The 72089-nt window shown below is 33.6% G+C and overlaps 6 protein-coding genes and 1 long non-coding RNA gene across 13 annotated transcripts in view; 6 read left to right on the top strand and 1 right to left on the bottom strand.

Moving 5' to 3' along the window:
• The window catches only part of LOC140173404 (uncharacterized), a 7272-nt gene extending 6808 nt beyond the window's left edge, over positions 1-464 (top strand). Inside the window, exon 3 of the long non-coding RNA XR_011862083.1 lies at positions 1-464. This exon is cut by the window's left edge and continues 1250 nt beyond it. This is a non-coding gene — a long non-coding RNA (uncharacterized lncRNA).
• Positions 465-1423: 959 nt separating this feature from the next.
• Positions 1424-3212, top strand: LOC112695401 (uncharacterized). The gene has a single exon (XM_025747736.3). It carries the CDS (start codon positions 1613-1615, stop codon positions 2825-2827), a length of 1215 nt encoding a protein of 404 aa, XP_025603521.1. The 5' UTR covers positions 1424-1612; the 3' UTR covers positions 2828-3212.
• Positions 3213-15035: 11823 nt separating this feature from the next.
• Positions 15036-17852, top strand: LOC112695402 (hypothetical protein At1g04090). The gene is made up of 2 exons (XM_025747737.3): positions 15036-15397; positions 15929-17852. Exons 1-2 carry the CDS (start codon positions 15268-15270, stop codon positions 17524-17526), a joined length of 1728 nt encoding a protein of 575 aa, XP_025603522.1. The 5' UTR covers positions 15036-15267; the 3' UTR covers positions 17527-17852.
• A 16308-nt stretch (positions 17853-34160) lies between these two features.
• On the top strand, positions 34161-37277 carry LOC112695403 (uncharacterized). 6 transcript variants are annotated; one of them, XM_025747740.2, is made up of 7 exons: positions 34169-34597; positions 34765-34937; positions 35814-35893; positions 35972-36041; positions 36132-36241; positions 36803-36917; positions 36996-37277. In XM_025747740.2, the coding sequence occupies exons 3-7, from the start codon at positions 35830-35832 to the stop codon at positions 37078-37080; spliced, it is 444 nt and encodes a 147-aa protein (XP_025603525.1). In that variant the 5' UTR covers positions 34169-34597; positions 34765-34937; positions 35814-35829; the 3' UTR covers positions 37081-37277. The 6 variants fall into 6 exon arrangements, with proteins under 6 accessions (XP_025603524.1, XP_072053996.1, XP_072053994.1 ...); XM_072197896.1 differs by having other exon boundaries at positions 36803-36874; XM_025747739.2 differs by lacking the exon at positions 34765-34937 and having other exon boundaries at positions 34161-34597.
• Positions 37278-38723: 1446 nt separating this feature from the next.
• LOC112695404 (inositol phosphorylceramide glucuronosyltransferase 1) lies at positions 38724-43012 on the top strand. The gene is made up of 10 exons (XM_025747742.3): positions 38724-39272; positions 39363-39483; positions 39770-39955; positions 40099-40262; positions 40647-40754; positions 40899-41036; positions 41129-41257; positions 41469-41754; positions 41873-41996; positions 42395-43012. The coding sequence occupies exons 1-10, from the start codon at positions 39036-39038 to the stop codon at positions 42534-42536; spliced, it is 1635 nt and encodes a 544-aa protein (XP_025603527.1). The 5' UTR covers positions 38724-39035; the 3' UTR covers positions 42537-43012.
• A 12655-nt stretch (positions 43013-55667) lies between these two features.
• Positions 55668-57882, top strand: LOC112695405 (F-box protein At5g03970). Of its 2 annotated transcripts, none has more exons than XM_025747744.3 (2): positions 55668-55838; positions 56457-57882. In XM_025747744.3, the coding sequence occupies exon 2, from the start codon at positions 56492-56494 to the stop codon at positions 57701-57703; it is 1212 nt and encodes a 403-aa protein (XP_025603529.1). In that variant the 5' UTR covers positions 55668-55838; positions 56457-56491; the 3' UTR covers positions 57704-57882. The 2 variants fall into 2 exon arrangements, with proteins under 2 accessions (XP_025603529.1, XP_025603528.1); XM_025747743.3 differs by having other exon boundaries at positions 55702-55838; positions 56450-57882.
• Positions 57883-58365: 483 nt separating this feature from the next.
• On the bottom strand, positions 58366-66790 carry LOC112695406 (myosin-11). Its single transcript, XM_029298799.2, has 35 exons — positions 66668-66790; positions 66432-66577; positions 66189-66345; positions 65863-66081; positions 65629-65778; positions 65406-65542; positions 65171-65317; positions 64994-65095; positions 64820-64877; positions 64628-64729; positions 64507-64544; positions 64210-64336; positions 63959-64129; positions 63674-63805; positions 63437-63546; positions 63257-63317; positions 62928-63105; positions 62613-62818; positions 62406-62525; positions 62048-62146; positions 61710-61931; positions 61422-61561; positions 61213-61324; positions 61053-61097; positions 60702-60956; positions 60447-60602; positions 60153-60359; positions 59873-60016; positions 59693-59763; positions 59492-59591; positions 59333-59389; positions 59193-59249; positions 59032-59112; positions 58850-58932; positions 58366-58733 (listed from the first exon to the last, which is right to left on the bottom strand). The coding sequence occupies exons 1-35, from the start codon at positions 66773-66775 to the stop codon at positions 58610-58612; spliced, it is 4422 nt and encodes a 1473-aa protein (XP_029154632.1). The 5' UTR covers positions 66776-66790; the 3' UTR covers positions 58366-58609.
• Between the last annotated feature and the right edge of the window lie 5299 nt (positions 66791-72089).

Here is a 72089-nt window from a genome sequence, read left to right on the forward strand (position 1 = left end):
GATGCAGATATCCGGTAGCCGGGCCCGAGACACACCTAGATGTGGATCTGAATGAGCCTCCTTCCGAACATTTGGATGACACATTCGCAATGGGCGGGACTCCCCCCTCGCATTCACCACAGATCCCCTGGCACATCCTGGTCCATCTACGTTAGCGGAGCGCATGTTTGGGTGTGCATATTGTAATTGGTTTGTCTATATGAATAATTATGTTTAATTGCTAATTGCTATACTTGATGTAACTGTTTTGATTGTGTTTGAACCTTTCTACTTATGTTTGTGACTGAAATTGGTTGGATTGTGGTGAATTTGATGTTAATTGAGTTGTTTAGGTTTGAGGCCGTGATTAATTATGTGGTGGGCTGGAGTTTGTGATTGGTTTGTGTTTTTGAATTAGCAAAGTATGAAAAATCAAACTAGTTCAGCATAGACTTAATGAATCTATACTTGAAACAAGTTGGTTATGCATGTTGTCTAATTTTTTTTTTAATATTTTGTATAAAAAGAAAATGTTTTGGATTTTGAAGAATTAACGGATTTCTCTTTTAAAAAGGATTTTGGATTTTCGAATGTAAACCTTTAGTTTTTGAAAAGATATCTAAGATGAGTAACGATTACTGTACCTTGACTATAGTTTTATTTTACGTATCTTATTACTTTCTATTATATATATACATTTAACAACAATACGTATACATAATATTATTAATTATAATTTTTAATTATATTAATTAATTATTATATATCGTTATTCACTTTTCAAAATGTTCGCTATGTTTATAGTCATCAATAGTTATTTTTTAATTTGTTTCAATTAATTCATATTATATGCATAAATTTTTTTTGTACATGATACGGATTACTACATTAATATTCAACTAGAAAAAGTATAGGTAATCAACAATATTGGTAAACAATGTGAATAATAAAGATATCAAATGTTTATTTTACTAAATGTGCTAATATTAATATTTAGGTGGATAATTTAGAAATATAATGTATTTTTATTTTATTAGTAATTATTAATATTATTCAAAAAATCATTAATTACCTAAGATTACCCATTCATCTATTATTAGGTTCAACTCAATCTCCCAAAACAACTCCATCCTAATTATTAATTGGACGAACCAAATGACAATTGAGGGAATGGAGATTGTCTCAACCTATAAGCGGGTATTATTACATGTTTAATCAAGGCAAGATGCATGAGTGGTAACCATTATTCTCTAAACGGTAAACAACATACAAATAGTTACGTTACTGATTAATTAACTCAACAGAACGTAATAAGCTCCTTTCCTTGCGCCCTCAATCACCCAAAACCTGAAAGGTGGCATATGCCATCCACGTATTCAGTTTTTCCCGCTCTAACTAAATATAATTAATTAACCAGATAAATGACTCGGCAATTTTATAGATATAAAAGACAGATAGAGAGGAAACAAGAGATAGCATTTTCATTTTGGCGCGCACTTTCGGGGGAGAGTGCGTGGTTTGTGACCACCACACTGACGATCGAACACGGCCAGATCCACCGCCTCCCCCGTCACACGCCACCACTAATTATAATAATCCGTGCGTCGCATATATATCAAAACAAAATCATAAAATGTCGGTTGCAGCTCCGTTTCAGCTCCTAGAAATAAACATCATATCGGCGCAGGATCTTGCGCCGATTTCGAAATCCATGCGAGCCTACGCGGTGGCGTGGTTGAACCCTGAGCGCAAGCTAGCCACGCGGGTCGACGAAGTAGGTCACACCAACCCAACGTGGAACGAGAAGTTCGTGTACAGGGTTGATGAAGACTTCCTCAGCAACGAAAATTCCGTTATCATGATCGAGATCTACACCAACGCATGGCTTCGCGATGTTCTCGTCGGCACCGTCGGCGTCCTCGTCAGCAACCTCATCCCGCCCTCCTCTCGCTCCGGGAACCGCAAGCCAAACCTCCGATTCGTCGCGCTTCAGATCCGAAGGCCCTCCGGTCGCCCTCAGGGGATCCTCAACATCGGCGTCACGCTCCTCGATAGCACAAAGAGGAGCATGCCTATGTATTCCGAACTCAGCAACTCCGCCGTCGGTTATTGGGATCTGAAGGACCCTAAGAAGATGACAAAACACCAAAACGACGACGCCGAGAGCCAGGACAACGGTATCAACGATCCGAAGCTCTTGACGCTGCAGAGATGCCAGAGCGAGAAGAACGATTCAACAATCAACGATTATACCTACCAAGGAGCGGGCCAAAACTTCTATGCCCACGACGGACACGACGAGTCGGAGTTTCTCACTCTGCGGAAAGGCACACCAATTGTGAACTTAAACGGTTCGTTGTGTTCGGATGTAGGTCCGTCGCCATCGGTGGTGGCGGCGGCAATAGCAAAAGGATTGTATCCGATGCCGGCACTGCCACCGAGATCGGCAGAGAGTTCGGCGATCGACGGTTGGACAGGGAATAGCAACTCGGAAGTAGGGATGAGGACGAAGATTGAGAGATGGAGGATTGAGCTTACCCCTGCTTACGATCTGGACCATCAACAATCGGCGCCTCCATCGGAAGTTAGTGAAGAGTTTGAGGTGAAGAAATACAAAAGCTCTAAGCGCGTTGTAGGTAAAACGCCGGGGAGGCGGAGTAGCGTAGGCGGGAACCGGCAGCAACAGCAGCAGCAGAAAGGGCTGTTTTCGTGCTTCGGGACGGTGTTTGGGTGTGAGATCTCAATTACTTGCGGCGGAGGCAAACGGAAGAAGAGGCATCAGGGGAAGAGCCACGTAATAAGTGGATCAGAGCTTACTTACGATGAATCATCTCAATGCAGAGATTAATTGATTAATTAATTTGTTAATTAAATTAAACAGGGTCAGGTATTACTTTAATTAATCATTAATTGATTAGCTACTCTGGAGATTAGTATCGTGTGCGATGCAGGAGCAGCCCCCTCGCGAGACATGCATGGTAGTAGTGGGATTATTGTACGTAGGCGCTGTAAATTGGGATCCGCAATTTTGATTAATTAATGGTTGGATGTATGTAGATGCAGCAGAAGAAGGTGTAGCTTTGTTAGAGAGGATATCAGATTCTTTTTTCCCTTTTAATTTTTTTTAATTAACTTTTCTGTTAACAAGTGTATATTTGCATTCCATGGAATGGATTATATATACTGGAGTTTGTATACCCGATTATCTTCAATGAATAATTTCTTTTAATTTATTGGAACTTTCATATTTTATTTAAGTCTTGTTAAATTTAAGAAAAACTCAAGAATTAGTAGAAGTTAATATTTTTAGTTATTAATTTAATTTTTTTAGTTTAATAATTTAATATCATATTTTTTATTTATATTTTAAATATTATTGATTAACTACTGATAAAAAATAATAAATTATGTTCTATATGTATCTATTTATTTTCAGTTGTGCTAATCCTTGAAGCTAAATAAAAATATTTTTTAAAGTAAGGAGATTGATATATAAAGAAGTAAAATAATATTTTAATCATTTCTAAATTTATAATTTTTATTATTTGTGAGTTCACCATTTTAGTTCTAACATAATTAAAATATTATTTTATCATTTTTACCAATTTTTCTTTATATTTGAAAGACTAACATGCTAATCAGGCGAACTATATTTTTTTTAACTTTCTAGTGAAAAATACTTGAGAGCCACTATTTTAAGTACAAGAAAAAATAGAGAGTTTACTAATGTGAGTTTAAATGTAAGACTAAAACAGTCACCAAAAAAAAAACGTAAGACTAAAACAAAACAAAAAAAATTATTGATCATCTAGCACTTTTATTTTCAAACAGACTACATAAATTTTCTTACAAAATTCGAAAAAAAAAAAAAGAAATCCATAATCTTTATTATTGTCACCACACTTTCTATTTCATCTTAGAAAAAATATTAGGAACTAATATTTTTATTAATATTTAGTCAATATTTTATTTTTATCTTATTAGAATTTATGAATTAAATTTTTGAGTTTATAATTTATTACTTAAAATTTAAAATATTGTTCAAATATTAATAAAAATAAATAAATTTTGTTAGTTATATAACATTGCTTAAGTGATTTGTTAAGCTAGCCAATTTATATGATTAACATTACCTATTTAACCCATGGGTCTAATAATTATGTCTATGGTAATGTACACTAATTAAAAATTAGTGATTTGTTGTTACATAGGTAATTTGAGATAGGTAGATTGAGTTTGTAGGATTGATCTAAACGTCAAAGGAAGGTAGTATCCGATTTATATGTATTTGAGAGCTGCCGTCCAAGTTGTGTGTTTGGAAAATGGGGGTAGTACTTGCAAAGATATTCCGATGCCTAAATCAGTAAGGAAGTAAGCAGATTTAGAGTATATTGGAACTTAACTTTTACCTGAGTGTGTCAGTGTATTTATAGTGGTGATTCAATAACTACCGTTGGAGTAGTTTCACTTCTGAAGGTGGATAATCGTCCCTTTATCCTAAGGTTGTTGAGATATTGTTTCTGGAAGTGGACGAGAGATTTAAGGAGACAGTTACTTATTTGAATAAGTGTTGTCTGTCAGTTCATCTCGAACCCGACCTTTATAGGGAGGGATTTACGTCGAATCCGACCTCTTTTTTGGGAGGTCGGTTAGGTGGTGAAGGCCAACTTTTAAATTGGATCTTTTGACTCACTTTGGTCTGAACCATAGTATTGGGTCAAAATATGAATATTTGTATATAAAAAAAAGATTAAAATATAAAACAAGTATTGAAAATGTATGAAATAATATATATAAATATATAAAAATATATAATAGTTAATTTAATTGTTATTTTTATGTATATATAATATTTTTTTAAAAGTATAAATGAATCATATACTGATTTTATAGCTATTAAATACCCTTAAAAAGAATTAGGGTTGAGTTAAACTTAAACATCCCATGAATTGAATGGAATGGATTAGAGTATTACAGTATTATTGAACGATTAAAGTTTGTCTCAATTTTAGGTTTCTTCTCTAATCTACCGCGGTAGTTTAGTCTCATCTTGATAAACATCAAGGTGGTTTATGGAGATTATAAAATAATAATTATATACAACTAATTTAAATTAGTTAATATTAACTAATTTTTTATTATAAAATTATTTCTTAATTTTTTATAAGATTTTTTATTAAAATTTAGTGTTTAGAACTTAAAATTTAAAATCTAAAATTTAAAATATAAAATAAATAAACAATATATATAAAGATTGACTGATATTAAGTAAAAAAGAAATTAACTATTAGTTAAACTCAACAACAATTAATAAAAATCAAGGTTGCGATAATCGAATCGGTTATTGAACTGATCGAGTGACTGATTCAATAGTTCAATGATTTAACCAGTATCGAACTGTAGTTGAACTAATTTAATTAAATATATAATAAAATTATAAAATATTTAATATATAATTACAAATATTTAAATTTAATAATTTCTAGACTAAAAAAATTCAAAAAGAATTATATCAATCAGAATCTATTTTATTTAGCAACTAAAATTGAACTTATCACTGTTTTTGACAATTATATCAATTAAGGTTCTGAAAATTAGATCGGATTGGCTAGTTTAATCGAAAATCGGTCACCTGGCCAGTTCGATTAACCCTAGAATCACCTTGTAAAAAATCGATAAAAAAACTGGTCAAATTGGTGGTGAATCGGCCAATTTTTTAAAGGTACCGATTTTTTACCTGGGGCCATAAACGGCGTCATTTTGAGACGCGAAAAAAAAAAGAAATTCGCATTCGCTGACCACCTGACCCCGGTAACCCAACCCAACCCAACCCCTTATGCAAACTGGAGACCTCATTCCCTTCACTCACCAGCCACCACACATTCAACCCTAATTTCACTTCCAAGTTCCAATTTTCATCCAACAACGAAGGCCACCATCCCTCTCAGTCTACCACAATCGATGCTATCACCGGGTAGAAGGACCTCCAACGGGCGGAAGGAAATCACCGTCACAGATTTAAGCTACTGCAGCGGCGTCGTCGTTTGAACTTTGAAGCTGGTCTGGTCGCCTGGTCGGCGTCGTCTGCTTGTCTGGTCAGCGGAAGCTGCTCTGTAAACGTTGTCAAAAGTTGCTCTGTTCTACCGCTGTGACCTAGACGCCTTCTCTACTCTGCGCCACAGTGAGTTGTACTGGTTTTACAACCATTTTTTATTTTGTTAATGAATTATATGAATTAATATGCAGAGTTCTTTATTTGGTTAATTATATGGATTGATGTAGAGTTCTGCTTTTGTATGTAATAGCTGCGGTATATAATTCAATTTTGGATTATTTGGTCAATTAATTTATTTGGTTAATTATATGTAATAGTTGCTAAAATTTGAATTTTGCTAAAATTTTGGATTTTGAATTTTGCTAGAATTGTTGTAATGGCTGATGTATGTATTATGTAATTCTCTGAATTTTGCTATATGTAATTCACTCATTTCAGTAATTTGTAATGGCTGGCCTGTTGTATGTAAATTCAATTTTGATTCCTGAATTTTGTTGTAACTGACTAATTGTTGTAATGGTTGTTGTATGTATTTCACTAATTTATAATTTGTATATTGTATATAACTTAGATGGAACAAGCACAAATTGATCAACAACCACATGATAATGCTGTCTGAGAATCTCAAATAGATTCTTCTCGAGGAAAATCTGACCCAACTTGAAAATATTTTACTGTGAAGTATGACAAAAATCACAAGTCGCAATATACATGTATCTTTTGTTTGAATACTTATAATGGAGGAGGTATATATAGAATGAAATATCATCTAGCAAAAATTTTTGGACAAATTAAAGTATGTAACAAAGTCATTGAAGAGGTTGAACTTCAATTCAAGAGGCTATTGATGGAAAATAAAAAAAAAAAGATGGAAAAAAATTTGAGGAGGAGTCTTATAGTGTGGAACCACAAGCACAAGAGTCTGAATCGCCTAACCCCGTACATCATGCTGTTCCTACAACAATGGGAGACAAAGAAAAGAGAAGAGCTATTGTTGCTACACAAATTGAAAGTTAGTTTAAAGAAGGGACTATTCCAGGGTCTCAACTGACTTTGAAAAGTGTTTTGGCCAGTAAAAAAATCGCACAAGGCTAAGTTGGGATTTTCTAAATGGATCATTGATGCACATATTCCTTTCAATGCAATTCAATCACCTTACTTTTAACCTGCATTGGATGGTATTGCTGCAATTGGACCTGATTTTAAAGGACCGTCATATGATGAAATGAGAGTTCATTTGTTGGCCGATCTTAAGAAAGAGTGTCAATTGCTTGTTGAAAAGTATAGGGGCTCATGGAAAAGTACCGGTTATACGCTGATGGCAGATGGTTGGACTGATCAAAGGCAACAAACCTTAATTAACTTTCTAGTTTATTTTTCGGCTGGTATGTCATTTGTCGATGCCTTGTTTACTTTGTTTTTTAATGTTATTGAGTGGGTTGGGCCTAGTAATATTGTGCATGTGGTCAGTGATAATGCTGTTAATTATGTATCTACTGGAAAACTCATTCATGAAAAGTATCCAAATATTTTTTGGTCTCCTTGTGCTACTCATTGTATCAATCTTATTTTGAAAGATATTGCAAGTATTCCTCACATAGCTTACTTGTTTCCGGTGCCTCCAAAGTGACTGTGTACTATTGTGAAAAATTGTTGGTTCTCTTATTAAGTTGTTGAGGATTGTTGATGTTGATGAGAAATTCTTTTTGGGATACGTGATTGAAGGCATGCAAAGAGCAAAAAATGCTATCAAAACAATGCTTAGAAATCAAAAAGCTGCTTATACGCCATACACAAGTATCTTGAAAATGCGGTGGGATAAGCATTTGAAGCGGATCTCCATGCATGCGGTGGCACGCTTTCTAAATCCAGGTTTTTTCTATAGTGAGAATTTTGTTGAGAAGGCAAATATCTTAAGATCTTTACTTGATTTGCTTGATGTTGAAACACTTTACGATAACTTAATTGCCGCAATGCAAGAGATATAATTGTATCGAGATTGTAAAGAAAGTTTTGGGAGGGAAAGTGCCAAGAGAACGGCAACAAGACTCGAACCTGGTAAGTTATTTTATTTCCAAGTTCAATTTAGTTTGAAAGTTTAATATCTTGAGTGATAAATATTAAATAATATTTGATTTTATATCTATGTAGGTGAATGGTAGAGGTTACATGGTAGAAGTGCTCCTAAATTGCAAAAAAAATGGAAATTTGTCTTCTTCATCAAACATCTTCTTCATCTGGATGTGAGAGAAACTGGAACCTTTTTGAACAAATCCATTCAAGGCGGAGGAACCGGTTAGAGCATCAAAGACTATGTAACATTGTTTATGTGACCTATAACCTACGCCTTCAATCTAGGTTGTATCGAAAGAAGAGGAATTATGATCCAATTGACATTCAAAGCATTAACACCATAGATATTTGGGTAATGGCAGATGAGGATGATCCTGAATTTACTAACGGAGATGTTGAAGGCATTGAAAGTCTAATATATACAGATAATGCTATGCCTTCGTATCCTAATGATGAGTGACATAGCAAATTTTGTTTCCTTCCATAAAGATATATGTTGTTCATTTTGATTTCTTATTGAGTTTTTTTTTTTTCTATTTTATATTTTTATTAGATGGAGGAGACATAAAAATTAAAGTGGATATGTTTGATGTTGTAATTGAATCTTCAAATACTTCTTTTGGTGGTACTTCTGAAGATGGTGGCTTTGAATTACTTATTTATGATGGAGACATTGGAACACATGACACTTAATGTTAATTATGATTTTCGATGAGTAGGGTATGATTTTAGACATACTTTAATATGGATTTGTTAGTTAAATATTTATTTAGCTTTGTTTTTCTTTAATTAATTTAGTTATTAATTATTTAATTAAATATTTTTTAATTAACTTAATTAAGTAACAAGATATTATGTTTCTAGTTATTAAATATTTAAGTAAATAATTTTTTTAATTTTATTATTACTTAAATTAAGTTATTAAGTTGATGGTTTACTTGTTGTTAGTTATTTAAGTAAATATTTTTATTTAATGTAAGTTATAAGGGAGATGGGAAATGAATGTTGTTATTAATTATTTAACTAAATATTTTAATTTAAATTAAATTATATAGACTTTTATTAATTTAGTTATTAATTATTTAACTAAATATTTTTACTTAATGTAAGTTACGAAGGAAATGAAAAATGAATGTTGTTATTAATTTTTTAATTAAATATTTTTATTTAAATTAAATTATACTAGTGTATGTTTCTGTATCCTGTACGGGATAATATATAAAATTATATAAAAAATTTTATTAAAGAAAATTAAATAAAAATATATTTGGTTTCTAAGGCGACGACCTCTACATTTTTAAAAATATGATGAAATTTTTTTATCTATATCACCATCTTATAGCAAAATACACCAATTTCTAAATGGAGATCGAAATCAATAACTAAATAAAAAAAAGTCAAATACATAAATATCTAACTACTATGATACATAGATAAATGTAAAAGTACAATTACACAAGAATTTTTCTAAGCCATAATTCAAAATTCACCTATCTATTCTATCAATTAAACAACATATTCGAGCGTCACAATCTCTGTAAGCCACTATGTAGTCTTTCGAACACTTAAAAAACCCTCATTTTCTTTAGTGTAAGTCATGCAAATCTCCTAGTTCATAGACTTCACTATGCTCTCAAACCACATTCATGACATAAATATTCAAATCTTTTATAGCTGCAGCAAACCTGGAGACCAAAAAATAATTATAAAACAAAGATAGTGACAATGATAGATTTATATAATTCGAATTAACATTTCAAAAATGATTTTTCTTACCCCATGTAGATTGATCTTATATCCATAACATTTTGAATATTTGGCCATTGAATTTCTATCCGAACACATTTTCAATGTTCATAGTCCATGTTAAAATGGTCAGGGATAGACTTTTCATAAACTCCAACTTGAGAATTTGTCAACCATGGTCCATAAATACTTCATGGTTAACGTATTAGTTTAGAGGTAAACGTGGATCGGATCGGATCAGATATGGCTAAATTTTCGATCCGATCCGCACTAAAATTATTGGTTTGGATCGGATCCAATATCCGCAGTTTTTAAGCTTAGATCCGATCCAATCCGCACATTTGCGGATCGGTTCGGATCGGATATCGGATATATCTGCAAAATTTAAAAATATTTTTAAAAGCTTATTTTTATTAAAAAATATCAATAAAATTTATTTTTTCTATTCTTTTAAATATATTTACTCTTAAAATAATATTAAACATACTTTTCTTAAATAATAAATTAAAATAATACAACATATATGATAATTATTAGTTGAAATAAAACATAAAAAGAATATTTATTTATTTATTTCTTTATTTTTGCGGATATGCGGATCGAAAATGCGGATACCAACACAAAATTCGCAATCCGATCCGATTAGTGTGCGGATCCGATAGCCTTGCGGATCAGATCCATATCCGCAATTTTCGAATCGGATTCGGATAAACACTGCGGATATGAGGATTAGATCCGATCCATGAACACCCTTACATATTATATATAGCTTTGAATGAGAGTTGGAGGGTCTCGTGGCTTGTATCCACGATAAGTCGATAGTTGCCTTCTTGCCACGGCGTCTCATAAGAAGAAAAAAATTATTGTAAAAACTACCAAATAAAAGAGTAATTAATAAAAAAATGAGATCATCTTCTAATATATATGACCTTTTATAATGATAAAATAAAAATAGAAGGAATAAAATTTTATATTTTTATATTAGAAATATAATTTAATATTTATTCTAATAGAATTAAATAATGGATTAGTTATAATTAATATATTTAAATAAATAAAACAAATCAAATAAAAATATTTTTAAAAATTAATCAAATCAATTAGTTAATACAAATAATTAGTATAATTGATGTGATTTGATTTAATTTACTAAATTCAAAAAAATAAATAAAAAATAATTGATTAAATTTAATGAATTAAAAAGACAAATAGAGAAACACTCTTTTAGGAGACAATAATTTTCTTAACTAAATTAATCTGTCTTTATTATATTCAATTAGAATAAATAACAAATTATCTATTTTAATATGCACCTTATAAATTAATAAATTAAAATAATTGATATAATAAATTATAATTAATTAATTGATATAATAAATTATAATTAATTAATTGATATAAATTATAATAAATTGTGTGATATTTAAATATCTAATCAAATCAATTAGTTGATATAATTAATTTACTGTAATGAATTGTATTTAACGAGTTAAAAGAAATAAATTGAAAAATATTTTTAATAATTAATTGTTTGATATAAATTATAATAAATTATGTAATATTTAAATATATAATCAAATCAATTAGTTGCTATAATTAATACACCGTAGTAACTTGTATTTAATGAGTTAAAAGAAATAAATTGGAAAATACTCTCAGAATCATGCCACGTCAACTTCATCATTAAGTGCAGAAATCCGATTTTTATATAATAGAATAGATAGGCTTTTATTAAGGTTTTACTTATAATATAAATTAATTTATTACGTAAACGTTTATATAATAGAATTTTTTTGTTGTGAAAGTTTTATAGCTTTATATGTTTACACATTTTTTATTCGTATTTTTTGTTGTTTACTAGAGATCTCGCCTACTTCTTTTCAGGAGAGTGAGTCGCACACTCCCACCAGTGGACGCCATTGTTCCCTACTTGAGGGAGGTTGGCTTCGATGACGTGGTGCTACTTAGAAATTTTGTGTTTGACAACTCCCTGATATTGGCATTTGTGGAGCACCGGCGTCCTGAGACCTACACTTTTCACTTGTCGTGGGGTGAGTGCACATCACCCTGTAGGACATTGCGTACCACCTCAGGGCTACATGTGCATAGAGAGCAAGTCAGTGGGTGCTTCCGTGATTTCCATACATGGTACAGGACTAAGGCTTGGGCGGTTACTCGGTGTTAGGCCTCCTGCAGTCCAGCAGCAAAGTCAGCAGAGGAAGGAGTCTTTCTACTTCAAGCTGACATGGCTTCGAGAGCGACTCCGACAGATGTCCAATACTGATGGTACGCAAGATGCTACATATTTTTTATGATTGGTGATTACCTGATATTGATAAATCAAATAATTAGGTCCATCTCCAATGGCTCCCACTATGAGATGATTTTCTGAGGTGTCGTTCTCTATCTTGAGAGTCTGCAGTGCTAGCGTGGACGTACCATTCCCTATCCTCTGCAACACATCGCTCCACCACAAATATCGTAGGATGCACTCCTCTACTAGTATCATGGATATACTATAGATTCTCTTAGTGGTGTCCACCTGAGCAACAGATTTACATGTATCTCATGGTTGTGAGGTAATTGTTCACTACAATTTTGCGCTTTTCTTCATTTACGTAATTCAATATGATTAATTGAATCGTGGTTATTCTTGCAAATTTTCACAGGTTGATAGATATGACACAACAGAATAGGGACTAGTACAAGCAAAAAGTACTGCAATAGCGTCGGATGCTGGATCAGTTACAATTGGATGAGGTAAGCGAGTTACCCTTTTATTTGGTCACAGTTGCATAAATTACTCATACTTTTTTAGCACCTGTCACTGATGATTATTTCACAATGTATATTATTTCTTGTGAATGCCCTACAATGACGACTCTGTACTACAGAACATCTGCCTGCCATGGCTGAAGGAAGGGTAGAGTGGGAGACATGGATGTCTATTGTTTTCCTCGTCTGCTTTAACATAGTTGAATTTTACCATGTTGATCGGGTGAAACGCCAGTTTAATAGCGAACAGCCAGTACCAGGGGACCTAGTCAACATTGACAGGTTCCTAACTACCACAGGACGTGGCGAGGATGTATGGTTGCCTACCAAGCTTCGTGAATGGTATGATCGGTGGAGGGCTAAACACGTGTCGATGGTCCTGAGACATAGTTCGTGCCAAATACATGTGTGCTCCTCCAACCCTACACACCTCCCAAACGAAATAACACATACATGGTTAGTATTTACACAAAATATAACAGTGATAAATGATATTAATTACACCACAGTTAAACGAGGCATCACCAATATCCGAGATTCTATTGGAGGGCAACATGGAGACTCCACGGGCATCCAGCTGCATATTGCTGGAAATAAACATGGTACTTTAATCGGTCCGACTCCACTACTTGGTACTCAGTACTTCTGTGAATGCTGCAATTCTTCACACCCTATATCACTGTATATCTACTCTTGAAGTTGGGGCCAATACAAAACTCCACGCCACTATCTAAGTTGTAATTCTCTTCACCCATATTGAAAAATGAGTTTTCTCGTGCATCGCATCCAGATCTAGCGTCTGATAGTGACTAGGTACAGCTGAGAAGGCAGGAATTGGTTGTGGAGTAAAAAGAAGATACCGAACTGATGTCTCAACCGGCGTTTCGGGTATGAACTTTTTCTCGTCGTCATCTTCAGAAGAACTACTCTTGTTGCTTTCCGCAATATACTCCTCGTCGGATTCCTCATCATCCACGTCCATGTCTTCGACTGAATTCGCAATGTGTATCGGTTGCGGTGCGAGAGGTGGGTCGTCCTACACTAAATTCGAGTGGCTAGATCCACGGCCACCAACATCGCAGACCTCTGCAGAAAGCTCAATGACTTATTGCGTCATGATTCTCCCATGGATGTCAAACATGAGCCACACATGCTCGTCGCCATGGAGGCAAAACAGACGAGAAAACTCCATTTCACATTGGTGCTAGCAATCTATACCCCACCCTTCCTATCTCTTTTCTCCCGCTACCACCAACATTACTCAATATCAGACTCTTCAAATCGGACAAAGAACTAACTCGTCAGGTGCGCAAAAGAATGGGATTATCACACTCAAATATCACGTCGGTGTCACTGTTTCTCATATGCCGATTGGGATACACACTTACAACCACATATCCACCACCACTAGACATTTTAGCTTATTTTTCGGAAGAAAGCCGGAAGAAAAGAAGAAGTGAAATGTTTGTGAAAAATACAAAAGGTTGCACATCTTTTTATAGCTGCTGAAAATTTATTGTAATGTATCTCGTTTACAGTGTAAACGTTATAATTTTTTACGTATTTTGTTTACAGTGTAAATGAAATAAGAGTGCACATATCTCGTTTATAGTGTAAACAAGATAAGAGATAAAATATTATTTCAGTAAAAATGCTACAAATTATATATTTTGATAAATAAAAAATTTATTTTATTTATTTTAAAAAATTCCTTCACTATCTTTGGAGAAGAAAATAAATTTAAAAAAATATATCAGTTTTCTTACCCAAATTCCTGCCAATCAATTTTTTTTATCAGTTTTTATAAAGACATAAAAACAATAGAAATATTATATACATTAATTTTTGTATACCATTTTTTATATAACTTTCACTTTCAATATTAAGAATAGTTGATAAAAATTATAGAAAGCTTCTCAGATAAAAACGAACGTTTTTTTTTAAATATTTTTTAGTAATTAAAATTTAATATATTTATTTTTGTTTAAATTAGGCTAAATAAATTAATTTGACCCAAAAAATAGTGAATTAAATATTAAATTAGTCTAAATAATATTATTTTTTGTAGAAAATAATTATAATATTCTTATTATGAAAATGACTAAAATATTTCTATTTCAGTTTCTATAATAAAATTATTGTGGTCATTTTTTTTAAAAAAAATATTAATTTAGACCACTTCAAAATTTAATTCATCATTTTTTATCAAATTAATTTGTCTAATATAATTTTAATAAAAATAATACAATTTAATCGATTATATATATTAAATTTTAATTATTAAAAAATATTTTTTAAAAAAATATTTTAGATATCTTTATCTTAATCTTAGTAACTCCCAAAATTATATCATGAAAAAAAAATATACATCAAAAGATTATATATAATAAATAAATGGTGTAAACGTGTTATCTCTCATAATGAAGGGAGCATGAAGTTGCTGTAGACTAGTGTCGTGTCTTCCTTCTCCTGGGTGATGTGGTCAACGTGGTGAACCACATCACTGAACACTGATTACTCCATTTCTGCACTTTACTTTGTTACATCAATACACCGTAAACCATCTTCGTTTCAGCTCTCACATGCTCAAGAACCAGCATCACTCTCAACATTAACTCTTTGTGGTGTCATAGAGAGAGATGTTTGGGTGTGAATGCTTTTGGTGGAATAATAATAACATTAATAATACCGAACCTTCTCAACTCTACTCTTCATTTGCTGAACCTCAACCATTCTCTCTGCCTGCACCTCTTCCCGATTGGCCACAAGGTATCTATTTATTGACAATAATAATACGCTTTCTATCTGTAACTCTTTTTGGGGATGCTGCTTCTGTTCTTTTCCTCTTCTATTTTTGCTATTATTCAAGGATATACACCAGAAATTCAGGCCCTTTTCTTCTTTGATTTCGTTCTCATACTAAATTAACAAGCCCCGTGTCACGGCGGGGGTTAATCCTTTCAATTAGGAGGCCACCTTGTCAATCCATGGTGAAAAATCTACACTTGACATGGTTTAAGACTTTTTAGTGAATTTTATGAATGTACTTGAAGTTGAAGGCAGCAAAATGCATAGCTCTTGCATGTGTTATTTTGTTCAGATTTGTGCTTCATGCTGCTATCCTATGAGTTTTTGTTCAGGGGTTGAAAAATATTCATTAATGCATCAATTGATACACCTTTATTGCAAAATTTTTTACCATTAGTGCATCAGACTTGAGTTGTTAACTAATAAACTAATATCCTGTATTTACTACATGGTTGATCTAATTTTTTGAATAATATTAATATGTTGTTATAGGTGGTGCTTTTTCCAGTGGAAGAATAAGCCTTGGACAATTAGAAGTTGTAAAAATAACCAATTTTGAGAGAGTTTGGTGCTGCACACAGGGTTTCACATTCTACAGACCTTTGGAGATTCCTGATGGTTTTCACTGCCTTGGACACTACTGCCAATCCAATGTGCAGCCATTGCGAGGATATGTTCTTGTGGCTGGTGAAACTGCTTTGGAACCTGAACCTGAAGCTAATCATTATTCTTCAAATAGCCCTGTGTCAGAATCTCCGGCTCTAAGAAAGCCAATTAACTACTCTTTAATATGGAGTGCTGAGTCACCGGATGGTGGATGTGGTTATTTCTGGTTGCCAAATCCTCCGGCGGGTTATAAAGCAATGGGCATAGTAGTTACTAGCATACCGGATGAACCTGACGTTGAAGAAGTTAGATGCGTGCGAAAGGATTTGACAGAAGTTTGTGAGACTTGTGATCTGTTAATAACAATGGACTCAAAATTTTCAAAAAACTCATTTCATGTTTGGAACACACAACCTTATAGAAGAGGTATGTTAGGTAGAGGTGTAGCTGTTGGGACATTCTTCTGCAGCACCTATGCTGATTCTGGCATAGTGTTTGATATTGCTTGCCTGAGGAGTCTTGATTCCACCTTACACGCCATGCCGAATCTAAGCCAAATTCATGCACTTATTAAGCATTATGGTCCGACCATGTACTTCCATCCTGATGAGGTATACTTGCCATCATCTGTGCAATGGTTTTTCAAGGACGGAGCGCTTCTGTATTCACAAGGTAGTGAGAAGGGTAAGAATATTGAGTATGATGGTTCGAACTTACCAAGTGGAGGAACAAACGACGGCTTATTTTGGATAGATTTGCCTACAGATGATGATGCCAGAGATAATCTCAAGAAGGGAAACATAGAGAGTGCAAAACTGTATGTTCATGTGAAACCAGCATTGGGAGGAACATTTACTGATATTGCAATGTGGGTGTTCTGTCCTTTCAATGGACCTGCCACCCTTAAGGTGGGTTTGTTGAACATTGAGATGAGTAAGATAGGAGAACATGTAGGTGACTGGGAGCACTTTACCCTCCGTGTAAGTAACTTCACCGGAGAGCTATGGTCAATGTTCTTCTCTCAGCATAGTGGCGGCGAATGGGTGGATGCATTCGACTTGGAGTTCATTGAAGGGACTAACAAACCAATTGTTTATTCATCAAAGCATGGGCATGCTAGCTACCCTCATGAAGGTACTTACCTTCAGGGGATATCTATATCCAGACTTGGAATCGGAGCTCGGAATGATGCTGCAAAAAGTGATATTGTTGTGGATTCAAGCACAAAGTATGAGATTGTTGCGGCGGAGTATCTTGGAGCCGTAGAGGAACCATGTTGGTTGCAGTATATGAGAGAGTGGGGTCCTAGCATTGTGTATGACTCACGTTCTGAGATAGACAAGCTGATAGATATGCTGCCTGTGTTTGTTAGATTTTCTGTGGAGAATTTATTTGAATTGTTTCCAACAGAGCTTTATGGTGAGGAGGGACCAATTGGTCCAAAGGGGAAAGCCAATTGGTTAGGAGATGAAATATGCAGCTAGTCCTCCTATCCCAGAAGGAAAAGAATCTCAAGTGATCACTGCCAATTTATGTGTTGTATTGTTAGTCTTGAAAATGGCCATGTCATATTAATAGGACAAACCAAACATTCTATACTTGTGTAGTTGTGTTTATATCCCTCTTAATATGATACATTTTCATCTTCAAAATGTAAGCAGGTATTGTCTAGGATGGTAATATAGGTTAGATTATAATTCCTAGTGGTATGAAAAAGAACATATATGTGGTTCTAAAACCTTATGAACGAATGTAAAACATGAGATGAAAAATGGTAAATATTCGGAATAAATTTTTGTCCTTACACAAATTTTGTTTGGTAAACTAACTTGGGCGGTTGAAGTAAAAATTTGTTTGATAAACTAACTTCACCGGGAGTAAAATTTCAAATTTAAAAGAGTGAGGTGACAATAGTGGTGCGTGATTTTACTAAATTTGAAGAACATATTATTCAATTTTTAGATTATTCTATATATGTAAGTTAATTTATTTAATATTGATTTATTACTTGGTACGACCTGATACACTTATCGGTTAGTTTGTCATACCTGATACACTTATCGGTTAGTTTGTCATATTCAAAATCCGCATCAGCACTCTCAGCGCTTTTTCATGAAGTCTCAAAAATGCGCCTCTATCTCTAACGTTGCCCTTGTTTTTTGGTGGCATAGTCACAGTTCGCCCCCCTTCATTTGGGTTTGATGACTAGACGCGACAATTTCGTCCTCCCAATATTTGTTTCCATAAAATTGGATTACACACCAAATGAACTATTTTTAGCAAATACACTTAAACTGGCCCAATAATAATAATAAAAAAGACGGACTAATTTCAGTGCCTTTAGACTTGGAATAAATGCAACTTTATGAACCACTTTAACCCTATAAAAATAGAAAGAAAAACCTTTGTTGTAGGCCAATGGCCAATTTTCAATGTTTGTCGTATGAAATAGGAAGAATGTAAGCTCGGAAAGCTTCAGCCACACTGTGTAGTACACAACATCGATAGAACTAGGGGTGTACATGGAGTGATCCGGCCCAGATCCGAATATTTTAGGGGTTAATTTGGTGTGATTTTACTGGGTCTAGGGCCAGGTCCGAGTCTCAAAAATAGGCACGGTCATTATTTAGGGCTGGGTCCGGATTAAAGCGAACCCAACTTCACCCGACCCATGTGCACTATCTAAAAAAGGTATATATGTTTTAAATTAATTCTAATATTATGTTATATTAATTATAAGTTTATTGTTTTATTTTTAATCACACTTGTTGAATTAGAAAATATATCAAAGAAGTATCAAATTAGAATTTATGGACAACCAGTATTTATACTCTTCTGAGAGAACCACCATGAGGAAAGGAGTATTAGAACTAGATACTTTGGATATTATTAGAACCACCATGAGAAAAGGAGTCTTGGAACTAGATACTTTGGATATTATTCATTCTCAAAACAAAATAAATGCCATTACTCAACACTTGGGTAGATTACAAATTTCAGCTACTAATACCCAAGATTTTCCTTATGACATGAGTGGTAGATTTTCTCAAGGTGAGAATTATGATTATGGTCAATTTTTCTCTGAACAGGTTAATTACAGGGACAATTCTTCCAAGACTTACAATTTGGGGTGGAGAAATCACCCAAATTTTGGATGGGAAAATCAACCACAGAGGCAACCATATTTCAACAACAACTCTCCTCAGGGTAATTTCAATCAAAATCATTTCAACAATAACAGCAGTTAGTTTCAGTCCTCTCAACAATACCATGTGCCCCCTCCTTCTCAGAAACTTTCTAACTTGGAATCTTTAGTTGCAGAATTCTCCAAGAACACTAATAGTTTTATGTAGGAAACTAGAGCTTCAATTAGAAACTTAGAGGTTCAAATGGGTCAGTTAAGCAAGCAAGTAGTTAAGAGACCTCCTCACACCTTCCCCAGTGATACAATACCCAACCCAATAGAAGAGTGCAAGGCCATACATCTGAGAAGTGGAAAGGTAGCAGGCACAGAGGCATACGTTAGTGAGGAGCCGGTTGAAAAAAAGCTCCGGAGGAGATTCAAAACAAAGTGGAGCACGCCCCTGAGAGGAGCAATACAAAGTGAAGTCTCTAGTGCTTGAGTACAAGCCAAAAATTTCATATCCTCAGAGGCTTCAGAAGGCATCCAAAGACAAGCAATTCTCAATATTCCTAGAAGTCTTCAGAAAGCTTCAGATCAACATTCCTTTTGCAAAAGCTTTGGAGCAATTGTCTCTCTATGCTAAATTCATGAAGGAATTATTGACCAATAAGAGAAATTGAAAAGAGAGTGAAAATGCGGTGCTCACCAAGAAATTCAGTGCAATTATCCAGCAGGTTCTCCTGGAGAAGATGCAAGATCCGAGAAGCTTTTTAATTCCTTGCACCATTGGAGATATTACTATTCAGAGGGCATTATGTGATCTTGTAGTATGCATCAATCTCATGCCACTTTCTTTTATGAGAAAGCTCCAAATTGATGAGGTAAAACCTACAAGAATTTTTCTTCAACTTGCTGACCTTTCAATTAAATATCCTCTTGGAGTTGTTGAGAATTTACTAGTGAAAGTAGGACCCTTCATTTTTCTTGCTGATTTTGTGATACTGGATATGGAAGAAGATGTGAATGCTTTCATTATTTTGAGAAGACCTTTTCTAGATACAGGGAAAGCCCTTATTGATGTGCAAAAGGGTGAGTTGACTCTGAGAGGCAATGGTGAAGAGGTTGATCTTAATGTGCTTGAGGCCTTGCAACATCCTAATGATTCTGAAGGATGTACGAGAGTTGATTTAATTGAGCCATTGATTCAAGAGGTCCTTGATATTGTTTTGGAACCCCATTCAGAGGATGGTTTGCTAGAGATTGATGATTCACCACCACAGAAGGGGGAACCAAACACGCATACTAAGGAGGAAGGCCCACCCAAGATTGAGTTGAAGCCCTTGCCTCCCTCTCTTAAGTATGCTTTTCTAGGCGAGCAAGATTCTTATCCAGTGATTATTAACTCCTCTTTGAGTCATGATGAAGAGGAGGTGTTGATACAGGTGCTTAGTAACCCCTTTTTACTTTTCTTCTTCTATTTCACCCTCCCTTCTCCACCCAAAAATTACCTTTTTTGCACCCATTGCACATCCTTTCTATTTCTCCATCCTCTATTTTCTGATTTTCTTTACTCGGGGATGAGTAAAATTTTTAAGTTTGGTGTGGTCGCGCTGCTTGTTCTTTAACTATTATACATGGCACCAAAGGAAGGAGAGTCCTCTTCAAGGAAGAGGAAGGAAAAGGCCCCTCAGACTGGTCCATTTGATGCCAACCGGTTCAGCTCTAAAGTGTACGAATATCACTTCTTTGAGATCACCAGTAAAAAAAAAGTGATTCCTGAAGTCTAGTTTGATCTCAAGTTAGATGAGTATCCGAAGATTTAGGAGCAGATACAGAGAAGAGGCTGGGGAACATTATGTAAATCGCATACTGATGTGGTCCAACTGAAGGTCCAGAAATTTTATGGAAATGTGTGGGTTACATACAAGCATGTGTGGGGTGTGATCCCAGTCCCAAGAACTACCACACTATGACAAGAGAGAGGATTCTAGACTTCGGCCCAAGGAGTATGAGGGAGGCACTCCAACTACCACCTCTGAGGGATAATGATCATTCCTATATTGAGAGGATGTGTGGTGATCAGAGACATGATCAGATTCTTCCATACATATGCCTCCTGGGAGCCCAATAGAGGCTGAATTTAGAAGGGCAACCAAATCAGCTGGGGTGGCATGATTTGAAGCCGGTAGCCCGAGGTTGGTTGGAGTTTATGCAATGCTCCATTATTCTGACTAGTAACGCTCTGAGGTTATCGTGGACCGAACTGTTATGATCCACTGCATCATGCTAGGGAATGAGATGGAGGTGAAGCTCACAATTCCACAGCAGATATACAGCATTGCCTCCAACGCCTCCACACATGTCAAGCTGGCCTTCCTACATCTCATCCACCGCCTCTGTGATGCTACAAGAGTGCGCCTAGAGAACGACATCCTCATCCTCATAGAGAGGCCAATCTCTAGAAGGACGACTATGGAGTATGCCAGAGAATATGCACAGTCCCTGAGAGACAATCCCGCAGCCGAGGGAGAGCCGATTCTCCCTCTTCAGCAGGAGCAGCCCATGATGTCTCAGGGACACTACTTTCCACCACAGGAGTTTGGCATCAGCTTACCTCATCCATTGAGCAGCTGGTGATTGGCCAGGATGGTCATGGTGCCCTCCTTTAGCAGGTTTTGGCTGAGCAGCAGAGTTAGCACTAGGAGCTCACCCAGATGAGACTAGACATAGGGCGACTGAGAGGATACCAAGGAGCTCAGTCGGTTGGAGAAGACGACCACCGGGATGACTCAGGTGGTTGTATTTTCTTTCGTTCTATTTTTCCTTTCCGTTCTTATTTTGTTATTTCTTATTTTCTGTTACTTTATTTTCTGTCCTTTACATGATATTTAGTGTTTTCGGTCTGTTTAGTTTATTTAGTTATAATTATTTTTATGTTTATTTAAAAAAAATTCTCATGTATAGCTCACTCAGCTTAAATTAAAAAAAAAAATAGAAGAGGAAAGTGGTGTAATGCATAAGCAGTTGAGTTCATATTTACAATTATCTTATTTAATTAGATGTAGTGGTATTTATTTGTAACTCTGAATGCATGAAAAAGAACAGTGCATATTTGATCTTAGAACAAAGAAAGTTAATTCATGAGGAACAAGAATTTAGAGAAGTATTATGAATTCTTTAAAAATTAAACAAGAAGTTGATCCTTAAAACAAAAGAAACAGCAAAAAAAATAAAAATAAAACGTAAGGTCTAAGGCTCTGAACATTAATGGCTAGGAAGGTTAAAAATGATCAAAGCTCAAAGAGTTATTTTTCTAACTGTATGCTTGTGGTGTGAATGTGTCAAGTAACTCTTGAGATAGAACACTTAGAGTCAAAGTCAAGTACAAATAAAGAGAAGCTAAAGGATCTGAGCACCACTAACTGGGAAAATTAATAGAAAAATCAAAGCTCAAAGAATTCCCTAGTTAAGTGCTTGTGGTGTTTCTGTGTCGAGCAAAGTTTGAGACAAAACATTTAGAGTCACGGTTAGGCTCAAGGTACAAAACACCAAAGAAAAAAAAAAGAAAATATTATGTTCAAGGATTAATTGAAATTTAAAAGAGAGAGAATCCATAACATCATCCATATTCTAGTTCTGAATGATATTGGCATTCCTGAGTCTTCAAGGGACAGTGAGATGTCAAAACTACTCATAATCACAGTATCATCAACCTCACTCAGAAGATAGACAGGAGCTTGATTGAAAACTCAACTCTTAGGCAAATTTACATCTCGAGTTTCTATTGTTTTCAGTTGCTTGAGGATAAACAACGATTTAAGTTTGGTGTTGTGATGCGTGAACATCTTTCCTATCTTTTCTTAGTAATTTAGATGTGGATTTGTTGAGTTTTTATGAGATTTGGTATTTTAGACCATCATGAATGCTACTTTGAGTCGTACTGCTATTTTGTTAATTATAAAAGACATTCGGACGAGTTTGACAGAGTTTATGTAGTAGAAAAGTGAGAAAGATAGTTACTATCAAGTTGGCGCTAAACACCGAGCCTCGTGATTTGTGCAAGCATTCTGTGAAGCTGGCACTAAACGCCACGACTCGGCATTTAGCGCTAGGTGACTCGTAATTTGTGCAAGGAATTTGTGAAGGTGGCGTTAAACGCCACTACCCAGCGTTTAGCGCCGGTGATACAAAAAGTTAAAATTGCATTTTGTTTGGTGATGCTAAACACCACTGCTCGGTGTTTAGTGCCAGGTCTGTGTCAAGCAATTCCACAGAAGATAGTTTTTGGTTTTTAATTTAATTTTTAAATTAAGAAAAGATATTTTATAGGATTTTAAAAATTTAATTTTTTATCAATTAGGATTAAATATAAAAGGAGAAAAGATTCAGCTCTTCAAAATCTCTTCTCTTTTTCTTTCTCATTCGGCACTTTTACATTTTTAACTTTAGGTTTTTCTCTGAGTCATGAGCAACTAAACCTCCATTGTTAAGGTTAGAAGTTCTGTTTATTTTAATGGATTAATACTATTGTCTTTCTACTCTTAATCAATGCACTAATTTAAATTCAAGGATTGATTTCGTTCTTTATCCTAGGAATTAGAATATATTGGAAGATAACTCTTTTTCTATTTGAATTCTTATTGAATCTTGGAAAAGTTATATCACTAGAATTACAGCTTGAAATCAATTCCTCACAACTCTCTAATTATTTGGATTTAACGTAATACGTGATATATAATCGCCTTATTTTTTGGTACTTAGGGTTTGTTTGGCTCATAAACTAGAATTAGACTTAACCTTTTATTTAAATTAAGTAACCATGAAATTAGCGGTCGATTGGATTAGAGGAGATTAAATTACTAAGGAATTAGGGTTTAATCACTTAAAGTTTGTATGAATTGAATCTTTGCATGATTAAAATAGTTAATGAGAATTGTTAATCCGAAAATTTAAACATCTCCAAAATGTTAACTATTTTCTTATATTAATCTCACCAACAATTCGCTGTTTGCTTTCTTGCACTCTATGATTTACTATTTTATGCTATTTGAACTTAAAACCACTCATTTTAACTTGTCTGACTAGCTTAATCACTCAACTATTGTTGATCCGTCCATTAATTCTTGTGGGATTAACACTCACTCACCTGAGTTATTACTTGGTACGACCCGATACACTTGTCGGTTAGTTTGTGGTATTCAAAATGGGAGTGCTTTTTCATGAAGTCTCGAAAATGCCCCTCAAATTGGGCCTCCATCTCTAATGCTGCCCTCGTTTTTTGGTGGCACAGTCACAATTCGCCTCCTTCATTTGGGCTTGATGACTGGACAGACAATTTCGTCCTCCCAATATTGTTCTTCATAAAATTATATTACACACCAAATGGACTATTTTTAGCAAATATATTTAAACTAGCCCAATATTAACAAATAAAAGACCAACTAATTTCAGTGTTCTTAGACTTGAAACAAATACAATTTTATGAACCACTTTAACCCTATAAAAATAAAAAAGAAAATTTTTGTTATAGACCAATGGCCAATTTTCGATGTTTGTCGTATGAAATAGGAAGAAGGTAAGCTCAGAAACCTTCAGCAACATCGTGTAGTACACAACATCGATAAAACAACTCCTTCTTTTTTATTTTATTTTTGGTATAGTTGTAAAAATTGGACTGACTTATTCGATCAAATAAAAAATTTGCCCATCCAACTGCCAAATCGGGCTAAATTGTGAGTTAAACCCCAAAGTGGTCCCTGAGATTCACAAAATGCACCGATTTAGTCCCCGACTTCCTAATTGCACTAATTAAGTCCTCCATATTGGAAAAAATGCATCAAGGTGGTCCCCCTCGTATTTTCCAATCATGTTCGTTGCCGGAGGGAGTGACGTGGCCAATGAGTGCCACGCTGGAGGAGTGTAAAACGTCATCGTATTGGGTTTTGGTGCTAAACCCACTAATAGACGACACCGTTTCAAGTAAGCATATACAAAACGTTCAAACCCCCCTCTCCCAATATTCAAAGATCACTTCGTCTTCTTCATCTTCCCTTGAACTGAAAGCACCAAACCCTGGCATTGGAGAGCCCTGGTGTGGATTTTCATAGTGAAACAATTTGGAATTCAGAGGAACGTAGTCAGCGTTGGCTAAAGATCGGTGAAGGAAGGAGCAAATATTCTGCGTGAAATCTCCTGTGACAGAGGTAGGCATGCAGTATATTAGATAGTCTTGTTCTGTTTTACATAGTGGTAAGGTATCCATCGTTATGGATTTTACTTGGAAAATTGGTGTAGACTGATGGAAAACCATGGATACTATGTTAGTAGCTAGGGTTTTTGCATTGGGTAGTGCGGGTAGGGGTTATTGGAATGCTCTATTTTCAAATTGAAAATATGGGTATTTCTATAATGGCATAGTGACTAAAGTAGTTGTTAGTTAGCAATTTTGGAATATGGTATGTTGTTGTTTGCTGATTCGATATGTTAGTAAAAATGTTGTATATTTTTTTTTTCATTACAGATGGAAAAGTTGCTGGATATAATGTTCCATCATGGTGGAACGTTTAAGAAGAATGTTGATGGAAATTTGGTTTACTCACCTAATAATAGAGCTTGCTTAGGAGATTTAGATGAGGATACACTTGACGTCTTCTTCGTTAGGAACTATTTTAAGGAGTTGGGATATGACAAGGTAGTTGAGTGCTGGTGGTTGGTTCTAGAGAGGAGTTTAGAGGTTGGATTGAGAGCTCTGACCACTGATGATGAATTAAGGGAAATGTGCTTCCATGCACAAAGGAATGATGGAGTAGTTGATGTTTATTTCGAACATGGAGTTTCGACACCTGAACTGATGGAGGGGAAAGAAGCTGTCCTGTGTCTGGATTATATTCCAGAATAGGAGCCTGGTGGTGACTTAAATAAGAAGAACACCTCTGAGTATACCTTAAATGAAATGCCACATGACAAATGTGATCCTGACCCAGCTCCTCCTACTCCAATTCTCATTCCAAACAGTCCAATTGCAATCGCAGTTCATGCTAACACCCCCACCACAAGACCTACACATGATGACACGAAGTCCATGGCTGAACATGAGAACCCTAAACTCCATCATATACCCAACCCAAAACCCACCACAAAGCCCAATACAACCCCAACTGTCAAGCAGAATAAAAAACCCAAGCAGAACCAGAAGCCCAAGAGAAGGTAAGGAAAGAGTCAAAGAACTGGGTTCTTATATGGACTGGGGGATGAAGCCTATGAAAAGTTTGAGGTCCATGAACAACCAACAAACATGGTTGTCGATCTAGGAAAAAGACTTTGCACCTGCCAGTTCTGGATGTTAACAGGTAAAGTTACACTAAAATTATATTTATTTTCATTAAATTCATTTACATTATCATCATATTCAATTTAGGCTGTTTTTACTTGAACTATTCAATGGCATGGTCTGGACTTGAACTGCCTTTTGTTTGGTGTGCTTTAGGCATTCCCTGTGTTCACGCCTGTGCTGCTCTTGCACGGGTGAACAGGAGACCAGAGGATTTCTGTCACCCCTTGGTCACAATGGAGTCATACAGGAAGACCTATGAACATTACATCAATCCTCTCCCGGGCCCATCCATGTGGAAAAAATCAGCATATAGTCAGCCCCAGGCTCCAAACATCAAACGGAAACCAGGAAAGCTCACAACCAAAAGAAGAAAGGATGCTGATAAGGGTACTAGTGTAAACAAGAAAGCTAAGCATACTGTTACCCTAAAGAGACAGCTCAAGCCATTCACATGCACTTATTATGGTGTAAAGGGCCACACCAAGAGGGGTTGCAAACAGAAGAGAGCTGATGAGCTTGTTGCTGCTCTTACAGCTGCAGCAGCTACTGTGGCAGCTTTCAAGGCCAAAGCAAGTGCTAGTGGGAGTACACCAGCAACTGAATCAAGCAACACTGTCACTCCGGGACCACCAGCAGCTGACATTCCACCACCAGTGTCTGCATCGCAAGCTGAAGAGGTTGAATTATCCCAACCAAACTATGGTGGAACACAAGATGAGGTATAAAAGATTCCAAAATATTTGTTGTTTACTTCCTATTTACACTATTCATACAAATTATTACACTTTACGCAGACACCACCACCAACAACAACAAGGCCACCTAAATTACCAACCAAAAGGAGGACGCCACAACAACCAGTAACTACTTCTGTCGATCTCATGCAAGGAGCAAGTGCAGCTACATCTTCAAGGTTGGAAAGGTTCATGAAGTTTGTTCCAACACCATAGTTCAAGGCGCCACGGAAGAAAAACCCTTGATTTTGGATGTTCTATCAGCTTGTTTAAGAATATATATGGGATTTGGGCATTGGTTGATTTTTTTGGGTTTTTTTTGTTATTTCTCTAAAGGAATGGCTCTTAGCTAGACTGTTTGGTTTATTTTGATTTTCTAGTAGTAAATACTATAACAGAGTTTATGCTCCAATGTAGCTGTTCCAGTTTGTTTATCTTTATGTGGTCAAATGATACTGTGTTACATTGACAATGTTTTGTTTATACTCTACAACTGCTATTATCAATTTACCTCTTCTCTTCATTTAGTTTGTATTCTATTTTTGTAAAATCAATCTATAAATAATACACCAATAAGCTAAACAATTTCCATACATTTATTAACAGATGCTTTTAAACACAGTTCTTACATTTTTACCATCACGACTAAAACAACAACTAACAGAGAAAAAAACAGCAACCCTAACATTTGCATCATATATTTCTGGGTCCTTAACTCAGCCTCCGAATTTTCAATCCTCAAAGCAAGACTAACGTTCACTTCTTCATTGTTGTATGCCACAGTGTCTTCCAAATTTTCTTTATCATCTTCATCAATGTCTACCCATCGAAAAAACCCACACCATCTTCTTTCACTACTCTGTGAACATGAAATTTAACAGTTACCATCAAAATAGTCAACAACACATCTTCAGGAAACACTCACGTTGTAATTCGGGCATCCAAAGAAGGGCTTATTTGGGTGAGTTTCCGTTCCAGACCATCAGAACACAGGACATTTCTCACACCCACACCGCTCTGGTACTCGCGTGCCTCTACTCTGACTTGGCCTCCTTGTGGTTGATCGCATTGAACTTCCCTCTCCTTCAACTGCACGTCCAACCATCGTCCAACCAGCAAAGCAATGGGTACGAGAATGACCAGGGAAGAAGAAGAAGAAGAAGATGAAGATGAAGAACGTAGCTGACGAAGAAGTGCTGCACTACTTGTGAGTTAGGGTTTAAAAAGGGGTCAGGGACCAAATTGGGTCTTAAAAACTTTCATTTGCCACATCATCCAACCGTTAGACACTCCAGCGTGGCACTCATTGGTCACGTCACTCCCGCCGACAACGAACATGACCGGAAAATACGAGGGGGACCACCTTGATGCATTTTTTCCAATCTGAAGGACTTAATTAGTGCAATTGAAAATTCAGGGACTAAATCGGTGCATTTTGTGAATCTCAGGAACCACTTTGGGGTTTAACTTGTCTACTTAATATACTAAAACTGGGTTTTCCCCCAGCTAATAAGGGTGACGTGTCACTCTCTCGTGAGTCTGTTTTCCCTCCAAAACGAATAAAATTTTTCATCTATTCTAAATTATTTATTATAATTATATTGTTATATTATATTTAATATTTTATGAATAATATATAATTATACTAATTTAAGAACATATCTTCATTATAATTATATCAAATCAATATTTAATGCACTATTAAACTACTTATCAATTATAATGCGTAATTACCGTACATAATAACAAATTGCCTTAATAGTAATTAATTTACCTATTTATTTTTGTTTTACTAAGGTCTATAAATAGTATTTTTCTGTCGTACATACATCTAAATTTGAGAGTCAGCTCATAATTTTATATTTAGTATTTTTTTTACTACTTCATTGAATAAGAATGTATTCTTCATTTTTTATTAAAGTTGATCCTTTTAAGGTACAATTTATAATTTTCTATAATATTTTTCATATACTCATTCTATTATATTATTCTTTTAATAATTTATTAATTGTTGTTACTCTAAGTTGTTCTTATCGTCTAATGTTCCAATTCAATTGTCTTTTACCACAATCGTTTACAATGCATCACATCTATAAAATACCTCATCGAGTTGTCTTCACTGATTCGGATTCCAACTACATTGATGTAAGCGTTCAAAGAAGGGGCAATAATTTCTACTTTACCGAATGATTGTTGGATCTATTCACCTATTATGACCAACCTAATAGAATGTGGTTAAAGGAGGATGAGTAAATTATTATAATTTTAATTATTCGATTAAAATTGTAATATCAGTTGTGATATTTTAATTATTAATGCATTATTAAACTACTTATCAATAATTTTAATTATCTAACATTTGTAATTTATTTTTATAATTAAAATAATTAAAATTAAGTAGATCGTTATTAAACTACTTATCAATAATTTTAATTATCTAACATTTATAATTTACTCATCCTCCTTTTTTATCAAATTATTATAATTATTCGGTTGCATAATTTCTCATTAGATTCACCATCCTAAATTGGTCAATTTGGTTCAAATTCAGATTTTGTTTTTCTTTTTTTTTAATTGCTCTTATTGCAGCAAGTGTCCTCAGATTTTTATTGTGAGCTGCAAAATAAATGTCCCAAACTCTCAATACTTTTGTCATCCTTTTCATTGTGTTTTTAACTCTGTTGATGTACTATTAATTTTAAATTTGTACGAATTTTAAATGTTGATACTTACGATATTATTTCAGTTGGTTGTCGTTACGAGAATGACTTTATACTATACGTGACTAAAGACTAGAATAGATTCAATATTGTTTAAGTAATTTTGGTTTTAATATTAGTATTTGATTTAATTATAATTAGAGAATTTTAAATTATTGCCTCAATTTATATATTATGATTATTTTTCGTGGATGTACTATTTTTAAATAATTTAATAATTAATAAAATAAAGTGGTGTCAAGTATATTATTTAAGTTTATTTTTATTCTTTATTTTTTATTGATATTTTCATTATATTTGACAAAAAAAATTCTACCTAAATATATAATTTTTCGTTGTCCTAAGCACAATTTAGTTGCCAATAAAAATCGATTTTATCTATAAAAAATAATGAAACATGTATCTTTTGATATTATATTAATATAGTAAGTAGACATTATGATATAATAATATCTTTAATTGCATTATAATTATCTCATAAATAATATATGATTATATTATTTTAGAAAAAAATTTTCATTATAATTATATCAAATCAATATTTAATTATGATAAAATATGTTAATTATAATTATATCATAAAATTATAATAATTACGATAGTTATGTTATATATTTTAATTATTTATGTAAGTAAATAAATTAGAAAACAATCAAATCAAATCATGACGGTAAATAAATAATATAGAATATTATTATATATTTAATTGCATTATAATTAGCTCATGAATAATGTATGATTATATTATTTTAGAAAAATATTTTTATTATAATTATATCAAATCAATATTTAATATATTATTTAAATCTAACTTTTATATAACAATAATATTATATATTTATATATCACTTTTTTAAACTCATTCTTACAAATATATATCGGCATATAATTAATATTGATAACATATATACTTAATAAATATCTTTATTAAATTAATTATAACGATTAATACAAGATAATCTCATAAGTATAACCTGATTATAGCAAGAATTTTCATAAAAATAATTGACTACTAATTTGAATATAATTGATATAGTTAAATTGATACAACCTATAAGATTGAGAATATGTAGCAATTATAGCAATTATTATATCAATTATAATAATCATTCACGTGACTTCATATACAGTAATTTTTGAATTATAATTGTTACATAATTACTGTTGAATATTATTTAATTTTAGATATTTTATAGGTAATATTCATTATCACATGAATTATCATCATTATTCAATAATAATAATAATAATTTTGAATTTATATAATTGGTAAAATTCTAATTCTCATTCGTATGTAATAATTTTATTAGTATGTATTCACAGTTTTAGTCAATATATAATAATAATAATAATAATAATAATAATAATAATATATGTACATCAAATTAATTAGTTAACAAATTGAATTTAGCTTATGGAGTTTTATTTTCTACTCAAATTTTTAATCATTAGTGATTTTATTTTTAATATTTACAGTAAATTTTGACTATAAAAAGAAAAAAATTAGTATTGATTGTTTCCTATTTTATTTATTTACAGTCATAATTAAATTTGATATAATTATAATAAGTCTCTATAATTATAGTAATATAAAACTGCTTCATATATAACAATAATATTATACATATTTATATATCTCCACTTTTATCTCTTTTTTCAGAATTTTGACATATAATTAATATAGATAAAATATAATATTAAACTGCTTTGTTATACATATATATATGAAGTTATAAAATATCCCGTATAATTTATACGTATGGCATAATACGTATGTCAAAAAAAGATTCCATACCTTTTGTTAACCATTGTTTTGTCATACGAAATTGATTGAATAATTTCTATTTATATAATTTTTTTCTATTAGTAGCAATTAGTATCTGCATTAAAAATTCATACCGTTTGTAATTATATATATATATATATATATATATATATATATATATATATATACTTAATATACTAAAATTGTGTTTTCTTCTAACTAATAAAAGTGAGGTGTCGATTCCTCGTGAATCTATTTTCCCGCCAAAATTAATACACTATTTTCTCTTCTAAGTTTATTTTATAAAAATATCTTTATTATAATTATACTATAATTAGCATGTAAGCAATAATACATAATTATACTAATTTAAGAAAATATCTTTATTATAGTTATATGAAATCAATATTTAATACATTATTAAACTACTTATCAATTATCAATCGAAAATATTTTTGATCATTTTAATTATATTGATAATAATAATGATAATAATAATATAATATGATAATTATATGATAATGGCACCCGCCATTGATAACCAATTTATATTTCTCTAAATAAATTTATTTTATAAAAATATTTTTATTATAATTATATTATAATATTATAATAAATATTTAATGAATAATGTATAATTACACTAATTTAAGAAAATATCTTTATTATCTATCTATTCTATTCTATTCTATTCTATTATATAAAAATAGAATTTTTGTATTTAATAATGGAACTGATGTGGCATGCTCTTGAGGTGTTTCCAAATCTATTTCATTTAATTTGTCAAAGCAAATCAATTATAATTAATTAATTATATCAATTAATTAATTTGATTAGCCATTCAAATCTCACAATTTATTATAATTTATATAAATTAATTAATTATAATCAATATTCAACAATTTTAATTATATTAGAGGTAAAATTAAACCCGTTTAAATTTCGGGCTAGCCTGTGTGCTAAATGGGTGGCCCGTTTATTTTTTTTTTTACATTTTTTTCAAAAAAATCAGTACTTTTAGTTGATATTTCTCTTGATTCGACCTGAAAATCAGACCTATCAGCTAAAAAAATATTATTTTTAAAGATTTTTGACCTAAAAGTGGTATTTTTTGTCAAAATATTTTTCAAAAAATAAAATTAAATGATAAACGGGCTGGCCCGTTTAACCCATTGGACTGACCATAAACGGTCCGGGTTAGAAATTAAAATTCTGGCCTGCGAATAAAGTGGGCTTAAACGGGCCAGCCCATTTAACCCACTGGCTTAATGGGTTGGGCCTAAATGGACCGGACTAGCCCGTTTGACAGCCCTACTTCCTATATAGCAATGATATTATATATATTTATATATCTCCTCTTTTAGCTCTTTTCTAAAAATATTGGCATATAATTAATGTAGATAACATATATATTGAGTAAGTATCTCTATTGAATTAATCATAAAGGTTAATAAAATATAATGAAATAAATTTCACCTAACTGTAGTAAGTATCTCCATTGAAGATATTTGCTAATTATTACCGTGTATAATTAGTGTATATATATAATTAGTGTATATATATATACAGAGAGAATGAGTAACAGTGAATTGTTACAATTATTTAATTTATCATTTAAAAAATTCGTACCTCGGACATAAATTTTCTTCTGTTTATTATTTTTCATACCTAAGGGCTACTAATTACGATTCTATCAATATTGTTACCTATGGTACGGTAGATTATGTAATGAAAAAGTTTGAAAAATAAAGGCAAGAATTATAAGGTTATGGAAAGTCCCATACAAATTTGACAAGAACAAGACGACTTATGTAGAAATGGTTCTCATGGATGACAAGATAAGTTGATTATTTTCCATGATTCTTTCAAGTGATGCTAGGTCCATCTTATAAATATTTTTTGTTTATATTTTAAATTTATTTGACAAGTAAACTCTCGCACGAATCAAAGAAAGTACGATTTTATAAATTTATAAGTATTAATAGTCTTTATATTTAATTTGTTTAATAGTGTGATAATATAGCTAATATATTTGTTGGTGGATTTAACTATTATTACTATATTATTTATGATCACATTCAGTATACATGTGTGATTTATTGAAAAAAGTACATTATTAAAACCGATTAATAACTATTTTAGAATTAATCCAATTAATATCGAATTAAAAAAAAAACAATGCATAATATATTACTTTTTTATTAATCAAATTATTATAATTTAAATTTATTTCAAAAAAATAATTTAAAATTATAATTTCAATCTTCTCACGTGCATGTCACGGGTGATTATACTTGTTATTAGTACCAAACGTTACATCAAAACCTATGAGAATCGGGTTGACCTATGCCGGTTTTATAAAAATCGGTGACCCATCCAGTTTTGAAAACGAACCGGGTCAATTTTTTTTTTTTCCTTTTTAAAATCCTCTTTCAATTCGATGCTGTTTTGGTTTAAAAAAATAAATACAAAACCCTAATTTCCCAACGGCACCCCAAGGCCCCAATCAGTCACAGGTCACTCTCTCCCAAGAGTCAGTGAGTTACAGATTCACTCACCGCAGTTTCGCACGGTCACCTCCGAACAAAACGGCAGTCAACGACGGAGGTCATCACTCGTCACTCCCCTCACCGGTTCCTCTACCTCGTCCCCGCGCCGCCGGTGTCTGCTGGCCTCTGCCTTCTCTGTCTGTGTCGTCCCGGCCGCCTTGGCTCCGCCGTGCCTCGCCTGTCTCTGCCTCTGCTTCCTCCGTTGTCATCGTGTTGGCTCCTCTTCGAAGCTCTGATCTCTCTCGCCGGTGGCCTGCTCTGCAACAGCCCCAAGTTGGAAAACCGTCCCTGAATTTGTTTCTGACTTTCTGCTTCTGCAGTGTAGTGTAGGTGAGTCCCTTTTTTAGTTATTCTTATTAATTTTTTATACTGATTTTTGCTGTTTTAGTATATTAATGTATTTATATGTAAAACTGATTGATTTAATTTGTAATAGGTTTAGATGAGTTATATTTGTATGTAAGACTAATTGATTTATGTTCTTTTCCTTTCTTTAGGCTTGTATATTAAAGTTGGAGAATCTGAGATAGATAATAGAGCAGAAGACATACACTATAAAATTTATCTCCTAGCTTGATAATCAAATGATAAAGGGTCTTTCTTCTGGTGTTGTGTAGCACTCTTTAATTTCCTCAGTGGATTAATCACTTTGCAATAGTTTGATTTCGAGGTCAGTGGTAATAAATAAGAGTTTGTTTTAAAAAGAGAGAAAATGGGAAGGTTAACAATTAGAGGACTTGTACGGTGAAGTATTAACTTTGAAGGATCTTTGGCAAAGGAATTGGATCAATAGAAAGCTAGAATCTGGGAGTGCATGAGGGTGTTTCGGTTTACCTTAATCTGTAGCCTTTAGTCTTTCCTATGTGGCTTATCTGTTAGTTTTAGTTTGTTGTTTGTTTTGAGGACTGTTTTCTGTTTGTATCTTATTGCTGTGCTTGTGACCGGGTGTGTTTCTGCCTGGATTTGTTGATTTTTTACTGCAATGCCCACCCCTTCTATGGGCTTCTTTGTGGGTGGGTTGAAGTATCGGAAAAAAAGATTTCAACGTGGAATTTTGGTTTGAGTTGAAGGTTTTTTTTGTTATATTTGTCTTTTTCTTCATTCAGGAAGGGTCTTCTATGTTCTGTTCTTTGGCCCTTTTGTTTTCCATTGCACGTTTAGATCAAAGATGCTAAAAAGTGCAAAAAAGAAAAGGAGTCACTGTAGAAGATATACTGTGGCACATCAAAACATAATCACAAGTCACAGCCACACACTTAGGTTTTTCTAGAGGATTGTTCATGTTCACAAAAAGAATATTGGAATGCTGCTGTATTAGTTTATTTTCCAATGGAATATATTTCATTGAAAAACAAAAAATATAATTTCAGCTTTTGCATTGTAACGTTCATTTTCAGGGTGTTTTCTTTTTCTTGATTAATATCTGGACAATTGATTATTTAAGTGAGACCGGGTCAACCGGTTACCCAGTAACCCAGTAGTCCAACTGGTTTGATTACTAGTTCGATTCTGAAAACTATGGTTTATTTCCTTCAATTTTGTTTAGTTAGGGTTTAGGGTTTATGGATTGGAGTTTTGTGCATAAAACGTGGGATAAGTGGGCTTCCTCTAACGTTGGTCATTCTGGTGAGCAATGTCTTCCCTCTTAATTAACCTCTTAATAGCACTCTTTATGTTTGAGTTTTAAACTATTGTGTCGTTTAGGTCACCCTTTGAAAGCTGCTTTGTTGATTAATTATGACCCAACTGGACCCTCTCGCTTGTTGTCTACCATGTAAGCACCACCATTATCCTCTATTCTTCATATGATTTTTCCTTTTTTACATTATTTTGATCCATGTTTGGGTTCATTGGATGCTGGCAGTGCTGAACAGGAAGGAATCAAAGCCAATCCCATGGAATTGACTCACTTTCTAGACTTCATCAAGCGCAATCAACTCCAATCAGAAACCTTCATTATTGCCTCCAATGAGTGTAAGCTGCAATTTTTGTATGCCTTATGCTCTTAAGAATCAAGAATTTAGGGTTCTTGGATAGCTGAACTAGTGGATCATATATGATGCTTGTTCAACTATGTGTGCAGTCTGTGAATAAGAGATTTAGCTTATGAAATTAACATTTAATTTAGAATGATCACAGGACACTGCTAGTGTGTATGTGCGAGCGAATACGGCTAGCTGATATTAGCTGCTAGTTCATATCCCTGTGATTATCGGATATATGGTGGATTGTAAACATTTGTACTGAACTTACAAACTACAAGGAACATATGTCTAGTACAAGTTCAAACTCCCAACTTCATCAGCTAACCCTAATTCTACAAGCAACTGGTAGCTTCACAGAATTCTTGATGAGTAATTGAGCTAGATTAAGGTTTCAGCTGCAGCTATTTAGCACAAAGTTTGAAATTTTTTGTTCTGGATTGTAGATGGGCAGGGTGATGCATGTTATAAGTTAATTTGCATTTGATGGTATAATAATTCATGTCATTGGACTCATGACTTTTTCAATGGTGCATTGAAATTTGGATGGCAGACTTGGTGACCTCAATTCACGAGAATTGGTTTAGTGGAAGGTGCATAAACACATCAAAGCCTGCTGGTGAAGGTGCAATTGTTATTCAAACGGCAGCATATATCTTAGTTGCTTTGTAAGCCATATTATTTCAGCTCCTTTATCATGGATTTTTACCGATGCACTCTCTAACAGTTTATGTCTACGTATACAGGTATGAAGGGTCCATTGGTCCGGCATCTCGTGCTATGGCGGCTGCTGATCAGTTAACTTGGCAATTAGGACGGAAAAATCTTTAGATGTGATGTTGCACATCCACATTTGTTTGTATCTGTTAGGAAGAGAGCAAATTATCAGAATATTTATGCCCCTTTCTTGGGCTTGCTCAAATGAGAAAATGTTAATCACACATTAAGTACTGATTTTATTGTACCATAGAAAACCTACCAATTTTGTGTAAGATAATATAAATAAGATTTTTTGGCTGATAAGCTAATCTAAGCTTGTTTCAGCAGTGTCATGCAGAACTTACGATATATTATTAGGGACCCAATTGAACTCTCAGGTTACCATCTGTTGAACTTGAAGCATAGACAATAACTTGATGAAATTTCTATGGTGCTGACCTCCTTTGTCAGCATGCTATGTTGTCCAGATGTGTCATCTATAAAACACGATGCATGGAGAGTGATCGAACGTATTCCGTTTCTGTATCTCACTCACCTTTATTAGGGATAATGGCTAATGAAGTTTGTTAAGGTAGGTGGGTCATTGGGCCATTTTCTTTACGGGCTTGTTGGGTTTTAATGTTTGTAATGCAAAATAGATATGATGTGAATTGAGGCCCAGAAAGGTGAGCAATTGTAGGTGTCAAAGGAATCATTAGAATAGTAATGACCCAATAGGTGAGAAAAAAAAGAAAAAAAAGAAAAAATAAGGAATCATTTTATGATGGATTTGTATGCAGAAAATACTAATTTGTTCTTTAATGATATTTTTTAAGAATTAAATTATCTTATAATAAAATTTATTAAAATTTTATTTTTTAAACATACATATTAAAAATTTTATTAAAAGTACTAGATAAATCAATTTGCTTAACGAAAATAAGAGTTTTTAAGAAAAACAATTTATTCGAAACTAATTTGCTTACGGGGGTGGAGGAGCTGTCCTGCATGCAGACAGCCTCCAACATGCTCACGCCGTGTTGCTGTTGCTGCAGCACATTGAGAAGGCGCAAAACCTCTACAAAATCTGCTTGATTTGTAAGCAACACGTCCACTACGTATTGTCAGGGAACTGCATACGCCCGCCTCACCACGCCCACAGCGTGTTGCTGGAGAACTCACACGCCTCTGACGGACCGCCGGTATCACGCTCCCTATATGTCAACTGTGACATCACAAACTAGCAAAATCCCTCCTTCCTAAATATTCAGCCAAAATATTAATACACAGTCCATATGAAAAAAATTTCTGTTTATTTTAATTCTCTATTTAGATTATTTTCTTACACTTATTGAAAAATTCCACTACTACCTGTGTATATTGATGTTTTAAATGAACCTCGTTTTTGTATTCTATTCTTTTAGATGAATGTTACGGTGTCTATAATGTAGTGCCTATTTACTAAAAAAGATTAAAAGTTATTATTTTATTTAAAAGATATAAAATAAATAATTTTTAAAAAATTAAAATTTACTACAAAAAATAAGTTAAGCAACATTTAAACAAAAACTTATAGGCACTATAGAATTCGCCATTCTTTTAATGGAATAGAATTTAACTTTAAAAAAACATAAAAAAAAATATAATTTAAAAAATAAATTAGATTAATTTAATAATTAATTTACTAATCTATTTATATAAATATTAAAAATTTAAATTTTATTTTGTACATCCACCAATCAATAACAAACCGCTAACCGTTACTCCGTTAGACCGAGCTCAATATATCATTTAAAAGAAAATCAACAAAGTCAAAGAGAGAATGAAACGCGGTGCAGCTTATTCCCGTGGAACCGATCACAGAGGATCAGAAAAATCGCAAGCCCGCAGGCCGCAGCCAGAGAAGACCACCCAGAAGGAAGGAAGAAAGAAAGAAGGTCATAGATGAGAAGAACATAACCTACATATTCCTCAAATCAAACCCCTTTCATTTCAAGTTTCAACATTTTTTCCCTTTTTTCTTTTCCCCCTATACTTATTTCACTGTCATCAAGTTCGAAGCGCTAGTAGCATCGGGGATTTGAGGTATGATGAAAGCACATAGGGCATCATCATGGTCGTGTTTGATAGTGATTTTGATGGTTTTCGTTCAATTGGGAGCTTCAGTGAGGACCGATGAGGCATATGTCACTCTTCTCTACGGTGATGAGTTCTTGTTGGGCGTTCGAGTTCTCGGTAAATCCATACGTAACACTGGATCCACCAAGGACATGGTCGTTCTTGTCTCCGATGGAGTCTCCGATTATGCCAAAAACCTTCTTAGGGTAAGTGAATCATTTCACATCGTAATTGCTTAATTTTTGGTCATCAATCCCAAAATTTTATTTTGATTATTATTTTTTTTTTCTCTGCAGGCTGATGGATGGATAGTTGAGATGATTAGTTTACTGGCAAATCCTAATCGAGTGCGTCCAAAGAGATTTTGGGGCGTCTACACAAAGCTCAAAATATTTAACATGACTAACTACAAAAAAGGTAACATTTTCTTGGGGGCTTTGTGTTATTGTTTAGTGTTATCTGGTTACAACAATAAGGAGGAAACTTGTAAAGTTTCTATTTAGGGTTAATTTCCATTTAGCATTTTACTATGAAGTTTAATTATCTTGAAACATTTCCTTTTTTAATAATATGTTGTTAGCTTCTTTTGAGTTAAGTCAAATTGGAGCAGGCAATTTATGTTAAAGGATTTGTGCTTCCTCTCTTATTGTGGGATACGGAGCATGGCTTATTTGTTGTTTTTGTAATGAATTTGAATGTGCAGTTGTTTATCTTGACGCGGACACTATTGTGGTAAAAAATATTGATGATCTATTCAAATGTCAAAAATTCTGTGCTAATCTGAAGCATTCTGAGAGGTTGAATTCGGGAGTCATGGTGGTGGAGCCATCTGAAACCCTTTTTAATGACATGATGAGCAAAGTGAAGACTCTTGCGTCATACACGGGAGGTAAAACAAATTTTAGACACCAATTTGAAATTCTATGATTACTTGTTCCTTTAGTATCGCTGTTGGAAACACCTATATGAGAAGTCGGTTCAAATTCGATAGCGTGATAACGGTTATCTTCTTCTGTCTTTCTCCCTTTACAGGAGATCAAGGATTTCTCAATTCATATTACTCTGATTTTCCAAATGCACATGTTTTTGAGCCAAATTTGAGCCCAGAGGCATTGAAGTCCAGACCCATTCCTCAAATGGAGCGACTTTCAACGCTGTATAATGCTGATGTTGGTCTTTACATGCTTGCTAACAAGGTACTAGAATATAGGTAATGAGAGGATGTTACATTCCTTTCAAGTAATTAGAGTCAGTAAGGCACATGAAATATGCCCCTTTTTCTTCTCCTCCCTCTTGACTTAATGATACTTGATATCCTTATTCATACCAGCTTCATTTATCTGCCTAATGCCGTAATCTATATTTCGTCTAGAAGAGTCCTATACTTCAATATACCTGATGTTTAATTACTCTTTTTTCATCAACGATATGTGGCCTGTTGTCCCCAGATGTTTTGTAATAATCAAATAATATATACCATTCAGGTGACCTACATTAATAATGACATATTCACAAGAGGTTATTTAGTGCTGCTTTTCAATTTTTAGTTCAATAACTTAATCAATATGATATTTTTTCAGTGGATGGTTGATGAGAATGAACTCCGTGTGATTCACTACACACTTGGCCCTCTTAAGCCCTGGGACTGGTGGACATCATGGCTTCTGAAACCTGTTGATGTCTGGCAGGTATTTCTGCAACTTACTATCCTCTTTTGCGCTTTTAATGATATTTGAAAAATCGTTGTCTTCCCCATTTTTTCTGTGTACCATGCTGCTTGGTTTGAAGTTTGTGATAAAAGTATGCTGACTTTTTCTTTTATGGTTATGCAGGATATAAGAGTACAACTTGCAGAATCCCTTCCTGGCACGGGAGGGGGCCAAAATCCTAAAGAGAGTTTTCTTGTGAAGTTTCTTTTTCTGCTACCATTCTGTGCTCTTCTCATCTGCTTCTACCATTCATTTCTAAAGGTCAGCAATCATGGACTAATATTTTTCTTTATATCTCAAGCATTGAGCAAATGGGCTTTAAAGTAAGTATTGGAATATTGTATTTCCTGCAGAATCAAGGGTCTTCATTTTGTAGAAGCTCGCTATGTGATCATTTCAGACGCTATTATTACAAGATTAGATCAACTGGACCACTTACATATACTAGTATTTCGACATCAACAATCAGTTCGTCCCATCAGGTCAGCCTTTTACGTCCTCTGTTTTCTGAATGGGAATTTGGATCTTTCTCATCCGAGGCTCTCACATGCCAAATACTGCACAAGTCACCGTGATTTGTGCCTTGTGTCTATGTCTTAATGTCTATATCTTGTTATTCAAAATGCTTAGACTTATTATTTATGTATATTTGACAATTGACTCAATAAATTCCTTTTCTGTGGTGTTGAACAGCTCTTAAATGGTTCTCAGTTCAAGGTTCCTGTCTATTTGGGAGGCATTTCCATCTGTGTCTGTTTTATGGCTGCAGTGGTGTCTCTAGGAATAGCTCTTGCGATTATTCCTCGGCAAGTGATGCCATGGACTGGTTTACTTTTGATGTATGAATGGACATTCACAATTTTCTTTATATTATTTGGAGGTTATCTCCATTTGATTTATCAGTGGGGAAAGATTGTGGCATCAAAAGCAGTGTCGTCCTTGTCGCAACCTGGGTCTTCTGATTACGATTCAGGAAAACGTATGACCTCATGACCAAAGCTTATTTATTGTATTATCTTTCTTTGAGTTTTGATCTCAACATTTGTATTCCATATAAAAAAAATTGACATCTTTTTATCTTTTTGGGGTATTTACAGGTCATCAACGACAAGCCTCATCTTGTGATGCTACTACGTGGTTCTATGGTTTAGGGATGGCCTTTCTGGCAATTGCGGCTCCATCCTTGCCTTTCGTTTTTGGAATAACTGCCCTGTTTGTTAGGTAACTTGGAACTAAACTTATTTAGAAGGAGAGCTCTAATAGAAGCATGCCTAGTGTAAGCCATCATAATAGATCTAGTTAAGACACTTAAAATTTTTTTCAATGTCAATTTCGTCTTGGTGATTCTGAAGTTACTCTTATCAGATTCAGCTTGAGTTGTGGTTTGTCAACCAATATCATCTCTTTTCAGAGATGCCATAGAATCCCTTCTACGTTAGTAGCAAACAAGCCCTTAGTAGTTGCCTTCTCCTGTAATTTGTAGTTTGTTGGTTCATTGCATAGCAGTAGCAGCTACTTTTAAGTTCTAAGTAGTTTTTAAGTTGAAAATGTGCATTGCCCTCAATTCTTTTTTTTTTTTTTTTAATGAAACTAAAGTAATGCTTATATACTTTTAACAGGTTAGGATTGATGGTTGTTGGGGGCATAATATTGGCATCTTTCATGACATATGCTTCTGAACATCTTGCCATCCGTTCATTTCTGAAAGGCCTTGAAGAGTGGGATATTGCTAGAAACAGGACTTTCTGTTTCTTATGCTGATTTGACCATAGGAATTGGTGTAGACTGTGGTAGATATTAATTTGCTTCATTTATTCAGCAAATATTTGTATCATCATAGTGGTGTTAGTGGCAAATGTAATGTAGAAAAATTTTGTCACCTAGCAGTTGTATTGGCTCAGGTCCTGTTGTAGTAGTATTATTTTATATTTTATATATTCTACCGTCCGTTTCAAAATCACTTTTGCTTTTGATTTTTCTGATACATTAAAAAATTAATGTATTTTGACTTATTTAGCATCTAAGTACATTGATTTTTTAATATATCAAAAAAGTTAAAACGACAAATATTTTGAATCGGAGGAAGTATTATTCTTTGGTAGGTGTCGATATATTGAAAATTGCATGGCATTGAGACTTGAGAACTGCTATGCTTGGTTAACATTCATTTAATGCGAGATTGTTCTGTTCATATGATCTTGAAATAGGATTGGTTAAGGCGAGTTATGTTGATATAATTCACAGTCCCATTTTTTTCTTTTGCATCTTATGTATGAACACTTTTCAATTTTCATATGCGTGTAAGGAAATCAGCTCAGTTCAAGAAAGTTGCCACGGTGTTATCCAATAATGATGGTTTTGAATAATAAATAATAATTAATTATAAGATAATTGGAGCTGGTTAAGCCTTAACAAGGCAAGTAATGAGTAATGCTAGTTGGCTACAACTCATATCCCTTTTCTATATCATATCATATATCTAATCTAAAAGTTAATAAAAGAATGGAAGAGATCTACAATTATTTACAGGATCAATGCTTGTCTGAAGCAAAAATATTAAGGTTCATTGTTTGTTCTTTTCACCAATCTATCTATGCCTTTTTCTCTAAAAAAGAGGGTCAATTTGTTTCTTTTGGCTATATGATTTTTTCTGCTCCATCTTTGTGGCAATGTCCCACGTCAATCTGACATTCACAATCTATCTATGAGAGTTGAATTACAATGGAGAATAAGTGGAACTAGCACAAAGAAACCAAACAGATTCATCGTCATTATATTGAGTAAACTGTAAACTCAATAAATAAGCTTTCGAAAAATTTAAAAACGAGACAAAATGAACTAAATATTAAATATATATATTCTAAAACAAGATTTTAGAAATTAGATTTTGATCTAATTTTTTGTAAGTATTACTAAAAAAATATCTTTTTATTCTAAAATTTTGATAATTTTATGTTAAGTAAATTTCTTAAAAAAATATTTTGTGAATGATCATATTATTTTAAAAAATAAAAAAAGTAGAGATTAAATTATTTTTCGAATTTTTTGTGAATTTTTTAAATATTCATTTAAATATTACCACAAAAATTTGGTTCAAATAGATAAGTTATTTGATAAATAAAAAAGTTTTTTATCACTTATAAAAAAGTATTTATTGATTATTTTATCTTATTTTTAAAATATTCAAAAATTATTTTATCAATTATATCTTTTAAAATTTTTTTTAGTCAGCACCTAAATCTTTCAAATACTAAAATAGTAATTCACTCTATTTATATATCTTTCAGTTTCAGTGTAACAGCCACTTCTATTTATTTCTATATTAAACAAAGATTATCTTTTCAACTGTCCTCATTGTTGAAGTAAACACAAACAAGTTGAGAATATCTCAAGTGGTTCACACTAAAATCGCATTATGAATTATGCGTCTTGGTCAGTTTAATTAATCCAACTGCCATTGAAGTTATCAGCAAACAATAATAAGATTAAAAAGAGTCATCACGTTTTGGTTTGTCGTTTTATGGCATTTGATGAGTCACAAAAGCTAATAGAAATTAGATATGATGGCCGGTTTTATATCACTTTTTTTTTTATGTTGTTTTGTTGGTGCGCATCTCTTTCCTCAGGTGGGACACATACACCAGCTTAGCATTTTAATTATTTAACAAAAAATGTTATTCTTACACTAAAATTAATTATTAATATATTTATGTATAAATATATATATAATTTAATTTATTTTTAATATATATTTATATTTAAAATATATTTTATATTAATAATTAATTTTAATATCTACGTAATATAATTGATTATTTAATACTATATAATTAACTAATAAAACAAGGTTTGCACCATAATTATTATATTATACCTATCTTGATTCTTGAAGGTAATAGTAAAGTATCACACATCAACTACAACTAGTGTTAATTTTTTTTGTTAATTTTTTTTGTTGTCTACAGTATTTTTTAGTTTAATAAATTAAAAATTAATTTGTTATGAATTTGAATTTTATTTAAAGGTTTATCGTTAGTCAATAAATTACTGCATACATAAAATGAGATTCAAACTCTTAATACTTATTTAAGTAGACGAATAAATTAATCATACGACTAACTCAAGTTAGTTTAACTAGTGTTAACTTTAATTAGATGTTTATCATTAAACAGCACTTGTATAGTAACATACCATTAATCTTGTTTAATTAAAGGTGATGCGTTGTAATAAGATGAGGACATGTGGTACTAACGCAGGATATGTCTTCATCCTCTAAGAGCAAAAAAGAGAGATTAATATCGAAAAATAAAAATTAAATTAAATTTTTATAATGTAATTAATATAAAAAATATAAGATTGAGTTATGTTTTAGTATCATATTTTGTTTAAATTTAAAGGATAAATTTAAAATTTTAAAAATTTAATAAGAATAATTAAAAAAAATATTATTAAAATTTTAGTTTTTATATTTAAATATTTTAATTTATGTATCTTCACTTTTTAAATATACTAAAAAAGCTAAAATTTATGTTTAAAATTAAAATTTTAATTTCAATCTCTATTCATCGAATACGATACTTAATCCTAACTTTTCACCCGCAGTCCCAAAAAGCAAACACGATCTAAAGTGTCTACTATAGACTCAACTGACTTAGCTAGCTTTTTAATTGGTTCCTAAAATTCCTGAGTTCTGTGAATTATAGGCATTAGGCAGATTTGATTTATTTAATGCATTTAATCCGTTAGAATCACAGTACTCATAACTCATGAGCCTTGAGGCCCTCCTGAACGTGGTGAGCACTCTGCCATTGAAATTCCTGGCTACTATTCAAACATCTTAGAATTCAGAAACTGAATCAAGTAAAGTAACCGACAAAAACTCACCAGTACTATTAAAGTTACTACACAATGTTTCTACAAAAGTATACTAAATCTAATTTGTTAAATTCTAAAAATTGAAATCTTTTTTACTAACAGTAATTTATGCAGTATGTAAATGTAAGAATCTAGCTTGTATTTCGTCTTGATTCGTTTAACCATATTAACTAGAGGCATCGCTGTATCTATGTTAATATTTGATACAGTTACTATGTATAATCTATAGTCTAGGCCAAGAATAATAAGAACTGAATTGAACAAGGAAGATAAGAGACTTGAGTTCATTTCTTTTGGTAACACAACATATCTTACATATATGATAAACTTGCTGAAAAGACATAATAAAATAAAATGAGAAAATTAATTAATGACCATCATGATAGATCATCATCCTCTCCAAGAGAGATGTGAGATGGAAATCAATTCAATTATTTAAATAAAAGCCAAGCATCAGACTTGCCTAGATCAGAGGGCAGAACAGAACCCCCAGGTCAAAGGTCAAATGTCAGATCATCACTACTCTCTTATCTTTCTGGTGGTGTTATATATATTTGGCCACGGCTCCAACAACCCCAGAATCTGTAGCAGTAAACACTTCATCTTCTTCTTTCTCTCTTTCTGCATGTTCATGGAAAATAAAGAATGGATAAGAAGATTATTGGATTTGTTGGGAATCATGTATGAGATATCCCAACAAGGCAAAGATTTCTTAGTACGATGATATACTAAGTACAAGGAGCAGAGACGGATGATACCATGAACCATGCTCATATATATAGGGCTAAACAACATACAAACAATCTCATCTACGTGGCCGGATTACATTACTAGTTATCACATAGTTGTTGTTTTCATAATTTTTTTTTAATTATGAGGTGATGTTTGATTTACTTTGTTAATATATTTATTTTTTTAAATGATGATTTAAACTGTTAATATAAAAAACAGTTTTTTTTTTTTTAAACAAAAGAAGTTCAACACATTACAGTGGAATATACAAAAAAATACAAAAACATAAAGAGCTACCAATAGAAATCACTCAAACTCCTGGCATCTCCATTATTGTCATCAGCCTCCTACAGAATCACAACCACACTATTCTGTGTAGCTCAACTCTCTCCGTGTGTGAATTATCTCAATATCCACTTTTTCATTCTTAAAAATTTGTGCATTGCGTTCCAACCAAATGTTTTAAATTATTGCAAAAAACACTATCATCCATACCCTCTGTCCTTGTTGTCTATTGTGCATGCCATGCCAACTCTCAAACAGTTCTTTAATGGTTCCAGGAATTACTCATTCTCTACGAAGTGACCTCAATTACTTGCACTACACCTGCCATGTAACATCACACTGAAGAAATAAATGCTCCGCAGATTCTATTTTCTTAGTATACAGTACACACATACTATCACTTAGAATGTTAACTCCTAATTTGGTCAACCTCTCCTTGGTGTTAACTCTACCAACTAGCACAAACCACCCAAAAAGCTCAATTCTCGGAGGTATGAAACCTTTCCAAAAGGAGCTCGTGAAGCTATAGCTCGTAATCTCAGCCGACAACGTCTCCGATTGTATGGCCTGTATCACAAAATTAGTTGAAAAAATACCTTTATTTTCAAACTTCCACACCATATTATCCTCCCGACCAGCTGACAACTTCACTGGTCTTAATCATCTCATGGAGCTGATGGACAAGTTCCAACTCCCATTGGAACAACTCCCTCATCCATTGAAAATTTCATATTCATTATAGTCTATCTCGAAAACCACAATCTCCAATGACAATCCCTTGCTGGCTTGAAATAGAATAGAGTCTTAGAAAATTCAAATAAAGAAAACCACTTTGAACTTAGTTATCTTCTCAAAATTCGAATTTTTGCATACTATTGCCTACTTTCATCTTTAGGCCATTAATCAATTTATTTCGAATCCGTAATTCTTTTATATTCAGTTGACATATGTCTTTTTAAGGTTTTTTTTTTTATTAATAAAAACTGAATTGTTAGCATTACATTCGAGTTCAACTTGTTGTATGAACAAATTATTTTCTTTTACAGTAGACAATTTTCTCTGTTTTTGCTGGTATAATTATATAATTAAATATATGCGTAAATTTTGAAGTATATAATTAGAATCATGCATTTGACATTTCAAACTATGTGGAAAGGAATATTCCAATTAGCAATTAGAATCTACCTGCTAAATTCATTATTGGACTGGAATCTGTGGTAACGGACCCCACTAAACGAAAACAAACATTACTAAAAATTATTAAGAAAGAGAGCATAATGCAGCAGGTAGTAGTTTAAATGTACTTAACTATATATAAACTAGTTTTTCTAATAATATCGACATATTTATTGAACCAACGAAGGTTAAAGTGTAGTAGAATTCCACTCTCAAGAAGAGAACCAAGATTCAGATTCTAGAAAGACAGTTAGTGGAATTGTTTCTTAACAGCAACAGTACTTGAAGGTAGAAATACTTTAAAATTAAAATCAAAATAATTAATTATTTAATATTCAAAAAATATTTTATGTATATACGCTCTTTATTTATGGTATTAACTCTTAGTAATAATAATATGCCAATAAATTATAATTCAAATGACATAATCTTCTATACTTATCTAAAAAATCGCAGGTTCGAATCTCTTTATCTTTCGTTAAAAAAAACTATTAGTAATAATATAAAATATAAACAATTTATCTTTTATCATAAAAAATAAAAAATAAAAATAAATAAATAATGGTATGTGCTGGCAGCATACTGATGTTGGACAAGTGGCATGGATATTTTGATGTATGAACATGGTGGACCTTACCTGGCCAAATTCTCTTGTCAGTTGATGACTAAAGCAAAGAGCACATACGCACCAATAATTTCATTTCATTGTTATGTATACCTACTTTTGTCGCATAATTAAATTGATCATAAGAGTTTAATTAACCATTTAGTATTTTTCAATGAAACAAGAACTCACACCGACGCAGATAACCTAATGCTGAATAGAAGCTATTTGATTCAAGATTTTTTGACATTTTTAACAATAATACCAACTCCATTGAACAAGAATGGAAAAAAAAGACTCGAATAAAATAAACGATTGTAAAGTACAATTTAAATTGAGAATGAGTTGGAGAATCGCTCTCTTTTACAAATGGATCAAGTGAATTGGTTGGGTCTCCCATAAAAATGAAAAAGTGAATCTTTATATAGAGAAATAAAAGTATTATGAAACTGTATGAACCGTATCCTGGTTGCTGCTGTTATAAGAGTACGGTTATTCCCTAGCTAGCTAGCTAATATCTACACAAACAATTATGGAGTACCTTTTAATCTCAAGTTAGTTAATAATACTAATAATAGATTAATGGGATTATGGTAGACCCAAATTTGAGTGGCCACTATTCACTATCCAGTGGCTCACCATTAAGCATGTTTTAATACTTTGCAACTGCTAGTAGGGTAGACCTTTTCATTAAATATTCATTCTTATCCAAATGCATTGCAATTTAGCATGCTTCCATTATGTACAAAATGTTATTTTACTCAATATAGTGTTTTACTTTACAGAAAGCTAATATCCAATAACAAGATATGTATCATGGATTTGTACGGACATTCAGAAAACGTTTTTTTTTCTATTTAAATAAAATAGTCTATATTTCTCAATTTGAATGACAGCAGAAGCATATACGTGATTTTTTATATTATATATCGATTTTACAGGTAATCTGATTATTTCAAGGCGTATCTGAAATGCTGAAGATATTTAAGATAACTTCACATGAGTTCTAGAATGGTAAGTGAGGATACTTGCAAAGATTTTTAATACTTAAATTAGTAAGTGTTTAATCAGATTTTTAGTAAAATAGAGTTGAAAGATATTTGAATGTGACAAAGTATTTATACAATTCAGATAATAGTTTAACTATTATTTTAAAACTTTTTCATCTATAATGATGAGTAGTTATTATTTTTTTATGTTTAGGAAATTATTGTTATCCTACATTTCAAATAATAGAGAGTTTATAGGCATGCACGTTAGTGCAGTTGAGATGTCCTTTTTTTTGTACAAGTCAGGTCGAACATGGGTTGTGATATCTATGTTCCAAATAAGTTGGGTAGATTAACTCGTGTAGTTTTTAAATTGATCTCTTTGGATATGAACAACTTGCCCTGAATCCATTAAAGATGGACCATCTCTTTTGGGCCACGATTAACTATTCGGGTCATGCTATGAACAGTGTGCCTGCTCGAGGTTGAATCTCGAGCAAGAGTCTGGTTGTTTAAGCTAACAAGTTGCGATTTTACTGAGTCAAATAGTTGTTCGACTATCCGTTCCGAGTTGTTTTGATTCATACAGATCGGTTGGTTGGAGTTGGAGCTTTCAGGGTTGAAGTCGTATTCTCGACGTGATTTGTAGCTCTATGTCGTCAAAAATCTCGACGTGATTGATATGTGTGTCATTTCAGCTATTCACGTGCTTTTTCATTGCTTTGGTAATTGTGCCTATCTTTCAAATCAGAATGAGATGATCTTTTTGTCCCTGTTAGCCATTTATATAGCATTTTTCTTCTCATTCTTCATCTTCTTCAATTCTTTAAAAAACTTTTAACATTCTTTACTCTTTCATCTTCATTGTCATTATATCTTTTGATTTTATTAAGTGTTCTTCATCTTCTATCTTTCAGGTTAGTTTCCATTTTCTTTCTCATTATATTTTTGTTATTGCTTGTTGTTTTTGTCTGATTGATGTTCTTATGATGCTAATGCTTTGAAGATGAATGGATGTTTAAAAAAATAACTCCAAATAAAAATAATAATTTTTTTCTTTTAGTTGCCTTTCTTCTGGTTATGGTTAGTTGTGTTGTGGGATTCCTATCCCGTAAGAGATAAGGGTGCTGCCTTTGGTGCGGTGGCACCATCATTGTCATAGCCATATGTGTAAATTTTGGATAATTAGTAAATAATTAATCAATAAATTAATTATTATTTAAAGAAATTAGAAAATTAAATTTAAAAAGTTAGAAGAGTAAAAATAATTAAAATACGAATTTTGACACTAATTTTAATAGTTTTGGCCCAAAATTAGACTAACAGGTTGAATCGATTAGACTGAGTCCAAAGCCCATCATATAAAGCCAACAATCAGCTCCCTTCTCTTCATTAAAATGGAATCACATTGCAAGAAGAGAGATTGAAGGAGAGCTTTAAACCCTAACCCTCACTTTTACTTTCAATCCACTATATCTTTCAATTCAGAGCTCCGATTGACGAGTCGTCAGCGGCCACGCGTTTGTATCGAAATTCTTTTCAAAACCATATAAAAATTGTGGTAAGGAATTTGATATTTATGCTCAGTTCTTACCCTCTTGAATTTCATGATTTTGGGTATTATATGTTGAGGAATTTGGTGTTCTTGATGATTTAATTAGGTGAACTCTAGTAGCAGAAAATCACTGAGTTTAGTCCATTTGAACCGTGAATAATGGTAAGAAAACTTTAACCCTTGTGAATTGGTGATTTAGTGAGCCCTATATTGATTATTATGATATTATGTGAGTTAGATTATGCTTCTTGTTCTTTTGGAGTCTAATTTTGTGGTTTGGAACGAGATTCCGATGTTGGAGCTTGAGGAGTTGGAAGTTTGTGACTTGGAACTTGTGAAGGAGAGGCGTTTCGAGGTATTCCAAGTTTAGGGAGGAATCGGCTAATATATGGTTTTGGTTTCTCGTAGTTAATGTTTAATGTTACGTGAAAACTTATGCTAGATGCCATAGGATAAGTTTGAATGTGTTGAATTACTGGATTTGATGGGTTATATGTATCTATGTGTATAATGAGTAATGTGGATGAAATGTATATATAAAGGTGGTGCATGATATGTATGATAGAATTAATGTGTATATATGTGAAGTGTATTGAATTTTGTTGAAGATGAGTTGAATATGGAGGTTACAAGCTAAGTGGTTGGGAGATTTAGTGAGTAAGAGACTAATATTTGGTGGTATATGTGAATATTGAGAATGATTTAGATTGTGAGTGGTTTGGTTTGTTTTGAGGATTTTGAAAAGTTAAATGTTTTGAAATTTTTGGTAAAAGCAGATTTGTTACCAATTTTTTCGAGCCATAATTTGACTTCTGGACTCCCAAATTTTATAAATTTGAATGGAAACTGGGTTTGCAAAGTCTACAGCGTTTAAAGAAGGGACTAAAACAATTTTTAACGAAAAAGTTATACACATTTAAAGTTAGGAGTGTAAAATTGTTTTTTTGGAATTTAGCAGCTTTTTTGCAAATTCTGATAGGTGCACGCGGATATGCACCCGACGTAGACCCCAGGCTCTGCCCAGACATCCCGCATACGCGGACATGTGCGTGCCTACGCCGAATGGGCCAAAGGACAGGCTCGCGTACGCGAGCAATGCTATGTGACGTGGGGATGTTTCCCTACCCAAGGACTCGCGTATGCGGATAAGTGACGCGTATGCGCACTTTTGCGTATGCAGATATGATATGTGTAGGCGAAACCCCTGTTGTCTGAAAATGTTGATTATAAGTTTTAAACCATTTCTCAAGCTTTCCAAACCCCTGTAACCCTTGTTTAGGGTCCGTTAGTGAGTTTTTAAGCTTTAGAACAAGGGTGAATAGGTTGAATGAGTTAAAAAATATTGAGAAGGATTTGCAGAGTGATAATAAAATATTGAATAAGAAGTAATTGATAAATATAATGATAATGATAATAATAATAATGAAATGTTATTGAATTATGAGATGATTAATGATGTTATTGCCTATGAAGGAAGTAGAGTAAGGTGGAGGATGAACTTGAACATGAAATTGAATATGATTGAGATATATGTTGAGATACCGGGTAAGATGCAATGGCGTTGTCCACTTGCTCCGGGTAAGAGATGGAGAAGAAGAATGATGAGAACTGGGTTTGATTATGAATTTGAATTAATATGAATGAATTAAAATGATATTGAGAATGAGTTTTTGTGAATGAGATACCTGGTAATGACACTAGTAGTAGTTTGTCCCACTTGTCCTGGGTCAATGATTGAGATACCTGAACAATGGCAGTTGTAGTGGTTTGTCTCACTTGTCCTAAGTCAGTGATTGTGACGCCTGGGCAATAGCAGCAGTAGTGATTATTCCACTTGCTCTGCGTTGAGTTCGTAAACACCCGCCTGGATAGTATGCAATAGTAGTGGTTCAATCCACTTACTTAGGGTCAAGCGGGTAGTATGCGAGGGGTTGTGGCTCAGACCCACTTGTTCCGTGAGGTGGTGTTTCTGTCTAAGGTTAGCTACTAGAATATGTCAAGTTGGCTATATAACCAATAGATGATATCATCAACCATATGACATGCATACATCATATGCATTTATATATTTTACTTGAGTGTGCATTACTTTGGTTTGCCTAATTGATTAGTCATGATATCTGCTATTTGTTCTACTTGCTATAATTGCATTCTATCTGTGTTTTCTTTGCTTGTCTTGTTTGTCTTTGCAATTGAGAGATCCCTTATGTTGGAAGAGGTGACACTGAGGGTAGTTCCACCGGTGATTCGGAGGGTTGGAGGGGACTGGAAGTGAAATGCAGATTAACGTTAGATTAGAACTTGAATACCTAAGATAGTTTTACCTAATTTCTGGTTTAGTTGGATCTTAAGTTTCAACCTGAGTGTCGAAGTTCTAGGATTGCTTATGGTTTTTTCGAAACCTTTTATATTAACTATGCAGACACCTTTACTATGTTGAGAACCCCTAGTTCTCATTTATACATATTTCTGTTGTTTTTCAGATATAGGTCGAGACGCACCTTGTTGAGCATTCTGAAAATTCTTGGAAGTGAAAAACTATTTTGGGACTTAGTGTTTGTATTTTGTTTATGTATATATATGTAAATAGATTCTCCGCCCTGTATTTATGTTTTATGTCCCTCTTAGAGGTTGATATGGAGAAACAGGAGTTTATATTATAGTTTGAGTTATGTTTTGGGTTGTATATATATATATATACTCTGGCCGGCCTTAGTTTCACAGGTCAAGTCTGGAGCTTGATATTTGTATATTTTAGAACTCTGGTCCTTATGTATATAACTTATCATTCTCTTTGATCTTTTTATCTGTTTTAAGTTTATCCGTACGAGTGTGACGCAACTTCTGTTACGCTTTTGTTTAGCTTCTTTTCAAGGCTCCTAGTTAAAATTTCTTTCAACTATATTATATAAGTATTTTTTTTAGAGATTGTAGCGCCTCGCCACATCTGATTTACGTCCTAGACGTAAAGTTCTATGTGGTAGGATGTTACAATATGTGTTTACTATGTTGAGTGTTTTGCATGCTGCCATTGTTGAATGAAGTGAAGATGAATAGTTTTCATCTTTTGTCTTGGATTGTTGATGAGACTGACCTCTTTTACCAGTTATGTTACTCGTGTTTTTTCTTTTGTAGGTGCCTAACCTCCGTGTCTCGGTTTGTAGCGTTTAGAATGCTTCCTAATGTGCTTGAGAACGTAATGTGGGTAGATATAACATTTAGGAGTTCTCTCGATTATAGATAAAGAAACTTCAGAAAAGTTTTAACTTATCCATACCTTTTGTAGTGATAAGAATCTATGATGCACGGACACTAACACAGACACGGGACACGACACGACACGGGACACACCGACACGCGAATTTTAAAATCTTATAAGATACGGGGACACGTATATATATAAAATATAAAGTATTTTTTTAGATAAATCGTAATGATATTTTGATATTTTATTGATATTGAAATATAAATTAATTTTTTTTATTATTTTTAATGTCTTATTTTAATTATATCAAGTATTTAAAATATTTTTTGTTTTAATAAATAATAATATATACCATATTTAAATTTATTTCAAGAATATATGTTAACAATAAAACTGGACACGCTGACACGTGATAGTATTTAGGTGTGTCCAAGTATGTCCGGCGAAAAATCTTTTATTTTTTATTAAGACACGGTTGGATACAACAAACACTGAGTGTCGAATGAGTGTCGAACGAATGTCGTATCCGAAATGTGTCTAACACGCAGACACGGCAACTCAGCCAAGTATCCGTACTTAATAGATAAGAATAAAGAGAAAAATTACGATCTATTGACCTGTTAACCCGAGGAGAAAATGTTCTACCTTCTTCTCAACAACTCGGATCCCACTTTATTTATGTCTATGAATGTTTCATCACAGATTAGATAATAGGGTCTATTTTTTGACTTTGAAATGGACGTCCTTTTTGCTTGTAAGATTGTCCTCACTCAATTTCATCCAAACTCTTGAGCTTTTATGCATGGCTATCAAGTCCTATGCCCTTCCAACTTTCTATTTTTTTTTTTAAATTTTCTTTTATTTCTTTCATCTACGAAGCCTTTCAGTTTTTCTAAAAGACAGCAATAAACTTCTTTCCAAGCTCAACAAGATTGAAAAGTGTTTATTATCTTTGAAGACTCTTTTCATGATTTCAAAAATTGCAATCCCAAAAAGACATATATATTTTACATTAATTTATAGTGACATAGCGATTACGAAATTAAAATAGAGAATGTGTGTGTTTAATTTCGTTCACAGTGCCTTCACAATTGATATATAATGCACAAGTTAAGGGTGATAGCGTTTCTCAGCTCTTCATTCACCGAGCTCATTAACGAGAAGGCGGAGAAGGAACTGCAACCAATTATGGAAGATGATTTTCTCGTTGCAATGTATAAAATATGTACAACAGAAAATTATTACAAATTTGGTTGTTAATCATTTGTCACGTTACCTTGAAAATAATATGTTTTGCTTTTGGTTCGGAGAAATAAAAATTCTATGATTGTATGACATGAAAAGGTCTTGCGGTCCAGTCTATTGTACGGCCCATTAAGACCTTGAATGAGACCCAGGCCTAAACCTAAATTGATGAACTAAAGCCCAAATATGGCCCATTTAGTGTACAAGAAAAAAAAAAACGAATAAGAAAAGCGTGATTTCTTCGTATATATATATGATTTGGAATTGGAAACGAGCGTGCTGGGTTTGATGGTGAAACGACAACAGTGCATGCAGCTGAAGCACCGTTCACTGCTCAGTGCTCTCAGTACTCACACTCCAAACTCTGAACTCCGAAGACACAAATGAAATGACTGAGGTGTTTATACTGTTTACCCTTTACCCTCTCTTCTCTTTTTTCATTTAATCTTTCTGCTTTCCATTTCGTTATCTGTTTTAGATTTCAAAGTTTTTTTTTTCCGATTCTGATATTTGATTCAATGTTCAAAAATCGTTTAACCAAATGCTTTGAATGTATTCATTAGTTTTCCAATTAGGTGGTTGGTCTGGAAGATGAGGGTTTCAGAATCGAAGCTACAAAAATTTATCTTTATGATTTGGCTTCACTGAAAATTTTGTGCTATTAACTACTTCGTATTCGTCGTATTCTTAACCTCGTAGTTTCAGAAAGATGGGAGGGCAAGGTTCTTTACCTGCTAACTGCTGTGTGATCCTATTTTTTCTGTCATGTGATTATGAATGATCTCGTAAATAGTGATGAAAGGATGATATTTTCTGGCACATTTTTCATCGTAGAATTCAATATTCATACACTGTAAGCTGATGAAGTTAATTTATCTGATGATGAGTAGTGCGTTTAGTAGTTTCATTAAAATGGGTTTGAATGACATTGAATGCGTTTAAGCACCCCATTATCTGTTTAAGTATTTGAGATGTGTCTATAGTGTACTAATTTTAAGCTCTTAATAGGATGCAGATAGGTATGCTCGGAGATAACTTGCTTTGACATGAATGGGAATGGAAATGGGTAAGAAGAGTTGCAATAGCGTTTATGCTGTGCTCAACTGTGATGACATCTTGCATGATATATTGATTCGTTTGCCGCCGTCAACTGTCCACAAACTCATTCTTGTATCAAAAAGATGGCTGCGTGTGGTAAGCAGTTCTTCATTTCGCCGTTGCTACTTGAGGAAGTGGGGACAGGATTTTCGACTTCTGGGTTTCTTTGTATGCAACTTTTTGTATCTTGGAAGACCCCGAGATGGCTACCGTCGCCCTAACTGGGAGCCCGCCCTGCCGTTCTTATCCACATGTGAAGAGGGTGATGATTTCAAGCTTTCTGGAATCCTCAAACAACTTGGCTACTTCATTGATTGTTCCAATGGCATTATTCTTTCCGGTCGCCATCCAAAGACATATTTTGTGTATAATACCATGACCAAGAAGAAATATCAACTCCCGGAACCCCAGCAATTCTACAAAACTCTCTGCATGGCATTGATTGTTGAGGAATCCTTTGATGATGACCTCTGTTACAAGGTGATCCGTGCTAAATGTGAATGCAAACTTAGGGAACGCAACACTGTTTCCATCGAGACTTACTCGTCAAAAACAGGAAAATGGAAGCAATCCACTTTGATATGCTCTACATCTTTTGCACTGCGCCCAAGGACAGTTGGTATGGTGGTTGGTGGGGTTGTACACTGGTTTGCAATGTGGGGAAAAATTGCTGTTTATGATCCACGTCTTGGCGACAGGTATATAGCATTGGTTAAACTACCATCGGGTACTTTATCACATGAATACGAAGAATGTGTTCTTGGGGAGTCTTCTGATGGTCTTTTGCAATATGGTCAGAGCAGTAACTTGGGTCTGGAGATATGGGTACTGGAGAAGGAAAGTGACAACCCTTCCCTTTACTGCAACTGCACTCGGCTGAAGTATAAGTGGGTTCAAAGGTGGAAACTAAATTTCAAAGTGATATGGAAGAAGAATCCACCTTTGAGTACACAGTCTAAAGAAGCTCAGATACTATCATTTCTTCCTCGGAATTCTAAAACTGTCTTCATCAGATCCGGGTCGAGCATTTTTCTATGTGATTTGGGGAACAAAATGGTAGAACCAGTAAACTACCAAGGTCGTGGAGCTGCCATTTCATGGGAATCAAGCAAAGTAGTTCCTTGCTTTCTACCAGCTTGGCCAGTATCTTCTTTATCTGAATAAGGTGGAAATCACTTCTGTAGTGATAAACCTCTCTTTGTGAATAGATAGATGCAACGACTATGTTTGTCCTTTTGTTTTTATGTGGATTAGGAAAATTAAAGACATTAATTTATTGGTAGGTAGGTGTATCTGGCTCCATGCTGCTGTTAAACAAGAAAGTGAGAAGTTATTACTTCTAAGATCGTCATTCTGTTCTTTCTCAGCATAGAAAAATTGCAGATGAAACAGTCGCAACTCACTAACAACTTTAAACTAATGCTCTTTTAAAGATGAATATAGGAGAATGCTTTTTCACCCCCATTTTCGGTTACTTGAATGCAATATGGAATCTGGTTTTGTTTGCTGACAGCAGCTTATCTTGTCTGATTTTTATCTATATAAAACTGATAGCCTTACAACATCAAACTTTTTCATTGGTCAATTGTGCTCAAGATTGTAATATAGATAGTTCTCAGATTCATTTATATAAAAAACCTATTAATAGGACTAGTTTAATATATATGTTTAGAAGGGCTTAATCTACTGCATTATTGGCAACTTTATAGTCATAAGCTAAAAATACCTAACAAGAAAGCACTGAAAAGAAATGAGAATGTGAATCAGTTAGATCTGACACAATGCCATAATATGCAACTTTTTGAATTCATTAGTCATTACTGCATTTTGGTGAAATTCCTATATTTTCTAGTTACAAAATCTTATTCTAAGAAAATGTGCTGACAAGTGAAAAGTCCAAATAAAAAGGAGATGGTGAAGGCAAAAATTGTCACAAGCCTTTTAACCACACCCCCAAAATCTAGCTGCTGCAAAACCAAAACGTAAGATCTGCACTATGTCTCCCTTTTAAGAAACAACTAATAAATAAATTACGTATGTTAAATCAAAAAATAAATCAGCATCCCTCCATCAGTCTGCGCGTGGCAACAAGAAGCTAAAGCCAGAATTCTCACGAATTAATGGTGGGGGCTCTATATCAGATATATCTATCTGTTCCATCGACTTTGATATGTCATCAACAGAAAATGGAATGCTGCAAAGTAGATACTTCCAAACGGTTAATGGCAAAGGTATTGTAAAAAATTATCTCATATGTTTGAGACTAGAAATAATCATATCTATGACATTTCTGAACAAAATATGGCATACCTTGAATCATCATCCAACAGGAAAGAATTACTAACGGCATTATTTGAATCTTCAGTCATCAACACTCTCATATTGGATATGACCTAGATGAAAAGAAAAAAAATTGAAACAGAAAAGTTCAACATAGTTTTATACTTGACTTGTGGACTTAGTTTAAGAAATAGTTTGCTGTAAGAACTTACATCAGGGGACACACTGTGTGTGCCATACTTGTCATCCCAGTACATAGTACTTATTCGATATAACTGTTGTATACTAAGTACCTACAAATAGAAAATTCACAATTATAGCCAGGTATTTGGAAAAGTGAATTTATATGTAGAAAGAGAAAGTATTCACTTACAGGACATAGGTCATGACTTATTTCATCCAGCGTTTTCTTTGGTTTTTGATGTATGACCTAAATTAGTAACGGCATAAAATATTAGTACTGAATTCTTAACTTCTATTCACATGGTTCATAGCCAATATATATATAGATACCAGAAATCCTATAGCCTGTCTTATATGTTTGAGTTCATCCCAAGCTGAGCCTGCATACTGCATTTTTTTCCCCAAGAGAAATATGGAGGGAGAGGTTTTAAGTATATATGAAAGAACTGTGTAGTATAACAAAAAAACAATGTGAAATAGTTAATGCACCTCATCTGTTGCTTTATAACACCAATGCTCCAATTCAGCCAAACCAGCTTTCACATATTCTCCGTTGCTAAATGAGCAGCACTCTCGTCTTAAGAGAAGACTGTAAAGGAAAAACAAATGAATACACAAGGCATTAAACCTGAATTCTGATTCGAAGAACAGAAAACTACCACAAAACAATGGAAAACAGAACAAACTAACCTGTTGAAAAGTTGGACGTTGATGAATGAAAAAATTTGGGTGAACACCTTACGAACCAAGAATGGAGGAACCTGCCAAAATGAAAACAAAATCGGAAAATTTAAAGCAAGCTAGTTTAATAAAGTAACATAAAATAAATAATGCATACATAACACGGGGGCAAAATGTTGTTGTACTAACATGATTTGCTTTTAGAGTATTTAAGAAGTTTCCAAGGCTCTTAACTATCCCTTGCCAATGTGCAATCAAGGCTTTCTGAGCTTCGGTGTTTGCAACTGAACGTGATGATCCCTTAACCAAGCTTGCTCTGGATGTTCTTGGTGCCTGTCTCATATTGCATTTAAAAACAGTTACCCTTTGAGAGGAAACTTTGCAAATGAAAAAGCTTTATGAGCTTGTGAATGCATGCATGCATGATAGACATGTACATAGAAACTTGTGAATGAAGAAATCATCATACCTGAATGCACAATCCAAGCAAAGGAGAAATTTCTTTCTTCAAATTATCTCTGATCATTCCATATATCTTTTCCACATAAGCTGTAAGCTGCTGTTTGAAAAGCAAAGCTGGGTACTTGGCTTCAACTTGTCTTAATGCATCCACTCCACCATTCATGCCACCATTGATGAGAGAAAGGTTCACTCCCCCCGGTGCTCCACGGAAACTCTGAAACAAAATATAGGAAAATAAATCACCATGCTGATCTGAAGAAGCAAAATGTTTAAATCTGTTAGACTGAGAAGTTACACTTACTTGTGTCATCCTTCCAAAAAGAGTTGCTGATGAAGAACGACGGCGTTGAGGAGCCATTCCAGCTGCACCACTCGCTTTAAGGGTGCGCTGGAGTAACAAGAGAAGCGTAGAAGCATTGGATAACCAATAAGCCAAGACATCATTGTTCTCCTGTGTCTGAAGCCATATAAAAATGTCAGTGAAATGAAATCTGCTGAGAAAGAAGAGGAAGTTTAAAAGATAAATGTAGCACATGAAAATTGATGCATTTCACACCTCAATTGCATGCCCAATAGTTTGGATTATGCGATCGAAAACACTGGTACGCTCAACTTCAAACGATCTCCAATGCAATAGGCATTTGTATATGATACAGGCTGCAATTGGTCTATTTCCAGCAAAGCCTAAATGTTGTGCAACGCATCTAATGAGCAACTCTTGATTCTCTTGCTGTTTCTCATTCAATGACTTCTGTGGCTTATCCTCCATTTCAGAGGATTCTCTGTGGTTCATTGATGGACTATGCATCTCCTGGATGGTTCATAAGAAGATAGAGAACAAGTTAAAAATCCACATATGCATAATATACCTAAGAAAAGTAACAATGATTCGAATAAATTCAGTTACCAAAGATGGCTTAGACTCCACTGCAATATGTCCACTCTCAACTCTCTATCAAAACAAAATTTAAAAAAAAAAACTATATTAACAAAAAGTTATTTAAACCAACTTAAAGATTCATATTGTTAATCCTGTATGGTGGTTCATAAGTTCATTAAAAGGACACCTGCATAATTGATCTGGAGCGGCCTGAGAGGAACTTGTTAGGAGACATGGACAGAGCTTGTTGACGTAGAACTTGATTCTCTGATTCTAAATTATGAATCTTCTCTTCCAGCCTAATCAAACAATTATGAGGATTTAGTCTTCTCAAAAAATTAAGGATGAATATCACATGATATTAACATTGATTCTACTGTTCATTATTTGTATTACCTGTGTAGTGATTCTTGGAGCTGACGAGCCTTCTTCTCTGTGTCTTCTAATTTGTGAGTCTTTTCTTCACTCGAAGCTTGGATTTCATTATATTTCTTTTCAAATTCATCAGCTTTCTGTTTCTCCGTCTCAAGGGAAGTCTGTTCAAAGATAAAGGCACAGGCAACACAAATTAGTTTGATAATCATTAGGCACCTACATGAACTTAAGTATATCTCTATGAGCATAAGACGATATCAAATTAGTCTATAAGAGTAGTAAAAGATTTGAAATGTTGAACATGGTTACCTTTAGCCTCTCAACTTCCGCTGTTAGTGCGTCAATCTTTGCAGTGTCTTCAACAATAACCTCCTTTTCTTGGATAACCGGAGTTGCTTCGATGGTAACCTTCTTTACATTCTCTCGCTCCTTAACAAGCAGAGCATTGGTTTCATCAAGTTTACCCTGCATCTCCTGTAATGAATTCTGCAGTTTCGATATCTCTTGTGCTTTAGACTCTTCGAGGTTGGTCTGCAGAATTCAACATAGTTTTCTTCAGGAGTTATAGTATGCATGATTATGTAAAGATATCAAAATAACAAAGTCCACCAACTTATATCTAATTTCAAAACAAAAAACACTCTTACCCGCAAACTTTTTTCTAGTTGGAGACGCCAGGTGAGTTCCTCCACCCTTTTTTCAAGTTTGTCCTTTGCTTCTTGAAGTGCACCAGTTTCTCTTGCAGCCTAATCATGCAAATCAAAAGATATGTCAACTTAGAGTAGGAAAAAAAAAAGATAAGAAGCTTAACTATTTCATTTTTAGCCATTCAAAAAACCACCAATAAGAGGAACTAAAAGATCTGGGAGCACAGAAATGATGCTTGACATTCAGATGATGCCCATAGGGATTTGATATTCCCTTCTGTTGTTCACTACAAGCTTTATTTTGCATCTGTTTCACATGTTTCATGTACAACATAAGAACATAGTTAGAGAAACTTACCATCTTCAGTTTCCTGAGTTCTCTCCTGGCCATCTTCCCCCTCCATCTGCATTGTGCGACTATTGCTCCTACCTTAAGCCTCTTGTAATATTTAGAAGCTCTGTGGCACCTATAACGAGCCTGCCATATTTGGACAGAGATTTTAAAAACTGATCGTGCTTGTGGCTGGTCCTGATAGACATTACAATAGTCCAACTCAAATCATACCTGAATAATGATTGAGGCTTTAGTCTGTTTTCTAAACTTGAACTCTTTAAGGGATGCCACTGCCCTTAAAGCTGTTTGTAAGGTAAGAACTGATGCGTGGAGTTTCCTATATGATTTCCTAGCTTCATATCTGCGGGCATGCTTCTGAATTTTTATTGCAGCTGCTTTCCTCCTCATGTTCTGATAAAGTTTGCATGCAAGGTTTGCTGCACAATGTGTCAGGCTTATTAACGTATATACATTATTGCTTAACCATAGGATATTGCACCTATCATAAAAAAACGGTTTAGCTGTTTAACTTGTAAAAAACCTCACCTCTGCACACAGACTGCACGAATATGGTCTTCGTTCGCAATGAAAGATAATGTTGTCGAGCTTGATAGGTTCGTACACGCCGTTGGATAGTTTTTGCTGCATTGCTGAGTACTTGAGCCCTACGAGCATCTAGTTCAGCCATCTGACCTGCCCTTAGGAATACCTTTGTTTTTCCAATCTACAACAGTTGACAACAACAAAATGAAGTCCGGCCATAAATGTCAATTAAACATATGCTTTTTTTATGATTGTACAATAGTCTTGATAGTATTCATGTATAGACTTATAGGTGAAAAAGGCACTATGAATTATAAAACATAAGGAAGTACCTGATATCCAGCAAGCCCCATTTTTTCTAGAATCTTTTGGCAAACAACCTTCTCATCGTGGCTGCCACAGGTGAAAAAACATAGCAGATCAACAATATTGTCTTTGGTAGAAAAGTATCTGGAAACATCAATTCCAAATCTTCGGTTCTGACACAAAAGATATGCTACAAGAGTTCTTACTGTGAATCTGCGATCTCCGGGGCGAGGAGGCTAAACCGATGCATAAATTCAAAGAAAGCACGCCGAGTAGGGTAGCCCGCGCAACTAATTCTGATTGCCTCTAAAACACCCTGCAGGGAAAACAGTTAGAGACAACTCTGAAGAAAGGCTAAAATCATGAAGAAACTATGGATTTATATTTGTACAAATCATCATTCAAGGAAGGAGATAAAAAGAGAACAATCAAAGCATACTCACACCACAACGAAGTTGTTGCATAATGTTTTGATTCTCAAAAATTGCAGGCTTCAGGAGGTTGTTTGGTTTCACACATCTAATGTAATGAGGCTCTGTAGAGTTTAATGTATCCATCAGTGACTGCAGTTGTAGCTGCACCATTCAGGATACCAACACAAGGTTTATTAGCTTCCATATCTACAGCTCTATTTTGATGGAACTGACATGATCTTATACATATATCGATGCAATAAAAGGTAACAGTGTCCAAGATTTTGATAATGAAAACTAGAACAAGAGCGATACCTTAAAGCGAGAACCAATTGAAGAAAATTTGGAAGATTTTGATGTCTCTTCTGGAAGTGGAGGAAAAAGGCCAGCTACAAAAGAACATTTGGAAGCACCCAGCAAATCTTGATACTCAGGGACAACATAATCCTTGTTTTTGTCTAGAAATTGATCAGACTGGTATTGCACCTGCATATTAAGGACAGTTAGCATTAAGAAGAAAAAATGTCTCACTTTGCTGAAGCTTCTGATATGAGAATAAGTCATACCTCGCCTGCATAATGAGAAATAGTGAAATCTGTCCGAGACAATTTTGGCTTAATGAAGCGCTTATGATTCTTAAATGTCTGATACAGTTTGTTTGAAAACGTTTCATGTGTTGACTTTGGAAACATGCTGAAAAACCAGGGGAAAAGTGAGAACGAAAAATCAATTGGACATGTTATGTAATTTGGAACTTCAGATTCAAAGCACAGACAACAATGGATCAAATCATTTTTGACACCAAAAACGAATACAGAATCACCATAGCAAGCCATGAACTTATATAAAAAACAATGTCTTACCAAGCTTCATCAAGGAGAGCAATGATTCCACCAGGTTTCTGCAAATGAAAAAAGGTTTTATTTAAATTGACTGCTTATAAACTCAATAAGTGAAGTGTAAGAAGAGAAAAACAAAAACAACCTTTTCAATAAGGTCCAAAACATCTTGGTTGTCAACAAATTCAATGTAGCTCCAATTGATCTCCTCCTTTGTATATTCTTCTTGTTCCATTTTAAATACGTGCTGAAATTCATAATCAAAACCAAAGTAAGAAGGGTTATAATAGTCGTAAGCATTTTTTCTAGAAGTGGTTATGGTGGTCTGAGACTTTGCCTGATTGAAATGTTGCTGCAACTTCTCATTTGTGAAATTAATGCAAAACTGCTCAAAGCTGCAGAGCATGATAGGCTGAAAATGAGTTACAAAGAATTGAAAACAAGCATAGGGTGCTTTCAATATCTTCCATTAATGAAGTCTAGTGGATGTACTTCTAAAACTACATATTACCTGTTGGTTTTAAAGCTTTCAAAGCCATAGATATCAAGGACTCCAATCAAACATTTAGAAGTCGCGTCTTGTCCGATCGAATTGTTAATCTTGTCCACCAACCTAGTAACAAATTAAACACATTAGTGGAGCAGGTTTTGAATAGCTAGAATTTGATTATATTTTTTTCTTATTTACCAGTCAAAGAGTCTAGAATATATTGTTTTCGCCAAGCCATCTCTGCTTATTGCTGCGCTTGCCGGATCGAGGCTCCGTTTAATAACTTCCTCTGGGGTGATCATCACACGCTTCACTAATGCATCTTCCAAACCAGCAAGATCACACCTGATCAAGTGAAAAATACAGTATAACTAAAATCATCTTAAAAGTAATTGAGAATCAAGTTGACATAGGAGTAATAACTCAATCTTACATGAGAAGCTCAGCAGTGGTTTTCAGGTGGAATTTGGCTTTATCATCTTTTGGAACAGATGAATCAGCTTCCTTTCCTTTGGTAAACGCAATGTTACCAAGATGAAGAATAGCAGCAACTACTCTGAAAATTGCTTCCTGGCAAAGACGCAATGATAATGATTCGAATTGTTCTGTCAAGAAGCCAAATTCATTCTTTCCAAAAAGAGATACATTATAGATACCTGATCCTTTTGGCTTATTCCAACAATGTCCATAGCTCTTCTAGTGGCAAGATACTCGCGAGCATCGCTTATATCGGCCAGTTCATAACATTTTGACTGATTAAGGTAATGAAATGTTTTAGGATGTCCTAATTTGTATTTCTCAACTTCCTGTTAGCAGAAGAAATTGCAACGAGTTTACATAATGAAGCGAATCGTAGCAACTATAAGTAGATTAAGTGCGGCGCAAGTTACCTCCTGCGGTGCAGCACAGAGAAGATAGAAGCAGTGGTAATTGCGTTCAGGATCATTTACTTGACAAACCCTAGATCTTTCTAGAAGGTATGTTCTAATGGCTGCTCCTGAGATTCTTCCATTCTTATCAAATTGGATCTCAACGAATTTACCAAATCGACTCGAATTGTTGTTCCTCACAGTTTTAGCATTTCCAAAGGCTTCTAAAACTGGATTTGACTGCACTTAGATCCAGTTCATTCAAAAACCCCAAATGAATCAAAATTCAAACATAAAAAAAAAGAAAAAAGAAAAAAGAAAAAACGAGTGGTTTATTTGCATCGTACTTCAAGAACTTGCTGTTCAACTGTTCTTCCTTCGGTGGCAGCCCTTCCTCCTAAATAAGCAAGGTATCGCATAAGCATTTTCGTAGTTTCAGTTTTACCGGCTCCACTTTCTCCACTGACAAGAATTGAATTGCTTTTTCCTTCGTTAATCATAGCCCTGATTGATAACAAATTCATGAAATCACCGCCGAATTAAACAGAATATAAATCGAATCGCGATGATTAATTAGGAACGTAACATACCTGTAAGCAACATCAGCAACTGCAAATACATGAGGGCTTAATTCACCAAACGGTGCTCCCTTGTATTGTTGCATCATGTGTGCATCGTAAATGTGAGGTAGCCTTTGGAATGGATTTATAGCAATCAGAATGTTTCCAGTGTATGTCTGCCATGGCAACAACAATATAGATATAGATCTTAATCCTCATTGATCGATGATGAATAGAAATTGAAAGCCTTAATTATTATTACTTACATATATTTCATTCAATTCATATCTACTTTTCAAGTTCTGCAAGACTCCAGGCTCGTGCAAATACGAGAGCTTGGTCATATCATCCACTCCGCCAGCAGGAGCTTCCATATCCTTGGGATATATCTTTGATAACTTTGCAGTAATCTGAGGTCCATGCATGCATGGTTGTGGTTAGAGAAAAATACTAATAATTAAGTAATAGAAAGAAAGAAAGAAAGAAAGATAGGAACCTTCTTTCCATTGGATGTGGCGACTTCAACATCCTTGCCAGTGATTTTAGAAACCTGTCCATCGAGCCAAGCTTCGTCTGGATCTTCAACCCAGACGTGAGACCCCACAATGATATTCACTGGAGTCCCCTGCATCATGCAAAACAGATCAGATCATGCATGCATGCATGCATGCATAGAAAGAGAAAGAAGAAAATAGATCGATAACGTACCATTATTGAGGTGCAAAGTGGGAAGGGCAAATAAGGAGTATTAATTAATTGTTATCATCATGTTATGTAAAGTGTTGAAGATGATGTAACCAAGTGTGGAATGAAGTGGTAGTAAGTTTGGATTGTGAATGAGTGAGTGAGTGGCCACATTGTTCAAAGGATGGGAGGCCCTGTAACTTCGCCAACACCACCTTCGATCTTCTTCCCTTTCCTTCCCTTTCGCCAACTTGTGGCTACAATTCTTATCCATCTCTTTCTCTCTAACAGAATAATTCGTCTCTCTATCATATTTAATTAACACGGTAACATTATTGTTATATAAGATTTTCATACTAAAATATTCACCTATTACATGCGTAAATTATCTACAATCTTGTGTGTTTATATATAATACAAGCAACATAACACAATTTTTTTTTTTCAAATATTCCTATTTTACTTTTGACCTAGCTTTTTTCTTAAATTTATTTTTACAAGAATTTTTATTATGATGAAAATATGTTATTAAAATATGAATGAAGTTTTAAATAAAATTACATACGTTCTGTTTGACTTTTATGTTTTATATTGCTGTTATATTTTTATCTTTTTAACATTTAACTCATATATTTGTATTTATATATATGTATATTTCTTTACATACTAGCTAGCTAGTAGATAATAAAGAGGTAATTAAATGTCTGTTGAAAAATTTTTTATAATAATAATAATAATAATTTAGTTTGAAACATAATGTATACTTTGTGATAAACTATTTGATTGATGAATAATGTGTTAGTATAACAGCTACCCTTTAATGTAAATGCAATTGTATAATCTGATCAAATAAATAGCCTCCAATTTGTTTTTATAAGAGATATTTATGGTATATGCATGGTAAGTACATATGATTTATTTTATCAAAATAACAAAATAACACAAATATATACCTGATTTGTGATGTATACACAACCACAAAACAACATGTTATAGATGGATATACCGACAGATTTTTAATCAGTGAGGGATTTCGTCTGTTAATAAAAGCCTTGTTGGTAATAATTTATTCACGGATTTTTTTTAGTAACTGACAAATTTTACTTCGATAATTGCCTCGCCCATTTGTCTAAATACATCAAACTTTTTGATAGATAGTCGATAACGAGCAGCAAATTTTTCGGTAAATTTTTTATGCGGTAATTAATAAAGTCAAACGTTTCAAATTTAAATTATTTTTAATATACAAATATTTTTTTCATACAAGTCTTTATAAGTTATTTATATTTATGCGTTTTGTGCTGATACGGCACGTTTTTTTTCTTCGTTATTGTTGTCATCAACACCACCTCTTTCTTCTCCTCCTCTTCCTCCTTATTTTTTCATTAGAATTTCTTCTTCTCCTTTTATTGTTTTGAATTCAATCAAGTGCCTAAGGTATGGTTCAATTCAAAAGAAAAAAATGCAACATTAGAAGAAATATTTTTCTGTATTTATAGCAAATTTGAGTGTAACACGAATATATTTTGGTACAACACGAGGATATTTGGGTGTATTTAAGAATTTTAAGTGTATTTTTATTCTGATAAGTTTTGCATAATTCAAAACTCTTCCTCTTCCTTCTTCTCATCTTCTACTACTTCTTCTTTTTTTATCATTATTATCATCTTCCTTTTTCTTTTTTTCTTATTTATTTTTTCTTTTTTGTTTTACCTTCTCAAATTTTTTCTTATTTTACTCTCTTAATAAGAATAAAAATAAAAAATCAAACAAAGAAGAAGAAACACATAATGTTGCAAAATTACTTGGAAGAAAATGAATTTACATTCATTTAACTAAAAGAAAGAAAGAAATAAGGAAAAAAGAAGAAGAAAAATACAGCATTAGAGAAAATATTTTTCTGTATTACAACAAATTTGGGTGTAACACGAAGATATTTGGGTGTAACATGAAGATATTTGGGTGTATTTTTATTCTAAAGTTTGACATAATTCAAAACTCTTCCTCTTTCTCCTTCTCATCTTCTACTGTTTCTTCTTCCTCATCTTATTTCGTTTTCTTATAATTCTTCTTGGGAGAAAAACTCAAACAAAGAAAAAAAAATACATAATATTGCAAAATCAATAGAAAGAGAAGGAGAAAAAAATACAGCAACAATAACAACAATAAAAAGAACTACAATGAAGATGAAAACCCGAAGAAGAAGAAGCAATACGAAGAAAAATGAGGAAGAAAGCAAAGAAGAAAGAGAACAAAAAGAAGGAGAAGAAGTAGGAGGAAGAACGTGGAATATAAACGTTGAAGAAGAACCCTTTCTTATTTCACGCTATTCAAAGTTGAGAAAGTATGTGTTTACACGCTCTTTAAATTAAGAGTTGTTTTTGTTGGGGTTGGACTGACTTATATAGACTTATATGCCAAAAAGACTTATATGTATAGCAAGTCTCTTCAAATTTTTTGTCGATAATTTATTTTAAAAAAACGTTAATAATTTTATTATTTGTCGGTAAATTCATCCATAAGGTAGAATATATATTTTTTTAGGCTTTTAATCACAAAATTAACATATTTTCATATAAAATAAATATAAATTTAATTATGAAAATTTTTTATCTAATTTTCAACAAAAATCAAACGTAAATTAAAATATTTATAATAATCAAGAAACAAACAAATTAATCATCTTAACAATCTAAAAAAAAATACTAAAAACAAATAAATCTATTCTAAACATAAAACCAAGTATTTGGAGATATTATATCCAATAAAACATAAAAAAATGTGAGTTATAATTTTGAGTATTATCTTCGTTCTCATCATTATTATCATAGTTTTCATCTTATTCTATTAGGAGTTAGATGGAACAATATTATATATTATAAAAAAATATTTTTAACGAATTTAATTTCATTGATACAGATAAATTTCTTGACAAATTTTTCGTCAATAACAAAAAGAATGTGTGAAAATTTGATGTGTTTGTGGAGAAGAACACATAACTAAAAAAACTGAGGTAAAAATGAGTAATAAACTTACATTAATAAAGAATCACACTCGTTATAATGCTAATGACAACTATATATATGGCTATATTATTCTAGCTAACTTTGTATAGCTTAGCAAAGCTAATGATAACAGACCTCAACAAGTTAACAAATTGCCTAACTAAGCAAAGAAACTATAGTAACAGCAGTAACAACTTCTAACTTCCTATTAAATAATAATCAGCAACCAGCATAATCAAGTAACACCCCCCCATAAGGATGGAGTATTGGGAGAGAAGAGATTCAAGTAAGCTGCAGCAAAAGGGCCAGGAGCAAGTGGTTTGGTGAGAATGTCAGCAGTTTGGTTGTCAGCAAAGATGGGCAAAGGATGAATCAAGTGTTCCTGTAATTTGTCACGATATGGCAGTCTGCCTCAATGTACTCAGTGCGTTCGTGAAACACTGGTTTGTAGCAATGTAGATGACAGAATTGTTATCACAATACAAGTTGATGGATTTTTGAAGTGGCACACCAAGGTCGATCCTTAAGAACATAGCTTAGCCACTGAGCTTCCTGTGTAGCTAATGTTAGTGCTCGATACTCAGCTTCAGAAGAGGAAGCCGCAACTGTGAGTTACTTCTTACTCTTCCAAGTAACCAGAGAAAGACCAAGGTAGAAGCAATAAGCAGAAACGGATCTACGAGAATCAGGATAACCTGCCCAGTCTGAGTCAGAGAATCCCATAAGTTGCATCAGATAGAAAAAAAACAAGCCAGTAGCAGGAGAACCTTTGACATAGCGAAGCACTCTATGCATAGCTTTTAGGTGTTCAGTAGTTGCACAATCCAAGAATTAACTCAGCTTCCCAATAGCATAGCTTATATCAGGTCTGGTATTGAAAAGATATAGAAGTTTGCCTACGATCATAGAGTGTGTGAGTAATTCCCCAACATCCTTGCTGAGTTTAACCCCATAGTTGATAGGTGTGGTAGCAGGTTTGCAATTCTCGAATCCAATTTCCTTAAGCATGTCAAGGACATACTTCCGTTGATACAGAACAATGCCACTCTTAGATTGTGCTACCTCTAATCCAAGAAAATACTTTAAATCCCCTATGTCCTTGATTTGAAATCTGTCATGAAACACACTTTTAACTGACTCGATCTCATATAAATCATTTCCTGCCAACACCAAGTCGTCCATAACTCCATATACACCAAGACAGCCCTGAAACCAAGTGCTATAGATTTGATGAGCAGACTGTAATCGAACTTGTATTGAGTAAAATTCATCTTAAGAAGAACAGATTTGAGCTTGCAATTCTATTGTCTGCTCGCCTGCTTCAACCCGTATAAGGATTTTTCAAGCTTGCAAATTTGGCCAGGTGTGGCTTCTAAACCCGGAGGCACCTTCATATACACCTCCTCATCAAGCTCACGATGTAAGAAGGTAATATTCACGTCAATTTGCTTTACGTGCCAACCCTTAACAACAGCAACAGCCAGAACAACCCTTAGAGTACCTAATTTAACAACCAGGCTGAATGTGTCCTTATAATCCATCCCTACTACCTGTGTGAATCCCTTGGCAACTAGGCGTGCCTTGTGTCACTCTATTGTTCCATATAGGTGATACTTTACAAGAAACGCCCAATTGCAACCGATAGCTCTTTTACCAGCAGGTAAAGAGGTTAGCCCCCATGTTTTGTTTTCTTCCAAAGTAAGGAGTTCAGCTTTAATATCTTCTTGCCAACAGGGTTGAGTGACAGCATCCTCATAGCATTTTGGCTCTAAATTTTTGTAGAATTAAGAACATATCTAACTTAATTGATGATGACAAACATTGATGTATTGGATTAAACACCCAATTAGTTTTGATTGCATTTGATTAGTGTTGCAAACCAAAATCAAATATGCAGCCGTCCAAACAGATAAAAACATAAACAAGACTTTCGGTGGGTTCTCTATCTAACAAAGCCTAAGGAAATAAAGCAGAGAAATCAGTTGGGCTGAATGGAAAA

The sequence above is a fragment of the Arachis hypogaea genome, chromosome 6, assembly GCF_003086295.3.
Source record: "Arachis hypogaea cultivar Tifrunner chromosome 6, arahy.Tifrunner.gnm2.J5K5, whole genome shotgun sequence".
NCBI classification, from domain to species: Eukaryota; Viridiplantae; Streptophyta; class Magnoliopsida; order Fabales; family Fabaceae; genus Arachis; species Arachis hypogaea.

Bases quoted from the DNA above. Each gene is read 5' to 3' on its own strand.
- LOC112695405 (XM_025747744.3), top strand. From the start codon at position 56,492: ATGGGAATGGAAATGGGTAAGAAGAGTTGCAATAGCGTTTATGCTGTG.
- LOC112695406 (XM_029298799.2), bottom strand. From the start codon at position 66,775: ATGGAAGCTCCTGCTGGCGGAGTGGATGATATGACCAAGCTCTCGTAT. The intron at 63,547-63,673 runs GTGAGTATGCTT...TTTTCCCTGCAG, and splicing joins TGCAACAACTTCGTTGTGGT to GGTGTTTTAGAGGCAATCAG. The intron at 59,592-59,692 runs GTTAGTTTGTTC...TTTCCTTTACAG, and splicing joins AACGTCCAACTTTTCAACAG to TCTTCTCTTAAGACGAGAGT.
- LOC112695401 (XM_025747736.3), top strand. From the start codon at position 1,613: ATGTCGGTTGCAGCTCCGTTTCAGCTCCTAGAAATAAACATCATATCG.
- LOC112695403 (XM_025747739.2), top strand. From the start codon at position 35,830: ATGGATTGGAGTTTTGTGCATAAAACGTGGGATAAGTGGGCTTCCTCT. The intron at 36,042-36,131 runs GTAAGCACCACC...GGATGCTGGCAG, and splicing joins TCTCGCTTGTTGTCTACCAT to TGCTGAACAGGAAGGAATCA. The intron at 36,918-36,995 runs GTAAGCCATATT...CTACGTATACAG, and splicing joins GCATATATCTTAGTTGCTTT to GTATGAAGGGTCCATTGGTC.
- LOC112695402 (XM_025747737.3), top strand. From the start codon at position 15,268: ATGTTTGGGTGTGAATGCTTTTGGTGGAATAATAATAACATTAATAAT. The intron at 15,398-15,928 runs GTATCTATTTAT...ATGTTGTTATAG, and splicing joins TCTTCCCGATTGGCCACAAG to GTGGTGCTTTTTCCAGTGGA.
- LOC112695404 (XM_025747742.3), top strand. From the start codon at position 39,036: ATGATGAAAGCACATAGGGCATCATCATGGTCGTGTTTGATAGTGATT. The intron at 39,484-39,769 runs GTAACATTTTCT...TTGAATGTGCAG, and splicing joins CATGACTAACTACAAAAAAG to TTGTTTATCTTGACGCGGAC. The intron at 41,755-41,872 runs GTATGACCTCAT...GGGTATTTACAG, and splicing joins TGATTACGATTCAGGAAAAC to GTCATCAACGACAAGCCTCA.